At 48.1% G+C, this 70269-nt stretch overlaps 3 protein-coding genes and 11 non-coding genes across 15 annotated transcripts; 12 read left to right on the top strand and 2 right to left on the bottom strand.

The window, feature by feature from the left end:
* The first annotated feature begins 7252 nt into the window (after positions 1-7252).
* On the top strand, positions 7253-7325 carry Trnav-uac (transfer RNA valine (anticodon UAC)). Its single transcript has one exon. It is a non-coding gene; the product is annotated as a tRNA-Val (tRNA).
* A 4956-nt stretch (positions 7326-12281) lies between these two features.
* Positions 12282-12354, top strand: Trnav-cac (transfer RNA valine (anticodon CAC)). Its single transcript has one exon. It is a non-coding gene; the product is annotated as a tRNA-Val (tRNA).
* Positions 12355-12434: 80 nt separating this feature from the next.
* On the top strand, positions 12435-12507 carry Trnav-cac (transfer RNA valine (anticodon CAC)). Its single transcript has one exon. It is a non-coding gene; the product is annotated as a tRNA-Val (tRNA).
* A 79-nt stretch (positions 12508-12586) lies between these two features.
* Positions 12587-12659, top strand: Trnav-cac (transfer RNA valine (anticodon CAC)). The gene has a single exon. It is a non-coding gene; the product is annotated as a tRNA-Val (tRNA).
* Positions 12660-17602: 4943 nt separating this feature from the next.
* On the top strand, positions 17603-17675 carry Trnav-cac (transfer RNA valine (anticodon CAC)). The gene has a single exon. It is a non-coding gene; the product is annotated as a tRNA-Val (tRNA).
* Positions 17676-17755: 80 nt separating this feature from the next.
* Trnav-uac (transfer RNA valine (anticodon UAC)) lies at positions 17756-17828 on the top strand. The gene has a single exon. It is a non-coding gene; the product is annotated as a tRNA-Val (tRNA).
* Positions 17829-17908: 80 nt separating this feature from the next.
* Positions 17909-17981, top strand: Trnav-uac (transfer RNA valine (anticodon UAC)). Its single transcript has one exon. It is a non-coding gene; the product is annotated as a tRNA-Val (tRNA).
* Positions 17982-18060: 79 nt separating this feature from the next.
* Positions 18061-18133, top strand: Trnav-cac (transfer RNA valine (anticodon CAC)). Its single transcript has one exon. It is a non-coding gene; the product is annotated as a tRNA-Val (tRNA).
* Positions 18134-18212: 79 nt separating this feature from the next.
* On the top strand, positions 18213-18285 carry Trnav-uac (transfer RNA valine (anticodon UAC)). Its single transcript has one exon. It is a non-coding gene; the product is annotated as a tRNA-Val (tRNA).
* An 80-nt stretch (positions 18286-18365) lies between these two features.
* On the top strand, positions 18366-18438 carry Trnav-uac (transfer RNA valine (anticodon UAC)). Its single transcript has one exon. It is a non-coding gene; the product is annotated as a tRNA-Val (tRNA).
* Positions 18439-18517: 79 nt separating this feature from the next.
* Positions 18518-18591, top strand: Trnav-uac (transfer RNA valine (anticodon UAC)). The gene has a single exon. It is a non-coding gene; the product is annotated as a tRNA-Val (tRNA).
* Positions 18592-18941: 350 nt separating this feature from the next.
* On the top strand, positions 18942-26201 carry LOC119443639 (transcription factor Adf-1). Its single transcript, XM_049662231.1, has 4 exons — positions 18942-19116; positions 20718-20898; positions 25296-25337; positions 25748-26201. The coding sequence occupies exons 1-4, from the start codon at positions 18942-18944 to the stop codon at positions 26199-26201; spliced, it is 852 nt and encodes a 283-aa protein (XP_049518188.1).
* A 6847-nt stretch (positions 26202-33048) lies between these two features.
* LOC119443655 (uncharacterized) lies at positions 33049-36819 on the bottom strand. 2 transcript variants are annotated; one of them, XM_049660467.1, is made up of 3 exons: positions 36533-36819; positions 36031-36465; positions 33049-34761 (listed from the first exon to the last, which is right to left on the bottom strand). In XM_049660467.1, exons 1-2 carry the CDS (start codon positions 36817-36819, stop codon positions 36033-36035), a joined length of 720 nt encoding a protein of 239 aa, XP_049516424.1. In that variant the 3' UTR covers positions 33049-34761; positions 36031-36032. The 2 variants fall into 2 exon arrangements, with proteins under 2 accessions (XP_049516424.1, XP_037564324.1); XM_037708396.2 differs by lacking the exon at positions 33049-34761 and having other exon boundaries at positions 35917-36465.
* Positions 36820-36964: 145 nt separating this feature from the next.
* On the bottom strand, positions 36965-38526 carry LOC119443671 (uncharacterized). Its single transcript, XM_037708397.2, has 4 exons — positions 38475-38526; positions 38125-38288; positions 37619-37748; positions 36965-37117 (listed from the first exon to the last, which is right to left on the bottom strand). Exons 2-4 carry the CDS (start codon positions 38286-38288, stop codon positions 36965-36967), a joined length of 447 nt encoding a protein of 148 aa, XP_037564325.1. The 5' UTR covers positions 38475-38526.
* Positions 38527-70269: the final 31743 nt, after the last annotated feature.

A 70269-nucleotide genomic window follows, 5' to 3' on the forward strand; every position in this document is an offset into this window, starting at 1 on the left:
TGACGCTCGATCACGATGGGCAGAGCCACGGTATTATCGCCAAGGCCCCGTGACTTATGATGCCGGGACGCGACCAGAGCGACGTCGACCCTACTACCAGGACCCCAATTACGACCGATACAACCGATCCCAGCGAACACCGGAGGCGAGTTACCCAAGAGAGAACGAACTCGCTTACCGCCCACAGAGAGCAAGCATTGGCTTTGAAGAGTATACCGTGAACCGTGACCCTCCCGTGTGCTACAGCTGCGGTTCCACGGGACACATAGCTCGTTACTGTCGCCAACACCGCCCGCCACGAAGGACACCGCCGATGTTTTCGCCACCTGGAACCCGTACTTCGCACGACCCATGGACCAGTTCACTTCCCACGGACCGTTTCTCGCGCGAGATCAGACGCAGCGATTCGCCAGCGTCTGACCGCAGCCTGACACCACCAATTAACCGTCCTCGTCGTTCTCCGTCCCCTCGGCGCCGTGCATCTTCGCCCCCGCCGGGAAACTAGCATCCGCGGCCGATGGAGGTGAGGTCGCCGGACGGTCTTTGGATGAAATACCTTTGCCTGCTGTGATGATCAAAAACAAAGTGAATGTGCTAGTTAACGGATTGCCGACCACTGCTTTAGTTGATACTGGTGCGAATGTGTCTGTCATGAGCCTCGCTTTCAAGAACCGCCTAGGCCACAAAGTTATGTTTTCATGGGACGATGCCGTTACCTTTCGTGGAGTGGGCGGAGAGTGGCTCCACCCCCTCGGTGTTTGCGCTGTAAGTGTTACGTTGGCTGGGAAAGTGTTTGTGTCGGAGTTTTTAGTCCTTGCCCGCTGTTCGCACGATGTAATTCTCGGCATAGATTTCCTTCAGCACTGCGGCGCTTCTGTGGACTGTGGAAATGGTGAAATCCATGTGAACGAGGTGCTTTTACCCGCGCTTTCTGAACAAAGCTCGTGTGACGAAGAAAGGAATACACTCAGTGTGCTTGATGCAGTGCTTGCCCCCTCATGGTGCCTAACGCCCGTTCGTGTTTGTGCAACTACTGTTGACGCTCCTTGCGTTGACCTCGTGATTAGGCCCATCAGCATTAACTGTGCTAAAAAATATATACTCGTGCCTTGCTCTGTCGTGTGCTTGACGAGAGGAGTCGCAACGTTGTGGGCGCTGAATTGTTCCGCCACGCCAGTAGTTCTGCCTCGAGGCATGAAAATTGCCCTTTTCGATGACGCTTCATGCAGCTCAATAGCAGTACTCACAGCAGAGCCCGCTCCTGCTTACTCTCCATGCGATTATCGCCCTTCTGAAGAGCTGATTCTCGGTATGATCAGCAAGGCTCTCTGCACACCTGAGCGTCAAGCACTGGTACAAGTCCTATCTCGACATGTTGCTGCATTTGATTTTACCCACGGAGATAAGCCACTTGATTTACCATCATCACGAGCTCGCCACAGAATAGATACCGGCTCAGCACACCCCATTCGCCAGAAGCCCTACCGCGTGTCATCCTCAGAGCGCAAGGTTATCGCAGAACAAGTTAAGGAAATGATAAAAAAAGGTGTTGTTCAAGAGTCGTCCAGCCCATGGGCAGCTCCAGTAATCCTCGTCCGGAAGAAAGATGGTTCCTGGAGATTCTGCGTAGATTACAGACGTCTAAACGCTGTGACGAAGAAGGATGTCTACCCACTACCGCGAATCGAAGACGTCATCGATTGCTTACACGCTGCTTCTTATTTTTCGATGCTTGATCTACGATCGGGGTATTGGCAAATACCTATGGAATCTAAAGACAAGGAAAAGACCGCATTCGTGACCCCAGATGGCTTATTCGAATTTAATGTTATGCCTTTTGGCCTCTGTAATGCTCCCGCCACCTTTGAAAGATTCATGGATACAATATTACGTGGCCTAAAGTGGGAGATATGCATGTGTTACTTGGATGATGTTGTAATCTTCGGCCGCACGTTGGAAGAACATAACGCCCGCCTGAGTCTTGTTCTGAGTTGCATCGAGAAAGCTGGACTAGTTTTAAACTCAAAAAAGTGTCGGTTTGGCGAGCGTCAAACATTGGTTCTGGGACATCTAGTTGACAAGGATGGCGTCAGACCCGATCCCCGTAAGATTGAAGCAGTAAGCTCTTTCAAACCACCACAGACAGCACGAGAACTTCGCTCCTTCATTGGTCTATGTTCCTATTTTCGTCGTTTTGTACCCCGATTTGCCGATATTGTTCACCCGTTGACATCTATTCTGCGACAGGATGTATCCTTCACATGGACACCGGAGTGTGACGCATCATTCTCGCAACTGAAATTAAAACTAACGTCAGCACCCCTCTTGCGTCACTTCGACCCATCTTGCCCGACTGAAGTGCACACCGATGCTAGTGGAATCGGAATAGGAGCGGTACTTGTACAACGTCACAACAACGCCGAACATGTCGTTGCATATGCCAGCCGTTGTCTGAGCAAGTCCGAGCGCAATTATACGGTTACGGAGCAGGAATGCCTGGCAGCTGTTTTCGCCGTGCAGAAATTTCGATGTTATCTTTACGGAAGACCATTTAAGATAGTCACCGATCATCACTCTTTATGCTGGCTGGTTGGCTTGCGTGATCCATCAGGTCGACTCGCGCGCTGGGCGCTGCGCCTACAGGAATATGACTTCGTGGTGTCATACAAGAGCGGACGTCGTCATGCCGACGCAGACTGCCTTTCTCGCATTCCTTTTGCGACTTCCGACTGCGAAGCTGAGAATTTTGATGACTATCTCGCTGCCATTACTCGTACGTTCCCCGACGCGGCAGACTTTCAGAGAGAGCAACGCAATGATCTCAACCTGGATCCGCTGTTTGCCGCCGCTCGTACTGCTCAAGGCAGCGGTCGCTTCACCATTCGTGATGAGTTGCTGTATAAGAACAATTACTCCGGGAATGGAGCACGTTTTCTTCTAGTTGTTCCCGAGAGTCTCCGCGCCGACGTCTTACGCGCCATGCATGACGATGCGATATCTGGTCATTTTGGTTTCGTGCGAACGCTACACCGCATGCAAGAGCGATTTTACTGGCCCAACATGTACCAGACAACCAAACACTATGTCGCTAGTTGTGAAACGTGTCAACGTCACAAGCGACCAACCACCGCTGTACCAGGTCCCCTGCAGCCATTGACACCGCCCAGTACACCTTTCGAGCAAGTAGGCATTGACCTTATGGGTCCATTCCCGTTATCTAACAATAAGAACCGTTGGATAATCGTTTGCGTGGACCATCTCACACGGTACGCAGAAACTGCAGCCATACCCTCTTCCACCGCTGCATGTGTGGCGCTTTTCCTGCTGCGTTCCGTAGTTCTTCGTCATGGTCCGCCGCGTGTTATCATCAGTGACCGTGGTCGCCAGTTCACTGCGGACGCCGTTGAGGAGCTACTTCGTCTGTGCACTTCTGAGTTCCGTCACTCCACACCGTATCATCCACAGACCAACGGCCTCGTTGAAAGGACGAACCGAACACTGACCAACATGCTTGCCATGTATGTTTCCTCCAACCATAAGAACTGGGACGACGTGCTGCCCTTCATAACCTACGCATACAACACGGCGAAACATGAAACCACGAACTACAGCCCATTTTATCTCCTCTATGCAAGGCTACCGCGCAGCCCTCTCGATACTTTCTTAAACTTTATTCTGCACGACGACGATTCTGTGTCAAAGACTGTGTGCCTCGCTGAAGAAGCCCACCGAATAGCCCGCCTTCGTACTTTGGCCTCGCAACACCGTTCAAAGGACCGTTACGACGAGCGTCACGGGCCTGTTTCGTTCGCCAAAGGCGACTTGGTGCTTCTTTGGACACCACAACGCAAGCGGGCCTTGTGTCAAAAGTTCCTGTCCCACTATTACGGCCCATACGTTGTCCTGGAACGTTTGAGTGAACTTTGTTATGTGGTAGCTCGCCTCCTGGGCAATGGCCGGCGATCAAGTAGAACGCAAGTGACTCATGTTGCTCGCCTGAAACGTTTTTATCCTACTGATGCCTCCTAACTCGCCCTACGGGCTTCGTCTGCTTGTGGGGGAATGTAACGAGCATACAAGAAGCCGTTGAAAAGAAGAAGAGAACGAAGTGCTTCTAGGCCTGGTTGCGTGCTCACCATCATCCATCTCCTGTAAATAAAGTCATTTCTGCCCAACTCTCCGTAACAATATGTTATATTGTTGGGAGATTTCAACTGCGTATGCTATACCGATGATCGCGCTAAGCGAACCTTCGTGCGCGATAAAAGTGCTCTTTTGCTAAATACCCTGGTCCAGAAATATGACATGGAAGATGTTGGCCGCTTATTAATGAGCGCCACACAACCAAAATACACGCATTTTCAACGTGACAGTCATGCGAGGTTGGATAGTGTATGTATCGCTTGCTATAGTACCAATATGCAGCAACTATGGTGTGAAGCCAGTCTCCTTCAGTGATCACAGTATGGTACACTTTGAAATTGGGTCGCGACCGAAAGAACTTAAATTCAACTGGTACCTATGGAAATTTAATAGGAAGCTTCTTGAAGATGAGCGCTTCGTTAAAAAAGTACAAGAGGAAATTGAAAAAATGCTAGCTAAGGAGCCAGCGCACTATGCGGAAGCGTGGGAGGACCTAAAGATCAAGGTTAAAATGATAGCGATAGAAAGGGGTAGCGTGAAGAGCCACAATGAAAAAATGAAAGAAAAAGAGCTACAACGACAACTTGAACTGCTGCTTGAAATGGAGAGTGCCGAACCAGGAATGTTTACAGGACATATCAGTAAAGTGAAGAAAGAACTAGAAGCTATTGACGATGAAAAATATCGGGCTGCTACAGTCCGGGCAAGAGCCGAAAGATTTTGGGTCGATGAGCGGCCAAATAAACGCGCGCTGGTAGACGAAAGCGATACGCCCTTAAAAAGGAAATCAAACAAATAGTGTACGATGATCAGATAACTTCAGAGTGTGAAATGATCAAACGTGCTTTTGAAGAACATTACCGCAAAATATTTGGTTACAAGAGATCGGTTGACTTGGGCTTTCAAACAAACTTTTTGAAGGCCATGCCACGACTGGATAAAGAGGAAACAGAAAGATTAGAAGAGACGATCAGCACGCGAGAAATTGAACACGCGATAGAACATATGGCTGTAGGAAAAGCGCCGGGGCCGGATGGCCTGGGGGCCGAATTCTATAAGGCTTGTGCGCCTGCGTTATCACAGATATTGTATCATGTCTTCGCGGAGGCGTACGACAAAAAACAACTACCGCCGTCTTTTCGAAGTGCCCACATGGTTTTAATTCCGAAAACAGATGACCGTGAGGAGCTACTGTCAGTAAGTTCATATAGGCCAATAAGTCTAACCAACTGTGATTACAAAGTGTTAATGAAGATTCTTGGGAACAGGTTACAAACTGTGATAAAAGACTTGGTGGGACCACATCAAACATGTGGTATAAAAGGACGTACTATCTGTACGAACACTCATGTAGCTCGCAGTGTCTTTGAATGTGTGGACGCTTTTGCTGGCCGAGTTGCCATGTTACAGCTCGACTTAGCAAAGGCCTTCGATAGAGTGTCGCACGAAGTACTTTTTTTGATACTTAACCATGTAAACGTAGGTGATGTTATTATGCAGGGAGTTAAAATGGCATATCAGGACTGTACTACACAGGTTATAATTAAGAAAAGCCTTAGTCAAAGAATACCTGTCAAATCAAGTGTTCGGCAAGGGTGTCCACTAAGCCCTTTACTTTTTGCATTATACCTTGAGCCTTTCTGTTTGGCTGTAATCAGTAACGAAAATATTAGAGGGTTTAGACTACAGATGACTGAAGTGAAGGTGCTGGCCTACGCGGACGATATCGCTGTTTTTTGTGATGATCAAAAAAGCGTCCAGGAAGTTGTTCGAGTCACAAAGGCATACTGCAAGCAATCAGGATCGGAGATCAACTGGGATAAAAGCGTTGGTATATGGCACGGCAACTGGGACGTAACGCCAGAACACTTCGCTTCGACACGGTGGCCGACTACACCTGTGAAGTACCTGGGAGTGCCGCTACAGCACTACAGAGATACTAAAGATTATTGGCTTGAAGATACTGTGAGGGAAAAAACAAGCAGCTGGACTGGCCGAGGCCTGTCAATGTTCGGACGTGCCAGTGCATGTAATTTGTTTTTAGTTGCCAGAGTATGGTATGTTTTGCAAATTATGTACATGACTAGGATGTGTGTGCAAAAGATTCATAGGGTTTTCGCTGTGTTTATATGGGGTTCAACTTTTGAACGCGTCAGTCGCACCAATTTATTTCGGTCAGTCCGCAGTGGCGGACTAGGGCTTGCTCACCTGTATATCAGGCAGCTTGTGTCGCGTTTCTTTTTTTTACGAGAGCAAAGTGACGAGTTCTTACGCACGGTGATACAGGTTCGACTGGCAAGTGCCCTACCAGAATTCGTCATAACGTGCAGTGAATACAGTGGGCAAGGTGTGACTGGGTATATGCGTGAGATGATTATGTCGTTTCGGTTATTACGTGCACGGTTTTCTTTGGAATATTTGTCTAACATTACAAAGAGGAAACTGTACAAAGACTTAATCGATGTTATGTTGCCTACACCAATATACAGAGCTGTTAACTGTGGAGGTCCAGGAAATGACGTTTTGAAGCGTGTGAGAAGGATGCCCGTTAATTCCACAGTAAAATCTTTCTTCTTTAAGCTACATACCAATTGTTTGCCAGTTAAAACGTGGTTACACGAAAAAGGTATTTACGTGCCATGGAGTGTTGACTGCTCACTCTGTAAAAAACCGGAGACTATCGATCACACATTCATAGATTGTTGGGACGCTGTCTTCCATTGGGACATTTTACAGAGAACACTTAAAAAAGAACTTCTAATTACACCAATTGGTATACGGTTTCTGCCCACAGATAATAGTGATGGAACACCTTGCGATATGTTCATGCTCCTGAGCCTCCACAGCTTATGGAAAACAAGGATGGCAGTGCGCCATGTCGATGTGAAAGTTTGTTCGGTGCGGGAAAATTTTATTGCAAGCATTGCAAATCTAAGAGCACAGTATCGTGCGCAAGCCGACCCTCCTGAGTGGGTGGCTATTCTAGATGAACTCGTAAACTTTAAGCATTTTTAATATGACCATGTATTTTTAGTGTGAGTGATTTGTTTGTATATATATGTATATGTGTGTTCATTTGGTGTCAAAGCAGGCAATAAAGAAAAAAAAAGTTCCCGTGGTGTAGTGGTTATCACGTGCGCCTTACACGCGCAAGGTCCCCTGTTCGATCCCGGACAGGAACAAAGCTTTTTCATTTTTATTTCTATTGCGATCGTATACGCGCAGAAGAAAAGGGGGAGCGAAATACTCTACTCCGTGCTCGGTTCCCGTGGTGTAGATTCTGCTTCCTTGCCACCGAGCGTGACGGACGTACGATGACGGGCTCCGTAGGAGTGGCTTCAGCGGCCCAGAGCGGCCGCGGTAACAGGATTTCCACCTCGGACAGCGAGTATCAAGTTGTTTTGCCGAGTTTGCCGACAGGGCGTTTTGTTTTGAACACCTTTTTTTACATTATGGTATCAGGGCCCGCCCATACCGGGTGGAAGATTTCCGCGATGCGCTCGCCCCGTTATCGCTCCTGCCGGAAGTGGTGGCTCTCGGGGCCTACTGTATGAGCCATGTTTGGGCCGTAACCTTCAAGGACGACGAAGCGGTGAAGAAGATCGTCAGCGTTGGTGAGCTGGAGGTCAAAAAGGGCCGATGCCTCGTCATTGACCCCGCCAACCAGGATGTGCGCTTGAAAGTGCATTGGCTGCTGCACACCGTTCCCGACGAGGACATGCGTCTTGCCTTCGCGCCGTTCGGAAAGGTCACGGACGTCGCCCGCGAGCGGTGGCGTGTTCATGGCGTGGCGGATAAGAACTCTACTACAAGACTGGTTACGCTGAAGTTGAAGCCTGGCGTAACGCTGGTCGACCTGCCACATCAGGTGAGCGTCGCCGGCGAGCTGGCTCTCGTGGTTGTGCCGGGCAGGGCCCCTCTCTGCCTGCGCTGCCGCGGAACGGGCTATATTCGTCGCGACTGCCGCATTCCAAGTGTGGTGCGTGCCGACGCTTCGGTCACGAAGAGAGTCAGTGTGAGCGGACGTACGCTAGCGTGACCGGACCCGTGAGCAACGACGACAACTCCGCCCTGCTCATGGACGAGGCGGACGTGGAAGACACATCATCCACGGCTAAGGAAGCAGCAGGCGAGGTGGCAAAGTCGGAGGTACGACTTCAGCAACAAAGGCAACACGTCGACGAGGCCGCCGCCTCTGAACAACAAGAGAAAGCAGAGGGCACTGCAGTCATGCCGAACCCTGAGGAAGAGAGCCCACCTGATCCGGGAGCGGCCTCCACCCCCCCTGAGCCTGAAGACATAGGCACCCATAGCGGGCTCGCTACCTTGCAGGCAGGGAAACGCCCACGCGACCAGACCAATAGCCTGGCTATGATACAGGACAGCAGTGGCGGAGACGAGCCACCGCCCAAAACGCCAGGTATGAGGAGACCAACCATGAAGCTGCGGCCGAACACTACGGCCGACCCACGGCAGGCGGGTAAACCACCTCCGTAGTTCTGTACTGTGTATAGCTTGACGCGGGTTGGGGGTGCAATGGCCGTCACCCTGAGCACTATTCTTTTTAGATACGTGTCAGGAACGGGGGCTCAAGTTGCATTTGAGTGTTTCCTAGAGAGGTGGAGTTGTGTTTCCTTTTGTGGCTCTCGGCGCGGTTATCGGCGCGTCATTATGAACACGTGCCCTTGGGTAACTGATGGGCACCCTTCTGCCGTTTAGTCATGGCGGCTAACATTGAAGGAGCGCTACGTGTAGCCACGTTAAATGTACGAGGGCTCAGCGCAAGAAGGCGACAATGTCAGCTAAGCCGTCTACTATTAGATAATGACTTACATCTTGTGGGAATTCAAGAAACGAAAATACAGAGCCAAGAGCTAACCGACAGAATGGTGTCCAATTTTTGTACTCACTTTGACGTGTGTGTTTCTCACCCGGTTGGTGGATCAGGTGGTTGCGCTATATTTATTCTCAGAAACATTTGTGTGCAGTCAGCGTTTTCGTGTGAAACTGGGCGCCTTTTAGTGACTGATTTTTGTTTTTGCGAAAACGATTTCCGTGTCATTTGTGTCTACGCACCGAGTAGTGAAATAGACCGGCGATCCTTTGAGCGTCTTGAAGCGTATGTAAACTGTCACAAGGTGGTAATACTGCTGGGGGATTTCAACTGTGTATGCACTGCTGACGATCGCGCAAGATGTTCACACGTTCACGATAAGAGTGCCGAACTGCTAAATGCGGTGGTGCGCGATTATGACTTGGAAGATATCGGTAGTGTCTTCGCCAGTGGTACTCACCCGCAGTTTACCCACTTCCAGCGTGATAGCCACGCTCGGCTAGATAGATTATATGTGTCAGCCGAATTGGTGCCCTTGTGTAGTGAATATTATGTGCAACCCATTGCATATAGCGATCACTGATTGGTAACTGCCACCTTTGGGAAAAGACAGATAAAACACACCTTTAACTGGGACCTCTGGAAATTGAACGCGCAGTTGTTGGATGACGATGGTTTCGTTGACGCTGTGGCGAAGGAACTAGAAAGCCTGATTTCAGTCCAAGTAGCAAGCTTCGCCATTAAATGGGAAGAATTTAAACAGAAAATTAAGACAATGGCTATCAAAAGAAGCAGTGTCCTTCGGCATAACCTGAAAAAGGCAGAAACAAACCTTCGCCAGCAACTGCAATTTTTCATCAGCATGGAAAGAGTCCAGCCTGGTGTGTATGTTAACGCAATAAAGGAAGCGAAAACCGAACTTGAAAGGATAGATTCTGAGAAGTACAAAGCGGCCGTTGTGCGATCAAGGTCTGAGAAGCTTTGGGCGGGAGAAGCGCCAACAAAACGAGCCCTCTCAGACGAGAAAAGGTACGCGTGTGGGAAGGAAATCCGCCAGCTAGCTAAAGGCAATGAAATCACGTCCGACCAAAATGACATCAAGCAAGGGATCACCGATCACTTCAAAGCCTTCTTGAGTCATCCACGTGAACCTAAAGATGGCTACCAGATGGAATTCCTTTCATTGATGCCAAGGCTAGATGAAGAAGTTAAGGCACGGCTTGAACATCCCATTACCCTGAGTGAGATAGAGTGCGCAATAGACGAGTTGGCCCCCGGTAAGGCACCTGGGCCTGATGGATTAGGGGCCACTTTCTATAAATCTTTTAAGTCTGCGCTGGCTCATGTCCTCCAAGTAGTTATTAGCGAAGCGTACGACCGAAAAAGATTGCCCTTGTCTTTCACAACATCGCATATCGTACTAATCCCAAAGAGTGATGACGAAAGGAAACGTTTGTTGCCTGGCTCATATCGCCCTATAACTCTCGTCAACGTTGACTAAAATATTCACGAAAGTTTTAGCAAAACGACTGCAAAGTGTCATCAAAACACTGGTAGGGCCGCACCAGACTTGTGGCATCAAAGGTCGCAGTATTACAACTAATGTACACGTGGCTCGAAGTGTGCTAGAGTGTTGCGATGTGATTGGCGATTACGTCGCGATGATGCAGATCGATTTGGCAAAAGCCTTCGACCTCGTCTCGCACAAGGCTGTTGTATGCATACTTGAACACGCGAATGTTGGCAGTGTGATAAGGGAAGGTGTCATGATGGCGTACAAGAACTCCTCAACGCGAATTATTGTTAATGGGGAGCTCACCGATAGCTTTCGTGTGCTCTCGTCGGTGCGTCAAGGATGCCCGCTTTCGCCCCTTCTGTTTGCTGCTTATCTCGAGCCACTCTGTTGGGCCATTAAAAACAACGAACGCATAGCAGGCTATCGACTACAGGCAGCACATGTAAAAATATTGGCGTATGCCGACGACATCGCGATTTTGTGCACAGATAAAGCCAGCATTAAAGAGGCAACTGCTGTAGTAGAAAAATTTTGCGATTCAGCTGGAGCCCAGATAAACTGCGATAAAAGCTATGGCTTCTGGCATGGGAGTTGGGAAGACACACCGGAGACCTTTTCTCGATTGAATTGGTCAAGGTTACCTACACAGTACTTGGGGGTGCCCCTCGGAAGTTCAAAGGAAAAGGCTGACGGTTGGAGAGGCAAGCAATTGTCAATGTTTTCTAGAGCCACTGTTTTCAACCCTTTTTTAGTTTCCAAGATATGGTATGTTATGAATGTGTTGTGTGCTGCGCGGGTAAGCGCACAAAAAATTCACCGCATTTTCGCCACTTTCATTTGGGCCTCTACTTGGGAGAGGACGAGACGAACAAATTTGTTTTTCCCGGTCAAGAAAGGTGGGCTTGGTCTGGTTCACTTGTTTTTGCGACAAATTGTGTCACGCTTTGTGTTTCTGCGGGATCAAAATGATCTCTTTCTTCGAACACTAATTCAAGTACGGCTGAGTAGACTTCTCCCGCGATTTGTTGTTTCGTCGGCTTAGAACATGCCGGGAACCGTGACTGGGTACCTGCGTGAAGTGGTGCTGGCGTATAGGATGTTGAATGTGTGTTTTTCGCAGCAGTATCTGTCCACCGTTACAAAAAATTGTCTCAGTTTCACCTGAAAGGCGAAGCATCAATTGCGATAGCAAATTTGTAGAGAGCTATACGGAGTAATGATATTAGCTTTATCAGCTGTATAAACTTGGACATGCAGCAGCACCGGCAACGCCCAGAACTGTTGTCGATGCCATCGGCGTTTTGCCCGCGCTCACTCAAAATGCCTGCGGCGTTGGTGACTGTTGCCGGAGCCTCTGATATAAATAGGCACTTGGTGCCGCAGCTAAACGTCGCCTCCCTTCCCTCCCCCCCCCCTCCCCCACGGCCTCTCGCGCGTCGGAAAAAGGCGCGAGAGGCCTTCTTCGGTATCAAGGTGAAATACCGTACGATACGTTCATGCTCCTGAGCCTCCACAGCTTGTGGAAGACAAGAATGTCGGTCCGCCATGCTGATATAAATGTTCGCACGACACGTGAAAATTTCATTCTCAGCATTGCAGAAGTTAGAGAACATTATCAATCGCAAACCGAGCCTCCTGAATGGGTGGCTATTCTTGATGAGCTTGTAAATTTCAAATGATTTTAATATGACTACGTCAGTCAAGTGCGACTGATGTATTTTATACGTGTGCTCATGTTTTTGTTTTTGTGTATTTCTGTCAAAGCAGGCAATAAAGAAAAAAAAATCGGTTCCCGTGGTGTAGTGGTTATCACGTGCGCCTCACACGCGCAAGGTCCCCGGTTCGATCCCGGGCGGGAACAAAGCTTTTTCATTTTTATTTCTATTGCGATTGTATACGCGCAGAAGAAAAGGGGGAGCGAAATACTCTACTCCATGCTCGGTTCCCGTGGTGTAGTGGTTATCACGTGCGCCTCACACGCGCAAGGTCCCCGGTTCGATCCCGGGCGGGAACAAAGCTTTTCGTTTTTATTTCTATTGTGATTGTATACGCGCAGAAGAAAAGGGGGAGCGAAATACTCGACTCCGTGCTCGGTTCCCGTGGTGTAGTGGTTATCACGTGCGCCTCACACGCGCAAGGTCCCCGGTTCGATCCCGGGCGGGAACAAAGCTTTTTCATTTTTATTTCTATTGCGATTGTATACGCGCAGAAGAAAAGGGGGAGCGAAATACTCTACTCCGTGCTCGGTTCCCATGGTGTGCCCACTTCCGGCCACCATTGTGTACGGTCGTGGGTAACATGGGCTCCGAAGGAGCGGATGCAGCGGCCCATTCACGCCGCGGTAACAGGTCTTTTGCTTCAGTCGACCAGGTCTACCAAGTTATTCTGCCTCAACTTCCATCAAGTCAGGTTGTGATGAATACCATCTTTCTTCATGCGGATTTGCGGGTGCGGCCATACCGCGTAGAAGACTTTCGTGATGCCCTGGAACAGCTTGGTGCGCTACCCGACGTTATCGCTTTGGGGGCGTACCGGATGAACTACGTTTGGGCCGTGACATTCAAGAACGCTGAAGCAACGAAGAAAATGTTGTCTGCCGGAGACATTCAAGTCAAGAATCGCCGATGCATTGTAGTTAAACCAAACGACCAAGGATTGCGACTGAAGCTGCACTGGCTTCTTTACGGCGTCAGTGATGACGAAGTGCGTGCGGCCCTGGCACCGTATGGAAAAGTTACAGAAATCACGAAGGCAAAATGGCGTGTACGCGGCATTACGGACAGAGCATCTACAACCCGCCAAGTCGCCATGAAACTCAAATCCGGCGTGACTATCGATGACCTACCTCACCAGTTGCGAGTATGAAATGAGCTCGCTCTGGTTGTTGTGCCAAACCGAGCACCATTATGCCTCCGTTGCAACACCACCGGTCACATCCGACGTGACTGTCGTGTGCCTCGCTGTTCGCAGTGTAGGCGCTTCGGTCACACCGACGCGGAATGCGTGACCACGTACGCGCGCATCACAGGAAAAGCCAAGAAAGACGTGGAGACTGAGCTCATAATGGATGAGGCCGACGCCGAGGAAGCCGCTAGTGACAAGCGAAATCAGACAGACACGAAGGAAGCAAATCACGAACCCGTCTCTACCGACGCGTGGAAGGGTGTTTTTGCTGACAACACCAAACCCCAGACAAGCGAAGTCTCTTTGACCGGGGAAACGCAGGAGAAGGACAAAGACAAGATAGTGGAAGCAGTGTTGGATGTGGAGACGCAAGCCGACGCGCAAGTCATGGAAGTTGAATCTTGTGCTTTTGCCAAGAGACCGCGCGACGAAGCAGGCAACGAAGTGGAAAAGCCCATTGCAAGCAGCGGTGACGAACCGCCCACCAAAACAGTCATGAAGGCCGGCCTTCAAACCGGAAGACGACCGAGCTTCAAACCGAAGCCCACCGTCCCTCCTGACCGGAAAATGGAGGGAATTATGCCCTCGTAACGAAGGACAACGCATAGCCCACCGAATTGCCCAGTTAGGATTTCCGAGCACCCACCATGGCTTCAAGGCACCTAGCAACTGAACCACAGCGCTGTAGACCCGCGAACTGCTTGCTGGACGCGACATTTCCCATCGCAGCAACGAGTCAACCGAATACCAGCACAAAATATCGAGGTAAATTCCATGCGGTCCACCTGTTTCGGTTTAACCATGGCACTTAACCTTACGAAGCCCCTTCGTCTAGGCACTTTAAACGTTCGTGGTTTGGCAAGCCGCAGACGCCAATACCAAGTAAGCCGGCTTTTCCAAGAAAATAATTTAGATATAGTAGCAGTGCAAGAAAGAAAGGTGGAAGGCCAGGAACAGACGGACCGCATGGTGCAGCCATTTAGAGCGCAGTACAACGTGTGCGTGTGTCATGCGGTTGGCCCTCCGGGAGGCTGTACTGTCTTCATTCGTAGCAGTGTTGGTATTGTAGAAGAACAAGTGACTGTATGTGGAACTGGCCGATTTGTCATACTTGATTTTTCTTTTGCCACCGTTAAGTGGCGAGTATTGTGTGTGTATGCTGCAAATGATGAATGTGCACGTAGGGCTTTTTTTGAACAGCTAGAAGAATACCTGAAGTGTGAGCGACACGTAATTTTGATGGGAGATTTTAATTGTGTGTGCAGACCAGAAGATCGCGCCAAAAAACAGCAACGTAAAGATACAAGCGCGCAGTTTTAAATGTACTTGTAAACGATTATGATTTGGAAGATATCGGTTGTCTTTTATCGACGGGGAAAACATCCGTTTATACGCACTACCAAGGTGAAAGTCATGCGCGAGTAGACCGAGCGTACGTTGCATTACGGCTTGTGCCACTGTGTCAAAGTTACGAAATCAAACACCTATCATTTTCTGACCATAGTCTAGTAATGTTTAATTTAGGGGAAAAACGAAGAGAAACGAATTTTAATTGGGATCTTTGGAAATTTAATGCGAAACTGCTTGATGATGATTGTTTTGTGAGTGATATAAAAGATATAATTATTTCCTCAACGACAGCGCAGACCAACGACTGCCTCAAAAGCTGGGAAATTCTGAAAACAGACGTTAAAATGAAAGCGATAGAAAGCGCAACTGTATTGCGTCGCAAGGAAAAACAAGAAGAAAAAGAATTAACTAGCCAACTAGAATTTTTCATGCGTACAGAGTGTGAAAATGCTGGATCTTGCATGAAGCAAATAAAAGAAATAAAAAGCAAGCTCGAACTTATCGACCAAGAACGATATAAGGGAGCTATGGTACGAGCACGGGCGGAACGATTGTGGAATGGCGAAATGCCCACTAAACGGGTGTTAAGTGACGAAAAGAGATACGCGACGAAAAAAGAAATAGAAGCAATAATATATCAAAACGAGGAAACTTCCGAGCCTACCATGATAGAGCAAGCATTCGTAGCTCATTATCGCGAATTGCTTGGAAAAAAAAAACTAGAAGAAGGATTTGAGCGTGACTTCCTTAATCTTATGCCACGTTTAGAAGAAGACATTAAAGCAAACCTTGAATTTCCAATTACATTACGACAAATTGAAGATGCCATCGATGGACTGGGTGCAGGAAAAGCTCCCGGGCCTGATGGTTTAGGAGCGGCCTTCTACAAGGCTTTCAAACATCAGCTCAGCCAATTACTGCATACTGTTTTCAAGGAAACGTATGCAACACAGCGGATGCCACCATCTTTCCGAACATCTCATATAGTGCTAATCCCTAAGTGCGAAGACCCGGTTAAACTGTTGTCAGTAAAATCTTACAGACCAATAAGCCTTACAAACTGTGACTACAAAATATTTACGAAAGTGCTAGCGAAAAGACTTCAACGTGTCGTAACACAGCTAGTGGGACCACATCAAACATGTGGCATCAAGGGCCGAACAATTTCTACGAATACGCATGTAGCTCGGTGTGTGCTTGAGTGCTGTGATGCCCTCTCCTGTCGGGTTGCAGTGCTGCAACTGGACTTGGAGAAAGCATTTGACAATGTATCCCATGAAGTACTCTTTTCACTATTAGAATACGTTAATGTAGGCGGAGTGATATTAAATGGAGTTAAAATGGCTTACTCAGAGTGCAGCATGCGGATCATTATAAACAAAAAGTTAAGTGAACCAATCCAACTTCTCTCCAGTGTTCGGCAAGGATGTGCAATGTCATCATTACTTTTTGATCTCTACTTGGAACCTTTCTGCTTGACCCTAATTATTAGCCAAAAAGTTCGCGGTTTTATGCTTGAAGCGACAAAAGTCAAGGTACTCGCATACGCTGATGACATTGCTGTCTTTTGTCAAGACCAGGAAAGCATCAAAGAGGTGGTTAGGCTGGCTGGTAACTATTGTAAGGAAGCCGGATGTAAGATTAATTGGGAGAAGACCATAGGGTTTTGGCATGGCGAGTGGAGCGAAAAACCTGAATTATTCGCTGGCGTTCAATGGACAGGAATGCCAACAACGTACTTAGGTGCCCCTCTACAATGTTATGCGGATACCGAACAATATTGGAAAGAAGAAACAGAGCGGGTCAAGGATAAGATACTGGGATGGCAGGGTCGGAATCTGTCAATGTTTGCACGTGCGACTACTTGTAATATATTTTTAGTCGCCAAGTTATGGTATGTGATGCAGGTGTTGTTCATGTCCCGGGCTAACCTACAAAAAATTCACAGAGTTTTTGCAGTGTTTATTTGGGGAGGGAGTTGGGAAAGAACTAGTTGCACTAATCTGTTTTTGTCCGTGAAGAAAGGTGGGCTTGGTCTGTCGCACCTCTTTATCAGACAAATTGTGTCACGTTTTATGTTTTTAAGGGATCAGTGTGACCCATTTTTGCGCACGGTGATACAAGTTCGCCTGCACAATTCACTACCGGAATTCATTGTTTGTACAAGTAAGACCACGTTACGGTGGGTTTTTCGTTTGAATATTTGAGTACAGTGAAAAGGAAAAACCTGTACAGAGATTTATTGGATGTTATGTTGCCTGTTCCCTTGTACAGAAGCATATACACTGGAGGTTCTGGACAAGACGTCTTAAAAAGAGTTAAAGGAATGCCGATAAAACCCCATGTAAAATCATTCTTTTCAAGCTCCATACAAACACTTTACCGGTAAAAACGTGGCTACAAGACAAAGGAATCTTCGTACCGTGGACAGTCAACTGCATAATATGCAAAAAACCAGAAACAATGGAACATGTATTTATCGATTGCTGGGATCCAATATTTCATTGGGACATCCTTCAGCGAACTATTAAAAAGGAACTGCCGATTACGCCACATGGAATCCGATATGTACCAGTTGAGAATGATGGTGACATTCCCTACGACATGATAATGGTCCTGAGCCTCCATAGTACATGGAAAACTAGAATGGCAGTAAGACATGCCGACGTTGACCCTCACACTGTAAGGGAAAATTTTATTGAACATGTAGTGTACATGCGAGAGATTTACCGTGCACAGCCACAGCTACCTGATTGGGTGGGACTGCTTGATGAGTTGACCGCTTTCAAAAAGTTTTGAAACCCTCTGTCTTCTTCCCTTCTGTATCATGTAAACAGGCAATAAAGAAAAAAAAGGTTCCCGTGGTGTAGTGGTAATCACGTGCGCCTCACACGCGCAAGGTCCCCGGTTCGATCCCGGGCGGGAACAAAGCTTTTTCATTTTTATTTCCATTGCGATCGTATACGCGCAGAAGAAAAGTGGGAGCGAAATACTCTTCTCCGTGTTCGGTTCCCGTGGTGTAGTGGTTATCACGTGCGCCTTACACGCGCAAGGTCCCCGGTTCGATCCCGGGTGGGAACAAAGCTTTTTCATTTTTATTTCTATTGCGATCGTATACGCGCAGAAGAAAAGGGGGAGCGAAATACTCTACTCCGTGCTCGGTTCCCGTGGTGTAGTGGTTATCACGTGCGCCTTACACGCGCAAGGTCCCCGGTTCAATCCCGGGCGGGAAAAAAGCTTTTCGTTTTTATTTCAATTGCGATCGTATACGCGCAGAAGAAAAGGGGGAGCGAAATACTCTACTCCGTGCTCGGTTCCCGTGGTGTAGTGGTTATCACGTGCGCCTCACACGCGCAAGGTCCCCGGTTCGATCCCGGGCGGGAACAAAGCTTTTCGTTTTTATTTCTATTGCGATTGTATACGCGCAGAAGAAAAGGGGGAGCGAAATACTCTACTCCGTGCTCGGTTCCCGTGGTGTAGTGGTTATCACGTGCGCCTTACACGCGCAAGGTCCCCGGTTCGATCCCGGGTGGGAACAAAGCTTTTTCATTTTTATTTCTATTGCGATCGTATACGCGCAGAAGAAAAGGGGGAGCGAAATACTCTACTCCGTGCTCGGTTCCCGTGGTGTAGTGGTTATCACGTGCGCCTTACACGCGCAAGCTCCCCGGTTCGATCCCGGGCGGGAACAAAGCTTTTCGTTTTTATTTCTATTGCGATCGTATACGCGCAGAAGAAAAGGGGGAGCGAAATACTCTACTCCGTGCTCGGTTCCCGTGGTGTAGTGGTTATCACGTGCGCCTTACACGCGCAAGCTCCCCGGTTCGATCCCGGGCTGGGAACAAAGCTTTTCGTTTTTATTTCTATAGGCCCAACCACAAGGAACGTATTTCCGACGGATTTTCGGCGTCGGCGCCGGCAGGCGCCACGCGACGGCGGCCGGCGGCGTGGAGAACAATGCGCCGCCGGTCGGCGCCGCAAGACGGAGAAGGCCAGACTGCAGCGCTGACGGCGGAAGTGGCGGTAGACGCAGGAGACAAACAAAATATAGCCTCCGAGATAGTGCACCGTGCCATGTGAGTGAACTCGGAGGCCACTTACAGACCGAGCTTCCGGTATGTTCTCTGCTACAGTGTGTAGTCTGCGTGCGAAGCAGTTTGTTGTTTGCTCGTGCTCCGGCCTGACAAAAGCACCATGGCAGACAGTGTAGCTTTGTACAGCATCATTGACAATGACGTACTTATCTCCTGCGTGGAAATACGACCGGAGCTGTGGCAGCCGCGACACAAGGATCACAAAAACCGTTTTAAGAAGGCGGTGCTGTGGTCGGAGGTAGCTGCTGCTGTGCTGCCGAATGTTTCTGGCGCAGGTAAGTTTCAAACATTTCATCTGTGCAATTGAATGAGTGAAAGTCATGGATGAATGGTATTGAAGTCAAGCCGTACAAAGAGCTATGCTAATGACAGGTCATGTTTATTGCAAGCAGCGAAGAAGCGAGACACGGCCGAAGCAGCGTGGCCATGCAGCATTCCCGGCTTTGTTCGATTGTACTAGAGCACGCATGCATAGACACGGCAGCTAAAACGCGATAAAATTATTTGACAAGTGAAGAAAAAGAAAATTTGTCGGCAGTCGGTTTGATGGGAACAGTAATCCCCGAGATGTGAGGAACTTTTACTAAATGTTTGCAGTAGTACTCTCCGATTCCGTGTTCGAGGTGAGCTAGAGAGGACAAGCGCGTACTTCCGCGAAGTAAAAGCTAAAACAGCTGGATTTAGCTAGCGGAACACGTGTTTTTTCTCATCTGAAGAAAATTTTACTTCACATTTGTTGCGCATAAGACCGCACATGGCACGCAAGGCGTATGCATACAGGTATACCACAAATTATCCCGCGTGACACATGCTCTTTATATAAAACCACTGAAGGTGCACGGACGCACACGCAGCTAAGATCCGGTCTAAAATTATAATGTCAGTACCACTATAAGCTAGTTTCTTGATCCTGTCGAATGTTAGGGAACGCTGGCATTCGGAACAGTGCATGGCTAAAGTGCCTGATGTGGGCGGCCCTAATGTTTGAAACCTCGCCGGAAAACCACTAGGGTTGCCTTTTAATATCTGTACATACACTTCTAATTCTCTAAACTTAATAAACCTCACACATGCCATACCACCTAGCCCTATTGTTACACAAGGATACACTGTCAGCATGAGTTACAATACTGCCCAAGTAGAGAAGAAAAAATTTGCATGCCCTGAAAACGACAGGGCCAACTTTGTGCTGCCATGGCTACGTAGTACTTAAAGTGAGGCTTTACTTTGAGCACATGAGTAGCATTTTTTTACAGTCATGTTATATGTTCACTTTTGTGTGCATAGTGACAGTTTTCAGTCACTCCTCAATACATGTGGGGTAAGTGTATTTGTCTGCTGTTTTTGAAGCCTGCATTTGCTGTTGAAGGTACATGTCAGCTGTACAGACGTCTTGTGGCTGCGAGAGACTGTATAGTGATTATAAATGTATGTGAAGGGCGTCATGGGAATTTCTCAATACTGAGCATGCACAGCTTGGTGGAGTTTTTATACTAGGGCTTAGGTGTAGTCAGAAATAGATGACACATGAGTATTAGTAGGATGGCATCTGGTGAAATGATTCATTTTTAGGTGCACACATGGGAACTTTCCTTCTCAGCGAGTGATCAATTGCTGCGCACTGGACCTCCAGCTCTGTTGCCTTCACAGCTGGAGGTGAAGCAAAGGAAATAAAAAATAGCCTTTGCCAATGCGCATTTTCACTGCAACTGAACAACAGTGACATCACTAATGCGGAATTTGGCCCAAGCTCCAGTGTGCATGTCAAAATTAAGCTTCTGCTGCCTGTTTGAGCCATATGCTGTGTGTCTGTAGTGTAATTTAATTTACTGCATGCATGTGCAACTGCTAACATTTTCATTTTTGCTTTGTGCAGAGGTCATCGTCCAAAAACGTTGGAAAAGTCTTAGGGACAATTTTCGGAAAGTGACCAAGGTACACAAGGATTCCCAAAAGAGTGGCGCAGGGGCAGATGACGCTGAAGATTCATTGCCAGACAACGTCTGGCTGTACAGTGATCAGCTCCGCTTCCTGAAGGACACTGTGGAAGGAAGGGCGTAAGTTAGTGGCACACATTTGTGTGTGACAGGGTCCTTGAAGAGCAGATCACTTTGTCTTGTGTATGCACAAACAAATTAAAGTAATGCTGTAATTTTCAGGTATTCAGGCATGTTTTTTGTGCACATGCTACCACTCTTTTTGAAATGCCATGCCTCGACAATATAATGCAGTTCATTGCTATGAGTGCACAGAACTTAACTACCCTCAAAATACGGAGTACACTTGTAACTGCAACACTGGCTCAACAGTCCCAACAGTACTACACTTGCCAACAATTGTTTGTGCTCAATCAATATAGGATGCAACAACCTGTCTATCCTACAAAAGTGGCCACAGCTAGAAGGAACTTTATACACTAGTGCAATATGGCATTCTGGGATTTTACCAACGTTTGTGCTGTAGGATAAAAACACCCTATCCTGTTTTTGTTCCACTGCTTTTTTTTTAAGAGCAGTACATTTTTGCTAACTTACAGCCAGTAGTAAACAACATTGACCTTGTATCAACTTTCTTAATTATGTGAGAAACAGCAAATGTAAGGTGTATTCTATAACTTTCTTGTTACCTCTGTGTTTGTGGAACGATGTACAGAATTGAAAACGTGATGTACCCTTTGAGGTATTCTTAGACAGTGGCTATGGAAACATACATAAAAAACTTGCATCTATTAGGCTCGTTATTTGCCTGCTAAAGCTGATGCTCATCGTTTGCACATGGCTTGCTCAGGGAGGGACAGTTGTAAAAAAATGAATTGGGCAATTCGGGCCTCGAAGTTTTGCATGTACAAAATGCTCATCAGCTTTAGTAGGCAGGTGATGTCTTCAAAGAAGCAGGCTTGTTTCAAGTAGCCATATCTACTGCCTTAGAATGCCAAAAAAAGTGCGCCTTTCAGTCCATAAATGGTTGCAGGAAGCATGGGGCGGGACGGTCTAGTGATCCTTACAGATGGTTATACTGAGTTCAGGTTGGTAGTTGATGTGTGGCATGGTGCTTACTGCTGGTAATGAGTTCGGAAAGTAAGGTTAAGGCAGAGAAGTTATTGCATAAACAAGAGGCTAAAGTGACATAAACAATTGCTGGCCAGTGCATCCCTGCCTAGCCTTTTATTTCACTGTTTTGATTGTAAATGTACTCCTAGTCTTGAAGATAGTGAAGCTTATTAAGATTCAGAAATGAAGAAATATGTCTTCATCATCAAGGCATGTCATTTCAGTAATGTAGTAGAACGTGATAAAGTCAGCCCCAGTTGAGAGCACACATGGTATGGAAACATACATAAAAAAACTTGCATCTATTAGGCTCGTTATTTGCCTGCTAAAGCTGATGCTCATCGTTTGCACATCAGCATATTCAGATGGTTTTTCAGTTGTTCTTTTTCTGCTACTGTGTGACCTGTGGGGTCTCACATGTGCTCTTGGGACAAAGGAACGACACATAGTAGTGCAAACAATCAAAAGGGCATTTATTGCACTTTTCATACACTAATACATACTAGCCGAATTACAACCAATAGAACATTCACACGGGCGCGCGACAAATTAAGGAAGTCCGACTCACCGCGACCCGATAGCGAGCGAATACGTTCGCCCCATGCTATGACACCATCGCCTAGTCGTTCACGTGTACGGTCACGCGAACGGTGGCGCGCTCGAACGATCCGTGTTCGTCCATACCGGTGTCCCACTCTAAGCCTCGCGCGACGGTCGCGCGAAGCGGGCCGGCGCACGCGCGAAGCGTTCGTGCGTGTTGGTCGCCGATCTCCAGCAAAGAGAGAGCCCTCCGACCTTTTTCCCCCAAGTGACCCCGCTGTTCGGTGGCGCCAGCATCGCGACACTAGCGCCATCTCTCGCAACGCGCCGCAACCACCGCCGGGCTTAGCCACGCAGAGAAGCCGGACTACAGGAGACATGCGGGGAAAACAACATCATGGGACGCGTGAGAATCGCGCATCCCCACATCCCCCCAACCTTAAATCACTACACATACGCCGGCGAAACATGTCACAAGGCCTATCAACGCGCGCGTCGCGAACAAAAGTTAGTACATGCGACAGTGGCGCCGCCGAGTAAATGTCCACGCGTTATCCGCAACGTGCGAGCCGATATTGACTCGGGTTCACCGCTGGCGTCCGTTGGTCATAGCACCACGTCTGCAGATTCGATGGCACGACTCCAGCCCAGGACTCCGGAAACGGCGACGCAGAAGTCGGCACGAGCAAGCGTCGCTCGCGCCCTGCTGACGAGAGCCGCAGTAGCCGTTGGTGACTGCCGGCTCTTTTCCCAGCCGCCGAGGGTTGCGAGCCGGACATTGGCGGCCGCCGAAGTCGCTGCGCCGAATTGACCACATGCATCTCCAAAGCCTGGGGTAGCTCGATTGTAGTCCGGGGCAGCAGCGCTGACGATGTGCAGGTGACAGCAAACCAGGGGTGACTCCGCTCACGCTGCGTACACTCAACGCACTCGACAAACACTAAAGTAGTGCAAGGGAGAGGAATTCGGCATATGCATCGCCCACGTGGTACGATGTTCAATTCGGCTAGCAAAAATTTCGGGTGGCATTTCAGATGCTAAGTCCACGTGAACAAAGCTTACTTTCTTGAGTCGAACGAGTAATTTCAATCCGTGCGAGGCGAACTAATGAGGGAAGCAATGTGCGACATCTCAACACCACGGTCCACCAGGTTGTGTCCCTCAACGTGCGACAGGCGGCTTTATTAAGCCTTAGGCCTAATGCGTCGCTACTTTTACAACCGGCATCCAAAAAAGAAAACATCACCCAAAATGGGCACAAGAACAGGCAGCCGCGAGGAGACGTTAGCTCTGTGAGGTGGTCCTACTCCGCTCGGTGCACACAGCATCCGAGTTGACGGCGCCCACCGTCCCAGACGGTGTCGGAGCGCCCGGTGCCAGGCCGCAATACCAGTCAGCCCGTAGCGGCACCCGTGGCCCGCGGCCACCCGGCTCCCTGACCCTCGACTTCCGAAGTCAAAGATATAGAAGAAGCTATTTACATAAGAAATTCGGACCACCCACGAGGCTTCCGTACTCACTCGCTTCAGGCTTGCCAATGCTCCGCGGGCGCTAGGCATCGCTCTCCCAGGATGCAGACCACGTGGCTCTCGTATCGACGAGTGTACTTCAAAACACTCGCGAAAAGGCTTAGCATGTCGAAAAGTTCAAACACGCTACAGCAACCGTCGCCTCGCTCAAGAAAGCACACCGCCGACACTAGCGATCAAAATCCACGCTAGGACTACGCTTCGGTTGAAACATTTCGAACCGAGCAAAGCTGTTAAAATTATCGTCCGATGCCCCAAGAGCCCCACGTTGGGAAGCCAGATGTGGGGTCTCACATGTGCTCTTGGGACAAAGGAACGACACATAGTAGTGCAAACAATCAAAAGGGCATTTATTGCACCTTTCATACACTAATACATACTAGCCGAATTAAACCAATAGAACATTCACACGGGCGCGCGACAAATTAAGGAAGTCCGACTCACCGCGACCCGATAGCGAGCGAATACGTTCGCCCCATGCTATGACACCATCGCCTAGTCGTTCACGTGTACGGTCACGCGAACGGTGGCGCGCTCGAACGATCCGTGTTCGTCCATACCGGTGTCCCGCTCTAAGCCTCGCGCGACGGTCGCGCGAAGCGGGCCGGCGCACGCGCGAAGCGTTCGTGCGTGTTGGTCGCCGATCCCCAGCCAAAGAGAGAGCCCTCCGACCTTTTTCCCCCAAGTGACCCCGCCGTTCGGTGGCGCCAGCATCGCGACACTAGCGCAGCATCGCGACACTAGCGCCATCTCTCGCAACGCGCCGCAACCACCGCCGGGCTTAGCCACGCAGAGAAGCCGGACTACAGGAGACATGCGGGGAAAACAACATCATGGGACGCGTGAGAATCGCGCATCCCCACAGACCTTATAGCAGATAAGCACTTTTCTCCTCTTTGTTCCTCCACATTTGGTATGCCTGCTTTTTCATACATCTTGTCATCAACCTTCCCAGTTTTGCTATTCATAGGTCTTCCTATAGTGAAGACCGCATTTTATTTCATCCACAAGGTGTAAATATCAATTTAAATTGAGAATACAAGTTACTTAGTAATTGTGAGAATTTTATAATTGTCTACATGTGCATATGCAGAATGTCAAGAACCATTTACAGACTTTTTCTGCCATATTATTCAGGGTATGGCAAAATGCAACTGCACACACAGCAGCACAGCTACATGCATACCTGCTGTTTTCACCCTTTATTTTGTGGTGTCCTCCCACTGCTGTTCACTGGTATAAGTGAAGCAACATATCCATGGCATTAACTTGTGGAAGCGTGTTAATGAAGACTAGTCTGGAGAGCTCATTTCACAGCACTACTTCACATTTCAGGACATCTGGCAACCTCGATGATGGCAAGTTTATGAACTTTAAGTGGGCACAACAAAATGAGCTAATAAAATCAAACCAGTATGCTAAACAGTGATCAATGCTGACTATACTGCCGACCGTGTGCCGCTGCTGCTAAGATGCAGGAGTGTAACATTTAATTAATATGTTGGTCCCTTGTGTATTTGTGCAGCTATAGCACACCCCCCGGCCCCTGGCAAACATTGCACTCTTAAATTTGTTCCAGACGAAGTAAACAAGAAACCCCCACTGCTATGGCATTAGCAATGTTGCGGGTGTGATCAGTGTTGCCAGATAACTTGACATTTTGAATAGTGGTATTTGCATCCAGTTAGAAAGGCACATTTCTAATGTAATAAATAGTGATATTGTGGAAGCGTGTTAATGAAGACTAGTCTGGAGAGCTCATTTCACAGCACTACTTCACATTTCAGGACATCTGGCAACCTCGATGATGGCAAGTCAGCCCAAGAATTATTTCACACTATGACTCGGCCACGGAGCATCACACCACCAGGCAGCCCCGTGCAAGAGAATGCGGACATTGAAGATTTGTTCGCATTAGAAGATGACGTGGACGTGTCCCAGCCATCAACCAGCAGCAGACAAAGCACCACGTTAGAAACCGCTGGACAGGATCCTCTCAGTCGGAAACCACAGGTGCAAAGTGAAACTAACGGACAGAGGAGTAGGAAACGGAAAGGGGACCCTTTACAGCAAGAAATTGACGATGTGTCGCAACGTTTAGCGAAGCACAAGCCCCCCGATGAAGATGAATATTTTGCCCTGTCTCTTGTCCCAACCATGAGGGAATTTCCGAAGCACAAAAGACTAAGGATGCGAATTGAGGTGCTAGAGCTCCTGGAAGCACTGAAGCAAGCTTGCTAGCTTGAGTGATTCAAGTATTCAGAACGAGACAAGCACTAAGAAATGATGAAAGGTACAAATTGTCATCCACCCAAATGTAGCACAAAGCTACAAAGGAAACCTGTACGGGTTTTTCAGAAAAGAACGCTTCTCAGTTGAGGACATTTTTGTTCAACTGGGAAGCGTTATTTTCTGAGAAACCCGTATGTGTTTCCTTTGTAGCTTTGTGCTACATTTAGGTGGATGACAATTTGTACCTTTCATGATACTTCCTTCCCCTTGCGGGATTCCTAGAACTGATTTTCCACTAAAGGCTCATTCACACTAGGCCGACATGACATCGATTTTGGTCTGCCAACTTTTGCCGACAGTGTTTTCCTTCCTTGAAACCGTTGGCCACAGTGTTTGCCGTCCTGTAAAGTGCTGTCACCATCAGTTGGCAGACCAAAATCAGTGTTGTGTTGGCCTAGTGTGAATGAGGCTTTAGTAGAAAATGAGTTCGGAGGAATCCCACAAGTTGAAGGAAGTAATTTTTCAATTGTGGGGTTTTTGGTGCCAAAAGCACAAAGTGATTATGAGGCATGCCATAGTGAGGGACTCCGGAATAATTTGGACCACCCGGGGTTCTTTAACGTGCAGCTAAATCTAAGTGCACGGGTGTTCTCGCATTTCGCCTTCATCGAAATGCGGCTGCCGTGGCCAGGATTCAATCCCAGGACCTCGTGCTCAGCAGCCCTACACCATAGCCACTAAGCAACCACGGCGAATATTGTGCAATTTTGAACTAAACATTTGTTGAATTGTGTGACCGGGGTTCCAGGGTATGTCACAGTGGAGCAGCCGAGTCTGCGTGATTGGCACTCTAGTCGGTAAGGGCAAAAGTGGAGATTGTGCAAGTAATAAGAAGACAAATTATTGTAAACTATTTATGATAGTGTATAGTTTATAAGAGAAGAAAGTTTGGATGTATGCAATGAGCACTTGAAAGTGGTTCAAATATGTGGTGCATGTTTCTTAATATGCCTTGTTTACCTGCTAGTCATGCATTGTTGGGCCGAGGTTGAACACAAGGCAGAAGACAATGAAGCACCCTTTTGTACCTTTTATGGTATAATGTACAGACAATGTGATGTTTTTTTATTCTGAAGCCATGTTTAAGTAAACCTTCAGAGCTCCTTGTTAAGTAAGATAAAACAAATTTCTATCTTTCTAGCCAGCCATTGGGTACGTCTGCAAGTAATCCTGTAATGGATTGTTTCTAAGTCATCTTTGAGTATTCAGTTTGGATGTATGCAATGAGCACTTGAAGTGGTTCAAATATGTGTGGTGCATGTTTCTTAATATGCCTTGTTGACCTGCTAGTCATGCATTGTTGGGCCGAGGATGAATGGAAGGCAGAAGACAATGAAGCACCCTTGTGTACCTTTTATGGTGTAATGTACAGACAGTGTGATTTTTTTTATTCTGAAGCCATGTTTAAGTAAACCTTCAGAGCTCCTTGTTAAGTAAGATAAAGCAAATTTCTATCTTTCTAGCCAGCCGTTGGATACGTCTGCGAGTAATCTTGTAATGGATGTAGTGGTCCGGGTAGAATAACTAACCACCAGACATAACTTCAGTAAGACGGGTGTTGTCCGCCATTTAATATTATTCTCCGCCGACCCCTCTTCTTCCTCTTCTCCCTTCTCTTCTTCGTCTTCTTTTCACATTCCAGAAGTAGTCTGCTTCACCCTCCCCGGCTTCTTTTGTTTACACCTCCTGGTGTAATATTTGAACACATTCCCGATTGAGGCGCACTCTGTTTGGCCGGTGGCTCCCAGGTACCAAATTGTCTTCAATACACCGTGCTGCGATGCTGTTTTAACCACAGGGAAGGGTCCGTAAAACGTTGTGTTGGTACTTCCAATTCCCTTCCTGACTAGGACGTGGTCTTCCAGTTCTATATCTGGTATGTCGCTGTTCCGCCTCTTGTCGAAGTTCCTCTTCATGCGCTGTCTGTAGGCGTCTTCTTGTTTCTTGCTATTCTTGACTTCACTAAGCGTAATCTTCTCCAGGATGCCGAGTTCGCAATCCGCAGGAAGAGTAGGCACAATTCCAAAAGTGGCAAAGATAGGACTGCATCCTAAACGGCACGTATAAGACCGGTTGTGGTGTCTTGTAGCAGCCTCCAGGCAGCACTTCCAGCCACCTCGGAATTTTGGGTACATCTTCATGAATTGCTTGATGTCCCTTATAGCACGTTCAGCAAGGCCGTTTCCTGCAGGATGGTAGGGTGAGCAAAATTTTACTGTTATCCCATGATCTCGTGTCCAGTTAGCTAACTTTTTGCTCCGAAAGGCCGGGTCATTGTCACACACTATCGTCTTTGTACTTTGGAAGCATCGAGCTTGAAGAAGAGCAATAACACTGTTGGCGTCTTCTTTTCCTGCCTTGGCAGTGATCATTCTTGTGCACTCGTCGATACTGAGTAAAAACGCTTGAGTTTTCTTTGTGCCTTCTCCCTTCTTTTTAAGTTCCGCGAAGTCTAAGTGAATGACTTCAAATGAGATGCTTGAATGCTTTGGGGTTATCATCACATCTGTCGCCTGCTTGAATTTCACTTTGTTCACTTGACATAGGTGGCACGTGCGAATGTAATTTCTGATGTCGTCCTTCATACTTGGCGAAGTAAACCTTTTCAGCTGTTTGTTCTAAGTGCGCCAGAAGCCGTCATGTCCCCCCGACACTGGGCTGTCGTGGTATAGTTGAAGTATCTTGGGAACCATTGTCGATGGCACGTGATATCTTCCGTCTACAAACTTCATTTCCTCAGTGCCTTCCCATAAGTTTACGTGATTTATTTCTTGTGGATGTTCGCTTGTCACGTGGACAAGTAATCTAGACATAGCGTCTGCATCTGTCAGTATAGTGGGCCAGGCCGATGTGATATGTCAAAGTCGAACTGTTGTAGGTAATTAACCCATCTAGCGATTCGACCCTTTGGTTGTGCCATGCCTAGGAGGTGAGTCAAAGCTTATTATCGGTAAAAATAGTGAATTTCGTGCCTTCTAGATAGGTGCCTTCTAGATGGTAGTATAATTGACTTCAGCAGGCTTCAATGTATAGCTGTAATATCCAATGACGTAGTGCTTTTGATGATCAGATTGTTGTGGTGGCTTCTGATATAGAACTGCGCCCATTGCGTAGTGCGACGCATCAGTATTGAGCACGAAAGGCAACGAGAAGTCTGGTATGCGTAGGACCTATGTAGACATTACAAAGAATACCTATGTGCAGTTTCAATACGTCATTCATATTCTTTTGAAACCAAGCCGGAGAGTTCTTCCAACTGAACGGCAGGCGATTGTACTCAAATAAGTCAAAAGGCGTAACAAATGCAGTGTACTTCTTTGTGTCCTCAGTAAGTGGAATTTGCCAAAACCCCTTACAAAGATCAATACCAGAAAACCAGCGGCATCCACCTGTTTCGTCAATAATGGTATCTATCGTTGGCATTGGGAAAGGTATAAGTTCCGTTTGCTGGTTAAGGGCTCTATAATCAGTGCAAAGACGGAAGGTGCCATCTTCTTTGGGTGCAATTGTTATGGGTGATGCAAACGGTGAGACGGAAGGTGTACTGGAGTCCAAGCCCAGACTCTGGCCAGGCTGGTAGACGACGCATCAATGGTGTTGATTGTAACGTCGGGCATCACGGTCTTGCTGGCTAGTTATGCGGACGCACGTGAGCTGTCTTGCCTCTTCGGCGCGCTCTGCAATATCTGCGGCATAAATCTGAATCGTTTGAATCATGAGGCAGCATTGTATCCAGCATTGTTGTCACTTCTCGACCGTCCAGGAGACTGAATGGCGTCGTTCTCGTTGCTTCTTGCCGAGCCATATGGTAATACGGGTAACATTTTGTCCCAGTTCTTCACAGCACTGTCGCACAAATAAACAAAGAAATTCAGACACCTACTGAACCCGCAGTTTTCATAATATGTTCACCTATACATATGTATACCACAGTGAATTCTCCTTTTCTCTAGGCATTCTTATTTCGTTCCCTTTTTCTCTCAATTTCTTTTAATTTTGTTGTTTGTTTTATGTGCTCACGCTATGTGCGTCATTTTGTTATGTTTATGGTGCATTTTATGTTTTAGTTATATGCCGATTTTTATGTTACCTTGAATTGTACTTTTCATTCCTTTCCTGATAATTCCTTGTATTGTTTTGCAACATTGAAATAAATAAAATATAGCTGACTTCAAAGTTAACACTGTCCATGCCTTGCCAGATATAGTGGCATCTTCTAATATTTAATATTGGCCGTGTTTATGGTGCTTTATGTGATAATTACTTTTCAATTGTTCTGGTTATTCTAAAGAGTACTTGCACTCTGTGTTGCAAATAAGCATTGACGTGTATGCTGACCAACCAGGACAGCATACATGTACTTGCAGGATTTTGTAAAATGCCAATTTCACCTTCCACAATATCGGTTTACAGGTCATACCCTGAAACTTTGCCAGTAAGGACATGACTTCGGAGAAATAATATTACTGTCGTGTTTGCATATGTCGAACTACCGAACACTGTAAAGATGGCATTTTATTCTAGGATGTCTGCAGAAGTTTGCTAAGCGAATGTGATTTAAAGTCACAATCTGACACTATCCAATTTCTGATTGCACTGCATGATGATATACTATTTGATATTTTTACTCAAAGGGCTACATAGCTTGTGGAGGGACAGCTTCAGGAAAAGTGCATTTTATGCAGAGAGAGAAACCTTATACAAAAGAGCACACGAGCTCAGGTAGCTCTTCCGCTGTGAATTGGGTGGTCCCCTTTATGCAGATGATTATGCACTTAAAACATTTCTAATTACAATAATTTTCAGCCACATTCGCATCCACTTTTCATTAGCTGTTTAGCTTTAACACGTTTCTAATACCCGTCACACGGCATGTGTAATGTCATTTGCAGCGAATGAGATTAGTTGTTAATGCCATTTTTGTTGCTTATACACGAGCATAGTGAATGACATTCACAGGTAGTGGCATTTGCCCATTGAATGAGTTTGAACGAGTTTCCCGAACTCATTCACGCACGACTTGTGTAATCTCGACAGGGGCTTGGCAAAAAGCTACAAAATTGATAAGTGAAAACGAAATGTAATATATTTTCAAATAACCATCCCATGTTTACCATTGTATTGCTAACAATATAAGTGAAAACATGTCAAGAAGCACGATTTGTAAGGTTTCATTATAGCAGCCTGCCGATAAACGTTGTCATCAATTGCGAATGCCGTTTTGTTTACCCGTGTAGACGGGGAATGCAAGACCGCAATGACATTCGATATGAATGTCATTTACTGCAAATGACATTACATGTGACAGAGGTATTACTCGAGAACTGTTCGTTCTCTAGACGAATATGACCATGTGGTGCTCCATTGTATAGCCCCCTAAGGCCCCTTGTAAATACATTGCCATTGCCTTCACCTTTTTATTTTCAAAATTCACTCGGGAGTTATTACACGAAATATTCATTCTGGTTATAAACTACGGTGCATGTGCAACTCTAAAGAAGTGGTTTACTCATTCTTGACATCCGCTTTTGAGAAATTTGACACTAAATTGATCAAGACCTCCATTTCAGCCCAGATGGGCGACAGCAACATGGCAATGCCCTACACTTAGTTTTATCTTCATCTCTGCGTTTAAGCAATGAAATGCAGTTTTTATCACAGCAAAGATGAGATATTGGAGACGCACATTTTGGCATCTAAATGTATATCAATTAAATTTTTTAAAAATTTCATAACATAACAGTAGACAATAAAAACCATCTTGAAGACAGATTATGTCCCGTAGTTGAGTCGCCTTCTGCGGCAACTGCACATACATGGCGCTGGTTCGAAGCGGAGCGCGAGGCCTATAGGCCCCTGGGCTGCAATGCAGTTTTTTTTGTGGTTTCTATGATTATAAGAGTTGTCCAGCACCCGCAAAGACTTGTCGAATGTAGCAAGCCGCTGCACCCTTCCTGACCTCTCCAGTGCATGTGATCACCAACAGAAACAGACAGTTGTGTGGTAAATTTTTTCAAAAATGTTATGCGCTACATGCCACGCAAAATCGGAAAAGAAAGTTGACAATTAAGGAACACTCAGTCAGTTCAAATCAGGAAGGGCAATGTTACTCAAATCAGGAAGGGCAATGTTAAACTGTCAGTGATGCAACTGATCACATCCCATTTTCCATATAATAAAGGATCCACCGATGCGAATCCCTCCAAAAGGCTCCCGCTGCCACTTCAGGACTACTGAACCTGTACTATATTCATGCAAAACATTGCACAGGACACATTCAAAAGTATTCTTGGCACAGCGCTGCCCAGTACGGGCACATGTATTTCGGGTGGGCTGATGGCACATTTGTGTTATCTGTGGCTGGTAGATTGAGAAAAGCAACACAATTGTGCTACAGCATATATCTCAAAAAGTGCCCCCAAAGCGTTCTCTATTCGTTCTTTAATGTCTGTGCAGGACATACCTTTTGTCTAAGGTATGTACCACGCAGACACAAAAGGTTAATCTAACGTAAAAAATTGCCGGCAACAGATTGTAGAACAAATAGGCTGAGATGCAGGCAGGCTATGCAGCAGCCAGGAAGAGATGCTCTAAAATACAAACTGCATCTGTGATTTGCACTTTTATTGGCTGCAGTGTGCCATGTAATGTTGCATGCAACGGCTTGTACTCATGGTCGTCATCGTTTGCTCTCAACTACTGGTATCAAATAAAAACATACAATGGAGCACTGGGCAGCGTGCTAGCTGTCGTTATTGTGCTAGCTGTAGGTTTGTTGCGTTTTGCTAGGTTTGCAGCAGCCACATGGTAGCGGCAGCATTTCAGTCAACAGAACAAAATACAGGTTTAGTGCATCAGGTTTATTCAGCTCCACAACATACACTGGCTCTGCAACCCAAAGTTCAGCTGGAGTACCTAAAAAAATTGGGGGGGGGGAAAGGCCTGTTGGTCCGCGAGGTGCACGCACCACTGCTTTTGCTGTAATGTGCAAAAGCAGGCCCCCCATCCGCCACCTGGGGACCGCGCTCTCTAGCAGGCAGGTGCTGCCGAGAGTGCCACTGCAATGGTCTGGTTTTACAGCCTTTTGTTCAAGGACGCGAGAGTAAGATAGCACCAACACAATACAGTGTAGACCGCTTATAATATAAGTCGCCGGAGTCGCGAATATCTGCACTATAAGCGAAAACAACGATTTTAAAGACCTGCACGTATGCAGAACATGTTGACCAAGCATTTAGACACACTTTGTACTATCGCTCGCACATCGTGATTACATTTTCGCCACTGAGCTGGCGAAAACATAATCGCGATGTAGCCGGTGCTCTTCAAGCTCGACAGCTTTGCACCGAGTCAAAACGAAACTGTTTGCCGGAACCGCTGCGGAAAAAACCGTGACCGCTATCGAGGCGATTATGAATGTCGACAAATTCGCGGTGCTAAAGGCACGCGCCCGACAACGCACCGAGTCTGAACGAATTAACTTCCATTCGCTGCAACAACTGCAGTTGAAACCGCGGTTGCTATCTATGCGATCATCGATGGCGACTACGCAGTTTTTTATGCACGCGGCCGACGCGCGTACCGTGTAAAAACGAAACTACTGTTCGCCGCAACCGCTGCGGAGAAAACCGCGGCCACTATCGACGCGATCGTAGATGACTATGCAGTTACGAAAGCCCGCGGCGGTTAACGCAAGAATACAGGCTTTAAAGACACAAATAGACTCGAAGCGTCCCAGCGTTGCTGTCATTCACGTACGATTTCAACTGATGGCTGTGGCGATGCAGACTCCGCCGCTTCGTTTCGGTTGGACACTAGCGCCGTTCCTCTTTTGCGTCGCACATTTGCGGCGCTCCTCGCTCACCGAGCTCCGAAAGTAGTCTGAATTAACCCATGTGTGGCCAAATAAGCCCGAATTAACCGATTTTCCGAATTAACAAGGTTTTACTGTAGCTCCAAACTAAATTTGCGGGACACTGCTTAAATTGACAGCGTCGCTCGCGCTTCACGACACGCATTGCGACGAGTGCACAGAAACTGAAGCTGCGTTCAGTGCAAAATGCACCGCTGATAAGCAGCAGAGCAAAAGGTTTCTCCGTCGCCTAGACAACCTACGCACGCATTTCTTTCCGGTCGTTTGCTTCGCTTCTCATGCTCCTCCTCCACATCGCCCTCGTTGATCTCCTCTCCCATTGGTGGGCGCACCTTGTTGAGAAGCCTGCTCGCTGCCGCCCTTGTCGGCGAGATTTTCCCGCAGAAGCCGCATTATAACCGGTATTTCGTCTCACGCGGCTGCACTGTAAGCGGTATGCGTATACATGGAGTTCTATGGGCAAATTAACGGGAGTCCGAAAAGCCCGTACTATATCCGGTCCTGCACTATAAGCGGTTACGTTACAAGTGGTCTATACTGTAGTTTCAAAACCAATAAAAACCAAAGGATACACAAAGGAATCTGTCAGCTGAGTATCATCATCACCAGCAACTCCAAGAGCCCATCTACTTGACGCTGCAACATAAAGCAAAACAAAGAAAGCACAACTAAAATAATTATCAACATGCATAGAACATTCATGCTCAGCGGCAAGGCCTGGATGGACATTATCTTGAGCTATGCCAAGCGGAGACGAGGGATAGCAAAAAAAAAGCACTCATGCGAGAATTCTGCACCCACAACCAGGGCATGAAACGTTTGCAACTTACCTGTACCAACACCCAGGCAACTGCACGCTGCGAGCCTGCGGCTACTCGGATGCTGGCACAAGCAGTGACCCGGTGAGAAGCCGCAAAACACTGAGACCATTAGGAATTCGAGGAACAGGGAGCCCAAGTAATCCGCCTTTTTCACGGCCCAACAGCACATGCGCCCTGCCCTGGCGGATTAGTCGCGATACGTTTTGGAAGGGTCGCGCGCGCGGCCGTGGGGCGCCCCATCTCGGGGAAACGTCCACCGAAAAACAAAAAACGTTCGGACACCCACTAATGCCAACTCGTGCCATGAACCGCGTTCCACTGGTAGCTCGACGTCAGTGCGGTACTGAAAGCGTGCGTAGCGTAAGACTGGCTTTGGTACTGCGACAGGCTTTCTTGTCGGCGGCGCCAATCAAATCACCGTAATATCCCGATATGAAGCTCACAACTGCCTAGTGCAGCCACAGTACCATTTTAGTATTACCACTCTGAAGTTATTGAAGCAGTACGCAGAGGTTGATGTTACTACGGAGTACAATCAGCCTCTCTATATGGTGTTCATAGATTATAAAAAGCATTTGATTCAGTAGAGATACCAGCAGACATAAAGGCATTGCGTAATCAAGGAGTACAGGAGGCATACGTGAATATCTTGGCAAATATCTACAAGGACTGCACAGCAACCTTGGTTCTCCACAAGTAGAAAGTTACCTATCAAAAAAGGGGTCCCCCAGGGAAGGAGACACAATCTCTCCAACACTTCTAAGCACTGCGTGCTTAGAAGTATTCAAGCTCTTAGACTGGGTAGGCTTACTAGTGAGGATCAATGGCGAATATCTCGGCAACCTTCGGTTTGCAGATGACATTCGTCTTATTAAGCAAAAATGGGGACGAATTACAACTAATGACTGACCTTAACCCTGAAAGTGTAAGAGTGCGGTTAAAAATTAATATGCAGTGGACATAAACATAGGCTGATGATGATGATGTTACTGGACAATGTTGTATCATTGAAAAGTGAATAAACTGTTCATCAGTGCTTCTACACACTCTGAATTCCTTGAGTACTAATAATTAAAAGGCTTACTATCAGCAAGGTGCCAGACGCTGGTCCTCGTGCACATGTCTCATGGCCTCTTCCTTTGTAATGCCTGGTTGCAGCCACTGCCAGGAAACCTCCCCAGCACTGCTGCAGAAATACGCATTGAACAGCTTCCGGGCATCTGCAGCGCTGCCATTGTAGTTTCGTGCATGTGTTGCTTCTAGGGCGAAGTAGCGAGGTTCAGCGTTGCTGCCTTTTTCCGTGTCAATGCGCTGTCGCCACTGGCCTGCAATGATATTTCCGAACTTGTCCTCCTTGTCTGCATGCACTCGCGTTTGGCTGTTGAGCACAGTGAGGAAATTGTGCAATATGCACGCTGCTTTAACAATGTAGTCGACATTCTTAGGGTGCAGGTTGATGGTTCTTAGCAGAATGCGCCACCTCGCTGCCGTTATGCCAAAGGCATTTTCTGCACACCTTCTGTAATAAAAAATTACGAGACTAAGTACTGCTGCATAACAAGAGTTCTCAAAAGTGTACCACTTACCGTGCCCGGCTGAGCCTGTAATTGAACACTCTTCGATCATCCCTCAGCTGTTTCGCTGGGAAAGGACGCATAAAATCTTCTCTAAGTTGAAACGCTTCATCAGCTACGAAGGCATACGGTGCCACGATTCCACTTCCCGGGAGTTTGCCAGCTGACGGTAGGCCTAGACTTCTGTTCTCGAGGGCTTTTCCAAACTCTGAATTCTTCAAGACCCCTCCATCGCTTCTGCGGCCCTCTGCACCGACGTCGATGAGGGTGTATTTGTATTCACTGTCCACGGCTGCCATCAGGACAATGGAAAATGTGTGCTAGACAGAAGAAATATATCAGTGATAGTACACATATTGTAGCAGCATTGTTACTAGTAAGCCAGAATAGCATGTTCCATGCTCTTTCGGCCTTAATAGTGAATTTCTTAGAGTGCACGGGAGCTTAAGTCACCTTGTAGTTGTAATAGAGGCTTCCAGATTTGGGAGGCTGTGTTATAGCAATGTGCTTCCCGTCTACAGCCCCCAGGCAGTTTGGGAACTGCCATGTTTTTGCAAAGCCATCTGCAATATGCATCCACTCGGCTTCAGTGGGCACCTGCATGATCACGGAAAATGTCATATTTTGGTACGCTGAAAATGCCATTATTCGTAATGTTATATATTGTTAAGTCTTTGCTAGTATGTGGCAACTACACATTTGGGTACAAATATTCTGCGTTAATGAAAGTGAAAAGGGAGAAATGATCACAGGAACATGAACACTTGAAGAGATCAACAGTAGTTGAACAGGGAATGCCGCTCGAGCTAACAGTTCAATAACAGGGTCCTCACAAAGACAAGTCCACTTGTAGAAACGTTGGCTCCGGGGACATTATTGTTCAACAATTCTTAATAAAGATGGTTATAACAGCTGCCAAACGATAAGTCGGAAGAAGGCACACATAGGAATTCTCTCTATCTGCATTCTGCTCGTCTTTGGTCATTTAGTCTGTTCCAACCATAATAAAAAAAACAATATGAACTGTCTTAATTGCACTACTACAGCATGAAAGCATGTGAGTTCAACTCGTAAACGTTGTGCTTATAGGTACCATACCTTCATGAAGTGATCTTTCAGTCGAACCCAAATGGCACGACATGACACATGGATGCTCAGGCGAGCTGTTTCGATGCCTACCCTGTAGGCCATGGCGACGTCTTTAATATCTTGACCTGAGGCCAGATAGCTGCAATACAGAGAACATTGAAATGTATATAACTGCTTTTTCCATTCTGATCTGCACTGCTCTTGGACCGTGCAAATGATGGATAATAGAGTGCTAATGCTGAGTACTATGAAGGCTGGGGAATGCCAGGAGGAAGTGCGGTACAGGCGGCGTTGTTGCTCGCGGTCACCGGTATTTTTGCATGGCAGACCATCTATTCACTACGTCTGGCTCTACAGCAGGGGCCGTGGGGTTAGCACACATGACTATTTTGCGTATTCACATTAACTGGAAAAACAAAAATGACATTTACAGCCCCGCTCCTATTAGCGAGGACTGCGATTATGCAAAGTAGCAGGAAGTTGGCGAATGCATTGCGAAATAAATGGGGGCTCACCTCAAGGCTATTGCCAAGCGTTCTGCAGGGGCTATTGGCTCTCTGATGACAAACATGCGGGTTAAGTCTTCTGTGATGTACGACAGCAGTAGGTCAAACATTCCAGGCTTCATTCGGTAATATTTGAAAAAGAACTCGTGGTCGCCTTCGCGCATGCGCTGCATCTGTACGGAAGAAAAATATTCACTTAAAGTATTTGCGACAGTCCACGCGTACTAGTATAATGGAAGGACACTAGCTTTAAATTTCGCATCAAGAGATGCATTTGCTTTGCACCGATGGTGCTTTGACAGCTTTTCGCAGAACGCCTTCCAGTTCCAAGCAGTGTGAAATAAAGAACTCGTACTTACCGCTGTATGGTAGCGGCCTTCCGTTTTTCGGTGTAGGAAGACAGGCCTCACCCACCAATACCAGGAATCTGGGACATCACCGAACAGCGCCTCTAGCGGCCGCCTCTGCAAACATGCGCATTTTCTATGGGAGAGCGTCGTTTTTCCCAAATAACTAATAATAGAAGCCATCTTTCAAAATATTACCGTGGAAATAGGCTCTAGGAGCTTAGCCCGACATCTCATGCAAGCGGTACCATTACTTAAGACGGAAAACCCGTTCCAAATTGCGGGCGAAGTTCGAAGTAGGGGAGTCTATGGAAAAGGCCAAATTTTGGAGGCTGTTTTGGCCAGTAAAAAGCAATTTGCGATGAGCCTATTGCATCGATCGACGTATTACCGGGGATTTATCAACTTCAATGACTCAGCTTTCAGCTAGTTGCAGCAGCAGCTCTTGAAATGGCAAAAAAGTCGTTCCAAAATCGCAGTTTTCATGACAAGGTCGCAGAATTTATTGTGGTACGTATGTAAACCTAGTTTTTGCCCCCAGCAGCACGTCGAACCGATAGCCGAGCGTTCTGCGCGACCACAGATTACGATCACTGATACCACGATTGTGAGTTCGCAGGTTCGAAGCTAGAGGCGCCGCTATTTTTTTATCCCTTTGTCGCTGCTTAGTTTGGCGGTTTCCCGCCAGATGGCATATTCCCAAATGCAGGTCATTTAGTTACGGTTCTTGTTTCGTTTCTTTCTACTGTACCAACGTCTTTCTGAAAAAATTGCTGGCTGATTTCGTGAACATGCGAACGTGCTTCCAAACTTCTTTTGCTCTTTAGGTGTAATGTATTTGAGACAATAAACCCAGGTTACGTGTTTCGAAAGTTCATTTCTTTCTTAAGGCAAACATTCATGAAGACATTACTAAGAAATATTTTTGCGTCTTCAGTTATGTCATAGAAAAGACGTGTTTGTGCGATTCTTGTGCAGCTTGAAACGTACCACAAAAATAAATAGTGTCCAGTGTGTGCAATTAAAAGACACAGAAGTAGAAAACTTGGCTGCAGCCCCAGACGTAGCATTCTTGCAAGGGAATACAGAAGCTATTTGACTGAGTATGTTTGCATTATATCAAAGCAGAATTTTTGCGTACCGGATCTTCGGTGCGAATGAAGGTTGTCCGAATTATTTCACAAGCTTTTTTGCTTAGTACAAACCAATAACTCGAAACATAAACATTCTATCCTCAATATGCAGCGCACGTGTCTTATCATTTGAGCCATTCCCATACACATTTACGAAATTCCAGAAATACTAAAGGTCTTCATATCCTTTTACGACGACGTACGCAGAGGAGTATTGGAAATTATGCGAAAAGACACCGGGACGTGTTAATGTAGTTTGTCGTGTAAAAATAGAGAACGATTCCAATCACAGACCACACCCTTTTTGAGTTATGCCCACAAAGTGTTGCAAGAAGACATTGTTTTCGACTAGAATCACCAAAGTTGCTATGGCATTCTGCTGTTCAGTTCTTAACTAACTCTATTGCTGAATCAGATCGCAGCACCATGATATAATTACTGGTACAATTCTTCAGTAATTCTCCTACACCAAATTTAACGTGTTTGAACAATTGAAGAAACATGAGAAAGGACCGTGACGGCTTTGCAGAAATGTTCCCTTATTAGAATCGTTTATGACCCATATCGGTACGGTGATATTGTCATGATCACGCCAGCGTCCACTGACACCATTTATGACTTTACTGCCTGTAAATAAAATACCAAAGTGTCGTTCCTTGTGCGTGAGTAGCACAATGGCAGCTGATCCTTTCGTATGGGCCCACTAAGCCACACCTTCCCTTTTCTGCCATGGTGCCACAAGAGATGTCAATTTCACCCTTGAATTTCTCCCTTTCAGTTTCCTAAAAAGTATAGGGACATACACAAGACGAACAGGCGAAGTTTTGAAGTAGTCCTGAGATTTTAGTAAAATTTCATAGGCAATGTCATTATCCTTTATTTGTTTACATATTTATTACACCTGATTGGTGATAATAATGACGTACTACATAATAGTTGAGTTCTTCTACTTAATAAGTCATGTCTGAGATGGCTGTCCTGAAAATTAACCAGGTGTAAGCACTGCATGACGTTGGCTGGAAGGCCATTCATTAAAAAAAATTGTGTGCAGAATCAAGAAAATGCAGGTGTTCAATTGCACAGTCGCCGCCCAAAGTTTACGCGGCCGAGGTTCTGCGAATAAGTTCATTTTCAACGCAGCTACGCCCGCAGCCAGTAAAACTATGCAAAACATTTGTTTTGCTTACTCTAGACCAGTATACGCTGTAAATCCGAATACTATGATGCGTGACTAAGGCGTAGAAATATAAATATTTTTTCACCTCCCGGGGTACGAAAGTTTTTGACACTGACTATACGTTCTGAAGGCAAGGTTGCTTTTTAGCTTATTCGTGATGACAAGCGCCAACTCTTGATGATGGAATATTGGAGCGTAGAATTGTAGAACTTGTGCAAGCTCAGGCGACTTCACGACGCCAACATAGCGATGAGGGGACGTCGAGACTTGCCTCGCCGCCGCCTCACTGGCGTGCTGGGTCACCCAGGTTTGGTTGTCGAGGGCGGAGCTCCGCTGAGCTTCACGCAACCTCGACGAGAGGGTCGTGGTGTGAATGTGAGTGCACTGTGCTGGGCACTCCCACAGCATATGCGGAAGCGTAGCCGGGTGAGTGCCACAGCACCGGCAGTTGGCGGTACTGTAAACTTCAGGGAATATAAGGTGGAGGCGGGCGGGTGAAGGGTACGTATTTGTTTGTAGCAGACAGCAGGGTGGTAGCCTGATCCCAACTGAATTTGGGGTGAGGTGGGGGGAAAGATCGGTACAGCATGCGTTTTGTTTATTAACACTGATAATAAATGAATAGTCAAAGTAAATGAATGCTACTGTCCGATTATGGACAGAGTCGAGTGCAACGCATACGTTCTATATCACGGTAGGTTCCATGCTAATTCCATACTACGCATTCCTATTCGAATGTTGTCCTGTCTTAAGCTTACCGAGTTTCAAGTAATCAAAATAGGTAGGCAATTGCTTCTTGGGATGTAGCCGAGGCCATGGTAGATGTGATTAGTAATGCGGTATATATATGTGAGTAGGCTGACTGGGATGATCACATGAAGTGCGCCAACGTACCTACCTAAAGTCACGGTGGAAATTACAGAGCCCTTTATTGTTTATATATTGAAGTCATCGGAGAGTGTCTCTGCTGAAAAGTAATAAGTTTAATAATATCAGGACTGATTAGCCTTCTGTTAAGCTGTTAGGGAAAATACCATGTACGAAGTTGTACTGTGGTTTAAATTGCAACGTTATCAGCGCTTCCAAAAGAAAGTGACTGTACAAGTCCATCTTTCTCAGGCATTCATGTCACCTAGGTACCACCGCCTGACACATGAATTTTATATTTTAAAATCTGCCCCGATGACGTAAGTTACGTTGCGGCAAAAAATAAATACCCTTTCTAAAGAATGAACCATAACAGCTTCCCGACGAAGCGCAGTACGTTGGCGCAAGTCGTCATTTGTGATAACGATAAGAGCGACAGCCCGTCGTTAAAAATGACTTGTCACTCCCCGGTTTTTCTTTTTTGCTCAAGGACGCGACTAACCCGTAGAATGGTAATGCCGACCTTAGCATGATGCTTGCGACCTTTCTGGTTCCGGACAAGCGCGTTGTTTGTGTATATTTCAGGCGCGCTTGGCATCGAAAGGCTTAAAGCTTTAAACAGCGAAAGGATGTCACAGTCACTTCGGTAGCTATACGGAAAGAGCGGACAATCAGACCACTTTGAGCAAACGCGCTCTCAACCAAGACATATTTGCGAGAAAGGGGCTCCTATGTTACCCACAGCGAGAAATGTATCCAGAAATTACACCTCATTATCCCGATGTGTTTATGAGCCGCACTCTGCGGCCTGTATTCCGTATTATGACAAAAAATATAGTTTGCATAGTGTCAGTATAGCCTAAACATAAAACAGGAAATTGAAGTCATCACATCAACTATCATATATGATAAATTGAAAGAAATAAAACTGAAACTGTACTTCATAATACTCGCACTGCAAACTTTGATGCATGTGATTCATTTCAATTTCCTATCTGTTCCAAGGTAGAAAATGCTGTTCAGTTGGTAAACACATATTATTTTGCAAAATTTGATAAGAATTTTTGCCTCCGACATATGTTCATATTGGTCATGCACATATCTCTCTATCGAATATATGATCGAAACATCACAAAGTCGAATTGTGAATAATTTTAAAGTTAAACTGGCTTCTCCATATAGGGGAAAGGCCGTAGGAATTTGAGAATGTAATAATACACAATCATTTGGTTGCATAAAGTTCCTGGCTATAGGCATGTAATGAAAAGCTCAAATGTATTACACCGCTTTGTCTTTTCGAGGCAATTTCATCCACTGCATTTATAAAGCAATGTACGTTTTTTTATTTTAGCGCGAGTCCAAAAACACATGGCAACTTATTTACCAAAGCGATATGAGTTTCAAGAGCTCGTTAATTAGGTTGTCATTTGAGCAAATAAGACGAGAGACTTTCATGCACAGACAAAATAAGCGGCTAAGCGGAACAGCTGACTAGTCATTTCAGAAGAATAACTGGGTTTAGCTATGTAGTGTCAAACTATGGAGCTTTAAATAATGCACATATTTTATACATCGCCGGATAGGGGTCATTGGAGATCGCTGGGCGAGGCCTTCGTCCTGCCATGGACATAAATATAGTCTAATGATGATGATTAAACATTGCCGGAGGTGACCACCCCTGATCCAAGAAATATTGTTTAGAGTTTAATAATACTGTACTGGAGATTATCGGTACTGGCACGGTAAAGTGTGAAAGAGGAAGTCGACGAACTAGGAGTGCGCGCTCGATCGGTGTCCAGCTGAGACTGCTCCGTCTTCTTGTACATCAGTCAGACGCCCTGTGGACTTGCAAGAACATCCCGTGACATTTGGTGGAAGTGCTGGGTTAACGTTTTCCCCGACCTGGAGCTCCGCAGCCGTACGTTGCCATCTGCGGCCACAATGACCGACGACGCCGGCCCTTCGCAATCCGCTCCCGCCCCCCCCCCCCCCGGCTGTTGTGTGTTCTGGTGCGGTACGTCAGCGTGACCCTGCCATCTTCAGCGGCACCGACGATCACGACGTGGAGGACTGGCTTGCAGAGTATGACCGCGTTAGCGCGCATAACAAGTGGTCTGATCGCGACAAGCTGACCAACGCCATCTTTTATCTGACTGATGTGGCACATCTGTGGTTTAGAAACCACGAAGCCGAATTTCGAACCTGGTCAGCTTTCACCGAGACCCTCACTTCGGTCTTCGGCCGTCCCGCTGTGCGCAGACTCCGTGCTGAACACCGTTTGCGTGGTCGCGCTCAACAAAGCGGTGAAACCTTCACGAGCTACATTGAGGACGTCATCGACCTCTGTAAGCGCGTGAATGCGTCCATGACCGAAGCCGATAAGATAAGGCACATTATGAAAGGCATAGACGACGATGCCTTCCATATGCTCGTGGCCAAGAACCCTACGACAGTTGCACAAGTAATTGAGCTCTGTCAAAGCTTCGACGAGCTGCGCAAGCAGCGCCTTTCCACCCGTCGCACCAGTGTGCAGTCCGCGGACCTCTCGGCCTTGGAGCCTGGATGCCTTGGCGCTGATCACTCTGGCTTGCTGCCGCAGATTCAACAATACATTCGGGAAGAAGTGGCTCGCCAGCTCTCTCTTGTAGCGTGTGTTGCTGAGCCTGCTTCCACGCTAGAACCATCGCTCCGTCGTGTCATCCAAGCACAAGTTTCTGAGGCGCTCCCACCTCCCTCTCCACCGCCGCCTGTGACTGCGCCTCTGACTTACGCTGCCGCTCTCAGCCGACCTCCTCCACGACCGATGCCTACTACCTCCCGACCCGCCGCTAGTTTCTACTCGTCGCCACTTCCGGTACGCCCGGTCCACGTGCCCTTATCGCCTTCCGGACCTTCTCTTAACCCTTGGCGTACTCCGGACAACCGCCCTATCTGTTTTGCGTGCGGTATTCCGGGACATGTTGCGCGTTTCTGTCGCCGCCGTGGACATTATTTTCGTCGTGACGTGCCGAACCTCGGCTACCTTCCCCAAGAGCCTTCACATCGTTCTATCCCTGATCCCTCAGACTTGTATTCTCGTCGCGCCGCCTTCAACTCTCGTCGGTCTCCTTCCCCTCGCCGCCGTTCCCTTTCACCCATGCTTCGCCGTTCCAGCCCTGGTCAGGAGGAAAACTGACAGCCGCAGTTCCCGAGGCAAGAACTGCGCCATCGTCGAAATCTTCAAGGCCTCGTCTTTCTCCTCCTAACGAAATCGCCGTATTTGTGGAAAGCGTCGCGACAACAGCTCTTGTCGATACGGGGGCTGCCGTTTCTGTCATAAGTGAAGACCTCTGCCGCAAACTCAAGAAAGTAACGATTCCTGTACCAGATATTTCCCTACGCACGGCAAGCTCGCAGCAAGTCAAACCTTCGGCCGCATGTACGGCTCGTGTTATGATTCAGGATGAACTATATTTTGTAGAATTCGTCGTTCTATGCCGTGCTTCGCATGACGTTATTCTGGGTTGGGACTTCCTTTCCGCACATCATGCTGTTGTCGACTGCGCTCGCGCGCAACTGGCTTTGTCTCCGTTCCGTGACACTACCGTCGACCTCCCGAAACGTTCTCCTAAAGTGATCGTCACCGCTGACGTCATTATCGCTTCTTTTTCTGCCGCCTTGGTGCCCGTCTCTTGTGACTCTGCCCCCGCCACGACAGCTCTTTTTACACCATCTGAAGATTGTGCGCGTCGACGGAACCTTCTACTCCCGTTTGCTGTCGTCACACTCACCGATGGTTCCGCTGCCATTTATGCGTGCAATCCATTTCCATGTCCTTCAACTCTCTTACACGGTGAATGTGTGGGGCGTCTAGACACTGTTGACGTCATTAGTCCATTTGACCTTTCTTCCGATAGCTCGCCACTGCCTATCGGTGCCATCACTTCTGCTACCGCACCAGCCTCGCGTTTCCCCGATGTTTTCTTGCATACCATCGACGACGCGCTTACGCCCACTCAACGCAGTGAAGTTGTTGAACTTCTTGAACGTTTTCGTGCTTCTTTCGACCTCGGCCAACCTTCCTTGGGGCGCACGACAGCGGTTGTTCACCGTATTGACACCGGTCACCATGCTCCGCTGCGCCAACGTCCATACCGTGTTTCCGCAGCCGAACGCCGTGTCATTGACGAACACGTTGACGACATGCTGAAACGAGGTGTGATCCAGCCCTCCCACAGTCCTTGGGCGTCTCCGGTCGTGCTGGTGCGGAAAAAGGATGGCTCAATCAGGTTTTGCGTCGATTACCGCCGACTCAACAAGATTACCCGCAAGGATGTTTATCCCCTACCACGCATCGACGACGCCCTGGATTGCCTACAGGGAGCTGAGTTCTTCTCTTCACTGGATCTGCGCTCCGGGTACTGGCAAGTGCCGATGGCTGAAGCCGACCGCCCAAAAACGGCTTTTGTAACTCCTGATGGATTATACGAGTTCAATGTAATGCCTTTCGGCCTTTGCAACGCACCTGCAACTTTCGAGAGAATGATGGACGCTATTCTCAGGGGTCTTAAATGGCACACATGCCTTTGCTACTTAGACGACATTGTGGTCTTTTCTACCGATTTCGATACGCATCTCGCCCGCCTTGAGCAAGTTCTTGCCTGTCTCACGTCAGCTGGGTTGCAACTCAATTTGAAAAAATGTCATTTTGGTGCCCGTAAGCTTACGATCCTAGGCCACGTCGTCTCCAAAGAGGGAATTCTGCCTGATCCTGCCAAACTTCGCGCCGTTGCTGAGTACCCCAAGCCCACTACTCTAAAGGAACTACGGAGCTTCATCGGTTTGTCTTCCTATTTCCGGCGTTTCATTCGTAATTTTGCCTCGATCATCGCTCCCTTGACGCAGCTTCTTAATGGCTCGTCGGACCTGTCGGCTTGGAACTCGGAGTGTGACGAATCATTTATGAGGCTCCGCCGGCTCCTCACGTCCCCTCCAGTACTGCGCCACTTCGACCCCAATGCGCCTACTGAGATACATACGGATGCTAGCGGTGTCGGACTTGGCGCCATTCTCGCCCAACGCAAAGATGGCTTTGACGAGTACGTTGTCGCATATGCCAGCCGCACCCTAACGAAGGCAGAATCCAACTATTCTGTGACGGAAAAAGAATGTTTGGCGATTGTTTGGGCAATCAGCAAATTTCGTACTTATCTTTACGGCCGTCAGTTTGACGTTGTCACTGATCACCATGCCTTATGCTGGTTATCGTCCTTGAAAGATCCCAGTGGCCGCCTCGCTCGTTGGGCCTTACGGCTTCAAGAGTATGACATACGTGTCATTTATCGCTCTGGACGCAAACATTCAGATGCCGACGCCCTATCCTGTTCTCCGCTACCTCCTGCCTCAGTTTGCTCCTTGCCTCCCACCTGCGATTTGTCAGCTCTTAGCTTCAACGACATGCCGGCCGAGCAGCGTAAAGATCCCTGGATCTCTCTACTGCTGGACTTCCTGTCTCACCGCTCACCTGCGTCTCTCTCACGCGCCGTGCGTCGTCAAGCACACCACTTTGCCATCCGCGACGACCTTTTGTATCGACGGAATTACCTCACCGACGGCCGTCGATGGCTGCTCGTTATCCCCAGTCACCTGCGCTCACACATCTGCGCCGCTTTCCACGATGACCCCCAATGTGGCCACGCCGGCGTCTTCAAAACGTATTCCCGTCTTCGTCTTCGATTCTACTGGCGAGGCATGTACAGATTCGTTCGCCAGTACGTCCGTTCATGTGCAACGTGTCAACGCCGCAAGACCCCTCCTCAGAGTTCTGCAGGTCCCCTACAACCTTTACCCTGCCCTGCTCGACCATTCGACCGTGTTGGAATTGATCTTTACGGCCCTCTTCCAAGCACTCCGGACGGTAACCGGTGGATCATTGTTGCCGTAGACCACCTCACACGGTACGCCGAAACATCTGCGCTGCCAGCGTCCACCGCGAAAGACGTCGCTTCCTTCCTTCTTCGCAACCTCATTCTGCGACACGGTGCTCCACGTGAATTATTAAGTGACCGTGGGCGCGTCTTTCTCTCCAATGTCATCGCGGCCCTGCTAAAAGAGTGCAACATCGTTCATCGCACCGCTTCCGCCTACCATCCACAAACTAACGGCATGACGGAACGTTTCAATCGTACGCTTGGCGACATGCTTGCCATGTATGTGTCTGGCGATCACTCCAATTGGGACCGGGTTCTTCCTTTTGTCACTTACGCCTATAACTCTGCCCCGCAAACTACCACCGGCTTCTCTCCTTTCTTTCTTCTCTATGGCCGAGAACCTTCCTGCCTCTTGGACACCATTCTCACCTACCGTCCTGACGCTTCTGAAGTGACACCTGTTTCAGAAGCAGCTGCTTATGCTGAAGAATGTCGCCAACTAGCCCGCTCGTTCACCACCCAAGATCAGTGGCGCCAAAAATATCGCCATGACGCATCCGCTCCTAGTGCCCGCTATTCTCCCGGAATGCTTGTTTGGCTTCGGGTCCCGGCTACTTCCCCCGGCCAATCCACTAAGTTTTTGTCCAACTACCACGGTCCCTACTGCGTACTGCAGCAAGCATCACCTGTGAACTATGTCATCGAGCCGCTCGCGCCGTCTTCTGATCGCCGTTGCCGAGGGCGCGAAATAGTTCATGTAGCACGGCTTAAACCGTGTTACGACCCGCCGATGCTGTCTTTTCCCTAGGTCGCCAGGATGGCTTCTTTCTGTGCGGGGGGTGATTGTACTGGAGATTATCGGTACTGGCACGGTAAAGTGTGAAAGAGGAAGTCGACGAACTAGGAGTGCGCGCTCGATCGGTGTCCAGCTGAGACTGCTCCGTCTTCTTGTACATCAGTCAGACGCCCTGTGGACTTGCAAGAACATCCCGTGACAATATATTTATTTGCGCCGTCAGCACTCGAAGGCATTACGGAAGGAAGTGGGTTGAGCAGAGAAAACAAATAATGCAATTATAAGCAAGTAACTTTCTAATCATATAATTTTAGCTGGTTGTACGTGGAAAAAACTTCAGTGCGCATGACGAAGGCAGCTTTATAATTATACCATATTACCTGACCTTACAAAGAATTTAAAAGGAACATAGTAAGTAATTAACAGATTACACAACGTACGCTAGTTGATGTTGCATGAAACTTGCGTTTATTAGTACTCTTTAGGATTTCTTTGGGGAGGCGATACCATTCAAGGGCTGTGCGAGGCCAGAAAGAGCTGAAGGAAGTTAATGTGACTAAGTCTGATACGTATTTTGTACAGCTGATCAATACGATGCCATATATGTGGTGACGGAGATACAGTCGTACGCGGATATATCAAGCCAACTTATAAAGAATTATTCTGTACATCGAACAGCTGTAAAATCCCCTTGAAAATTCTATGCAAATGTATCGGGATGATGCACGCCTATAAAGAACGCTCGTTCACCAGCAGATTCGATATATCGATCACGGCGCCACGCAGAAGACCTCATAGTGCATTTCTTTGTACACTTTGAGGTATTCTGGAACCTGGAGGTGGACAAGAAATAGTACAGTCAGTTGAGCCCCGTCAGGCTGTTCGGCTAGCCCTAATGCTACCTCGGACGTCAACATTCCTTCTATCCGATTGTCGAGGCGTTGTCGTGTGGGTTGAGTGCCTATTCATGAGTTTATTTTCCGCAAACGATGGCCGCTACAAGTGTAAAGAAAAGAATCAGCTTGAACTTTTCAATGAAGTGGAAAGTGAACCAGCATTTTTTTTTCGGGTAAATAAAGTGTGCTTGCTTTTTTTCCCCGAGTTGCGTGCAGTAAGTTAGCGGCTCTCCGATGCACTAATCGGTAAGCCACCGTTTACCTGAGGGCCTATTATTTTATATATCGAATTACCCATATAACGCAATTTTTGCGATCCCCTTCAGATTCGATATATCCGGGTTCGACTGCATCAGTTTACGGGTTACAAATTCTAGTTTAGTTTTATTTGGGGTTAGAGTAGCTTTTCGATCATAATTTGAACATATAAGACGAGTATACTAATTTCAAGTTCTAATGAGGTAATAAATATAATGGAATTTCACACATTGGATGTATACTCAAATTTTGTTCCTATTAGTGTTTTCTATAGTAGTAACATGAGAGAGGATGGTGGCATTATAAGTGTACAGGAGCCAATAACCCAACGTTCGATCCACATTGTTACTAATCTCGATATGCCAGGTAAGATTAGCCGTACTATGAACACGTGAATACTTTTATGAATATACAGGCTGTAACTCCGTGTTGTTAAGTAAGTACGTCGAAGAGCTGTTTTGAATGGGAGTTGCTCAGATGATGTTGCTGCTACGTCTGGTGTGCCGCAAGCGTGTTGGGGCCGATTCCTTTTCATTTTTTTAATGCGAAAGCATTATATGCCCCGTTACGCGAAATCCCGTAGTTGTAGTCGGCGGCGCTACCAAAAATGGCTGGCGGCAAAGCGTAAAAACGCGTAAAAAATGCTAGAATTGATGACAAATTTAGCAGGCAGGTTCATGTAAACAAAGTAAACTAATCCCTTTGAAATAAAAAATAGGTAAATTTTGATCTGGGCGGGAATCGAAACCGGGCCTTTGGGGCGCGGAGGAGACCCGACTTTGTCCCCTACGACCGGATAAATTCATCCTAGCTCGACTCGCAACTACCGCCCCACCACTACTCCGAATTTCGCCGCTGCCGAGAAATGTATGCAGCCATCTACGCCTCAAGCTCTGGCGAGGCACCGGCCCCGCCGCCCCAACTCTTTGCCCTACGCCACCCCAAGCTACCCATCGACGATCATAAAACCATCCTCCGTCCCCGTGGCGGCCTCAACCTTCGGACCGTGAATAGCGTTGCGCTTCGCGATGCCATTCTGCAAGCAACCCACCTCGGACACCAAGAGGCCAAGCCAGGCACCGTAATCATCAACACCCTCCAACACGTCGTCCTCATCAACACTCCCGACCCGCAACGCCGACACCACTACCTCGCCATCAAGTCCGTACTCGTCAAAGACACTGCCTACGACTACTCCTACCAAGCGGCCCCGGAAGACTGCGCCCGCGGTGTGGTTCACGGGGCACCTCTCGCCCACTCTTACGAAGACATTCAGGATCGTCTAAATCGCGAGCAGTACCCTCCCATCCTCGACTTTGTACGCATGGGCTCCACGGAGCCCATCATCATTCTTTTCGAACAAGACTGGGTGCCTAAGCACATCTACCTCTCCTCCGTACTCTATAGCTGCTCCCTGCTCAAAAAGAATATCGAGCACTGCCCTAACCGCGGCGCACTCAGCCACCACGCGGCCGAGTGCGCCGGCTCCCAAGCAATGCCGCTGCTCCGGCTGTGACCAAGTACACCCCCCCCTCCCCAAGGACCACGCCTGCACGCCGCTCTGCAAGATCTGCAGCAAAGCACACCTGATGGCGGACGGAACCTGCAAGGCCCGCTACCGCACCCCATACCTCGTCAAGAAGAGGTACTGGGATGCCAGGCGGGCCCCCGAGGCAACCACCAACCAGGCTCTCACCAATCAAGCTCCACCCCAACGTCGCAGCTGCTCCATGACCCGCAAGCCTCAGGCCCTGCAGCTCACCCTGGAGTCCCTGCCGGTGCCTGCAGCCTGCCGCACTGAAACAGCCCTCCAACTATACCAAGCCCATGGCCAGATCCCATTCCTGGACCGGACTCCGGCAACCCCCACTTCCAGTCCCCCCAAAACCACCTGCAGAGGAACCCGGCCGCCACACCAGTGAGGTGAGCTGCGCAGGCGTAGTATCCCAGGACTCCGCCAACCCCCTCTATAAGAAAATGGTGCATGTCCACGCACAGCTCGCCTCCCTCCACACCACCAACCAACGCCTTCAGTTGCAGCTGCATGCCTTCCTGCAGATCCACACCCCTACCCCGGTGACAATGATCTCGGCCGCTCATAAACTCCCTCCCCTACCACCTTCTCCTCCTGCTCGCGAACCGCCGGCCAAGAAGAGGGCCGCAACTCCCACTACCTACCTCCTCGGCCACACCAACATCGGCCGCGGCAACCCCGGCCCTACCCTCCCAATTCGAACAACTCGTGGAGGCCAAAATTGAGGCCGCGGTGCAGACAGCCATCCAAGCCTTCACCCAACAATTCTCCAACCTCACTAGCCGTCTAGACGAATTTTCTCACCAAATTGACGAGCGATTTATGAAGCAAGAGGCCCTCCACGCGACAGCCTGTGCTGCCGCGCGGCCTAAAAAGAAGGCCAAGCTCCACACCCTCTCCACCCCTTCGCTGCAGACTACACCCTCAGTAATGGCTAGACGTCGCGCTAGCCTCACCATCTGGCACTCTAACTGTCGATGCTTTGGCTCCAAGCGGGGGCTGGTTTACCAGTTCCTAGCTCGGGCAGACGGCCCCGACGTGCTCGCGCTGCAAGAGCCCTCCAATCCTCTCACCCAACCAAGCTACGTGCCCATCATCCCCCTTTCTTCTACGTCCCCTCGGGTCGCATTCCTCGTACGCCGTGCGCTCATTACCACCTCCCACCCGCTAGACGTCCCCGACATAGATCATATCTTCATCGAACTCGTGCCGCAGTGCACTCACGATACCCTCTTCATCCTCAACATATTGGAACCTTTTCGCAGAGCCGTTCCTTTTAGAGAAACGAGATGGCGCTCACGGCGGCGTGCCATACGTCTCCTCAACGACCGCGCACGAATACGAAACCATTACCGCTTCTACCTTGCTTCTGTGCGATGAGCTGTCGGAAATGCAACTCAGTTTTCGCTAACACATTGTGCTCCAATCATGCTACATTGAATCATGTGGATTGAAGACGTGTCCAGTAGCTGGCTGCAAAAATAGGGACTGGCATGTTAAGGAATGGAATGAATCTGTGTGGCCAAGTTCGCGAACCACTGCTGCAACTGTCCGAACGTGTTACCGGCACTTCGGGATGTACGGCTTTCCTCGAGGATACAGAAATCTGCTCATCCGCCTGCCTTATATTGCTAACCTTCAAAGAGAGGGCTTCATCCCCAGAACGTCGGCAAGAGTGAGTACCACTCGTTAAACAATGACAATGGAAGTAACGCCGCTTCCTGTCATAGTAAGTTTCGCGCACGTTATCTGTACACATCTGACCCAAATGGCAGGAAAAATTACACCCACTTTGTCGCCGACGTATCAAGAATAAGTGAATGGGCGCACACTTTAATATATGCGCACTGTATACGCACAATAAATGACGGACTACACCGATGGCGCACGAATGGTCGAAGCTCAATGTTTCATCACGGTCCATAAAATTAAGCAAGTTACTAGCTGCCATATGTATTTGCTTCAAGGTATTACAATGTACAAAACACCTACGTTTCAAGCCTTGTGCGCAGCAAGAACAAATCTATCGGAACTGAGCACACCTGCGAGCGATTAGGCAGAAAATAATCAGATAGTGGGCGCACCAAGGAACTTCACTGAGTCAGAAACTGACAAGCCACCGCTCCAAAATATTTGCCGAATAAAGAACAAAGAGCAAAACACACTAATCCTGACTGAATTTATGAGCGGAATGTTTGGATAGCTTGGAATACATATTTAGCCCCGCTTTTAGAACAAGCACCATATACGCTGTTTGCGCCGTTTGGACATAGCTTAATCAGTTCCGAAAGCGCTTTTGCATATTCTCTGAAGCTGTGATTAAAGCTTCGTGTCGTCCACTTGGTCACCGTCTACGATATCTTCGAAAACAGGTTTTCTAGGTCGCACCGGCGTCATACATTTTCGTTGTAAACAAGGAGGCAACGGAGGCAGTTGAGGCAAGCAATGGACGCGTCATCAGGTGATCAAACATGGCAGCGCCCACGGGATCGCCGCGAAAAGGGTCAATACAGCCACCCGAAGTGCCTGCGGCAACTACTTCGACCGACTCTTCACGCTCGCCAAGCGCGTCGCTCACAAGAGCCCCCTCCTAATTCTAGGGGATTTCAACGCCCCGCACGTGGCCTGGGGCTACCAAACGGACCCCCCCAACGTGTGCCGGGTATGGCCCGCAGCTCAGCAGGCCGGCTTCTCCCTTCTCACAAATCCCACCACCCCTACTCGCACCGCAAACAGTGTCTGCGCAGACACTATTCCCTACCTCACATTTACCCACTGCCTACCTCAAGCTGGTGGTGTAACACCCGGGAGAATCTGGGTAGTGATCACTACATTATTGAGATTCTCCTACAAGCAGGCCCAGCACGCAGACCCGCTCGTGGTGCTGCCATCACGAAGTGGGACTCGTTCCGCACTTTCTGAGCAGCCCACACTCTACACACCATCTCAGACATAGCTACTTGGTCCGACCAGCTCTACTGCGACGTCCGCGCCGTGACTCGCCCCCTCCCAGAGGACTGACCTGCGGACGCGATGGATTCACATCTCCTGCAGCTCTGGAAAGCCAAGGCGGGACTCGAGCGGAGGTGGCAGCGCCAGGGCTGGAATGCAACATTCAGACGCCGGCTGACCCAGCTCAACAAGGAGACTGAGACGCATGCTGCGACTCTCTCTCGCCAAAATTGGGGATCCCTCTGTAACAGGCTGGAGCACAACATGAGCCTGCCCCAGACATGGAACTTATTCCGCCATCTCATTGATTCGACTCAGTCCAAGACACGCCAGAAACATATCATGACGAAGCTCATACACGCATCCGAAGCCTCCCCGCAGGAACTCCTCCAGACGCTTCGTGGTCTACACTTCCCCACAATCCCCCCGGAGACCACCCACTATACAGGCTCCCCCAACGACCTCCTCGACAAAACCATCAGAGAGGCAAAGGTCAGGGCATAACTTCAGCGCCTGAATACGTCCTCAGCTCCCGGTCCCGACGGAGTGCACAACAAGGCACTACACAACCTCGATTCCCCCTCCATCACAGCCCTAACCGACTACTTCAATGAATGCTGGGTGTGCGGCGCCCTCCCAACCTCAAGTAAAGGACGCTAAGGTAGTTTTCATTCCCAAATCAGGCAAACCACTTCGACCCGCTAATCTCCGTCCCATATCCCTTACGTCCTGTGTGGGCAAGCTTATGGAGCACGTTCTCCAGACCCGGCTGAGCCGGTATCTGATAGATGCCAAAAGCTCCGTCTCCGTGTACGTGAAAAAAATGACTATCTGCATCATCTCCTCTTGTTAGCTGCGGTAAGAACTGCATTTCATTGTTTAAACGCTGAGATGAAGATGGAACTACGTGTAGTACATTTCCACATTGCTGCTGTGTCCGGTATTTTCACGAAATCTCGGTGACTTCGAAATACTCCTCGACGTCTATCGGCCGTGTGGGACGACACAGAGGTCTAGACCAATTTATTGTCAAATTTCACGAAATCAGAAGACAAGAAGATGAGTAAACCATTTCTTTACAGTAGTTACACATGCACCGTACGTCAAACCCAGAGTGAATATTTTGCGTAATCACTTCCGAGTGAATTTCGAAAAAAAGTGGAAGGCAATGTGCAATGTATTGTACAAGGGGTCTCAGGAGGATATAATGAAATGTTTGCACAAGAAACCGCATCGAAAGGAACAATATACTTAGGCGTTTAATTAATGCTGATTCAATATTGCAGTAGGAGTAGAAAAAGAAATGTCCAGAATAGATATTCTCAATTTAGTAAAGATCCTTGTTGGAACTCGGCAAGAGTTACATTTCAATGTTAGTGTCCGACAGGCCGCCATGGCGGAAAGAAATTACAGAATGGAGCGTCACGTGACAATCTTGAAGCCTAGTCATAAAAAAATGTAATGCAGAACTCGTGAAAGAAAATGCACAATAGTCACATGACAGACAAGCGGTAGTTCTTTGCGCCCTGCAAGATGCGCTGCATACGTGCGTGCATCGGTGCGCCTGTTTAGTGCCGTGTAACGTTTACAGAAGGAACGCCGTTCGCTCTGCCATTCCTTCGTAAAAATAACGAGTTAGCGTTACAGTTCCACCAACCCTTAAAGGAATGGTGACATTCCTCCGTTCCTCCCAAAAGGAACGCCGTTCCGTACAACAGTGCACCAAAGGGAATATATCGCTTTCGCATACCCACACGTAAGCAGTTTGAAATGTGTCTGCCGAATTTCTTCTTTTTGTAACAGCGAAGCTGTTTAAGCCAGCCGTAATTTGGGGTGCGTATGAAGAAACTACCAAGAAAATAAACTTTCTTGCCGAGTTGGGTTTCGAGCCCGCGTACCTCCGGTCCCAAAGCGAGCGTCGTAACCACTAGGCTATACAGCCACGCTGCCCGAAAACACATTTATGTGAATCATATTGTTACGGAAGGATAGGAGAAAAGAAAAGAAGAAGATCGAGAGACACTAGGTGCTGCATGTTGTTGCTGGTCAGCTATCTTGACCACACTAACCCTACTTGTGCATATATTGTAATTACATCCAGTCTATACTCCCAACATCCCCGTAACACATTGGTGAGAGGTGCGGGGTACCAAGGCTGGAAACGGAGCTCCGCAGTGGACGTCGCATCACCGTCACCACCATGACTGAAGGTGAACACGCGGGATCAACGTCGTTGCCGCCTCCAACGTCAACGGCACCGTCGCCAGCTACGTCGTCGTCCCCATCGGTTGTGGTTGCACAAGCGAAAGATCCCGGAACTTTCTGTGGGACCGATGGCGCCGACGTTGAAGAGTGCTTGGCCATGTACGAATGCGTGAGTGGAGTCAACAGGTGGGACCCTACGCTTATGCTAGCTAACGTGTTGTTGTACCTAAGAGGCACGGCAAAGGTCTGGTACGAAAACCACGAAGAGGAGCTGACCAGCTGGCAACAATGCAAAGAGAAGCTAAAAGAGTTGTTTGGCCAACCAGCCGGCTGTAAGATTGCCGCAAAGCAGGAACTCGCCTCCCGTGCCCAATCCCCAACAGAGTCCTATGTTTCGTATATCCAGGACGTGCTGGCGGTTTGTCGTAAAGCTGATCCCGACATGACTGAAGCTGAGAAGGTTGGGCACGTGCTGAAGGGAATCGCTGACGACGCCTTTAATCTGCTCATGTGCAAAGGCTGTTCTTCAGTTGATGCTATCATTAAAGAGTGCCGACAATTCGAGCAGGCCAAAAGCCGCCGCGTCCTGCAACCATTCGCCAGACTTCCCAATACTGCCGCAACGTCGACTTGTGAAGATCAGCCCACACAGCAGCATGCGTCGCCATCAGAGGACGTGGTGCGAATCGTTCGACGTGAACTGGAAGCAATGGCGCCCGCAGCTTTCTGTTCGCGTCGCCCTGACGCTACCCCTCTTTCAGTTGCTCTCGTTCAAGCCATCGTTCGCCAGGAAGTTGAAAGCATTGGTTTACATTCTGTCTGTGCTGTCGCCAACCCCAGAGCCAACGAACGCCCTTCTACTCTGTTTGATCCACCGCGACGCTTCTCTCCGCGTTATCGCAACCCGACTGAGTGGAGAACTGCGGACGACCAGCGGATATGTTTCACCTGTCGCCGTATTGGGTCATATCGCCCGATACTGTCGCAACTCGTGGCCCTCAACACCTCGCACGCCGACCAACCTGAACCCGTTTGATGGAAATTCCCGCCGTGTTTGTTTCGCCCTCCGCCGAGTCTAACAGTGCCGACAACTCTGCCATGAACACGTGGTACAGTCGCTCACCATCGCCTCGCGGACACCAGTCTCGTTCACCACAAACACGTCGCCCATCTTCCCGTTCGCCGCAGCCACGCCGCCTTTCGACCCATGTGGCGTTCGACCGCGTTCCTTCGGAAAACTAAGAACTGCATCCCTCGGAGGTGGTGCTGCATTGACAACTACTGCAGCAAATCCTCTGTCTGTGCCCACAAAGAGAAGTGTAATTGACGTCAAAGTAGACGGCGCACCTGTCCAAGCACTCGTCGACACTGGAGCCCACATATATGTGATGAGTGCTAGCCTACGTAGACGTTTAAAGAAGGTCCTCACCCCAGCAGCTAGCTGCACAAGTGCTTCGTGTGGCCGACGGTGGCGTGCTGGTTGTTCTCGGAATGTGTACTGTATGTTTAAATATAGCCGGCCGCCTTACTTCTGTTCTCTTAGCTGTGATCGACAACTGCCCTCACGACGCTATCCTTGGGTTGGACTTTTTTATCCAACCATTATACTCTCATCGACTGCGCAACCGGCGTCTTTCAGTTGGAACTGCGTCAACTCGCCGATGATCCAAGCACCGTGCCTGTGCTCGCTTCAAGACGTGCATCTGTCACCCGAGGCAGTCACTTACGTCGCTTTGACCGCACAGTCACAGATTCCTGACGGTGAATATGTGCGTCGCCGAAACGTTGCTGTTCCGCATACGCTGATCACGGTTACGAATAATGACGTCGTTCTCCCGCTTCTGAACTTCAGCCTGTGCCCTCAAGTGCTTCCGTTCGGCATGTTCTTGGCCAGCGTTTCTAGTACTTCCGAATTTGACATTGAGAGTATGGATGCCGAGAGTGGATTATTAGCACCAATTGCAGCTCACAGCTCTGAGTCTTTCATGGATGACTTCGCCAAAATGATTGCAACTGACCTCACCTCTGCTCAGGGCAAGGACCTCCGTCTCCTGCTCGAATCGTACAGTGGCATCTTTGATTTTGGCAACCGCCCTTTCGGCACCACCGTATAAACACTGGAGACATGAATCCTATTCGTCGCCGTCCCTATCGTGTATCACATGCTGAACGTAAAATAATCCAATCAGAAGTGGACAAAATGCTCCGCAAAGGGGTCATCGAACCATCAGCCAGTCCTTGGGCTTTGCCAGTCGTCCTCGTGAAGAAAAAGGATGGTACCTGGCGTTTTTCCGTAGACTATCGCAATTTAAACAAGATCACGCGAAAGGACATCTACCCATTACCACGCATCGATGACGCCTTGGACTGCTTGCACGGAGCTACATACTTCTCGTCCATTGATCTTCTATCCGGCTACTGGCAGATTTCTGTTGATGAAATGGACCGCGAGAAGACTGCCTTCATAACACCTGATGGTTTATATCAGTTCAAAGTAATGTCCTTTGGCCTATACAATGCTCTTGCGACATTTGAACGAATGATGGACTCTCTTCTGCGAGGCTACAAATGGACCACCTGTCTTTGTTATCTTGACGACGTTATTGTTTTTTCTCCCACGTTCAGCAGCCACCTTACGTGACTCGCTGCAATTCTTGCGGTCTTTCGAAAAGCCGGGCTCCAGCTGAACTCTACGAAATGTCAATTCGGGCGCCGTCAGATTACCGTGTTGGGACATCTCGCTAACGCAACCGGTGTACAACCAGATCCGGATAAAGTTCGCGCCGTTCGCAGTTTCCCTGTGCCTCGTTCTGATTCTCATGTGCGTTGCTTCGTCGGCCTGTGTTCTTACTTTCGCCGTTTCGTCAAAAACTTCGCCGACGTTGCTCGCCCTTTGACAGATCTTCTAAAGAAGAACACGCCTTTCTCATGGAGCCCGGAGCAGGCTCACGCGTTCGCCGCTCTCATCGGCTTTCTGACCACCCCTCCCATACTTGCCCACTTTGATCCATCTGCACCGACCGAAGTCCACACTGACGCCAGTGGCCACGGCATCGGTGCTGTTCTCGCCCAGCAGCAGAAGGGTACCGAGTGCGTGATAGCTTACGCCAGCCGCCTGCTGTCACCTTCTGAGAGGAATTACTCCATTACCGAGCGTGAGTGCTTGGCTTTAGTGTGGGCTGTCGCCAAGTTCCGGCCATATTTGTACGGCCACACGTTTTCGGTCATTACAGACCACCATGCCCTCTGCTGGCTGTCTTCCCTCCGGGACCCGACAGGACGGCTTGGTCGCTGGGCTTTGCGGCTCCAGGAATTTTCTTTTATTGTCATCTACAAGTCTCGATGTCTGCACAAGGACGCTGACTACCTCTCTCGTCATCCCGTGGATCCTCCTGATCCTGTTGCACATGATCCGGAGACCTGCGTGTTGGCTTTCACTGACATGTGCGACATGCGCGCTGAACAACATCGCGACGAGTCCTTGCAGACCATCATGGCCGGAGTGCAATCTGGCAGCACCGACGGCCCGTGCCGCATGTTCGTGCTTCACGACGGCTGCATTGCGTTCGAGCGTCGTCGTATTCGTCCACAGCTGGCGCGTTTGTACGCTCGTGATCTGCGAGGTGAAGAGGTTTTGCGTGCTATGAGAGCGAGAGAGAGAGAGAGAGCGACGCATTCACGGAGTGGGTCTCCTGGAACGCGATGTCGGCATTGGAACGCGGTGTCGGTGTTGCAAGCTGCGCTGCGCAACGCGCAGTGTCGGCCGTAAGTGCGAGACGCACGAAATGAAATTATCATCTACGTGAGTGATAAGATGAAAAGTTCGCGTGCACTTCCGGGAAAAGCTGGGCTACGATCACACAGCTTCGCTGTTTCAAGCGCTGCGCGGCCGAGTGCAAGGTTTTTTATTAGCAATATGTGTGATATTATCGAACCGGGATACAATTTTTGTGGATGATTGTGTACTGTGTGCAAGGACATCTAATGAGTCGTTGTTTTTATTGGCGGCCGAGTTGAAGCGAGTATAAAAATGGTGTGTCACTAATAGCATGTTCCTAAACATAAATAATTATGTAGACATTAGCTTCACTAGAAAAATGTAACAAAATCAGATATAAGTATTTGTTAAGTGGCCAGTTGAAATAAAAAAATAATTCACCAGTGAAATATTTAGGTCTTATGCTGTCAGATCGAGGATGGCTCTTGGCCATAACATGTTAATACCGTAGTTAGAAATGCAGGGAATGCCCTTCACTTCTTGCAACAAAGTTTAAAACACATAAGTATTAACGTAAAAGAGTAGCGTAAAAAACTAGTTTTACCAATGTTGGTGTAGGCATGCCCTGTGTTGAATGCGGTTTCTGATGTGCATATCAATGCAGCATTAGGTGAACATTAAAGAACCCCAGGTGGGCTAAATTAATCCGTAGTTCCCCACCCCGGCGTGCCTCATAATCAGATCGTGGTTTTGGCACGTAAAGCCCAACAATAAAACAATAAATTTTTTGCACAATAATGCTCTAGAAAAAGTCCAATGCGTCGCGACACTGTTCGACCTGGGGATATGCAACCGCTTTCTAAGTGCAAGAGGAAAAAATAACTTGACTGGATCCTTTTGCTTGAACAGGGAAGCAGGTTACGTCTTAAGCTGCTTTACTCAATCTTTCATAATCATATAGACACGTATACATTTTTATCTCTCACCGGTGACCGCTTTTCACCGGCTAACAAACGTTAAACGTAATCGCGAGGCACAGGACGCGCCTGCATGTATCGGAAGTCTCTCGAACGTTATAGATGCTTCTATCCGTTGTCTCTTGTCACCGACGCTCATGTAATCTGATTGTATGAGCGATGCGAATTATTTAGAACTTTTTGGAAGACACGCGGGTACCGAGGATTATTCTGGGACCTTCGATGACTCATGTATAAAACCCGACGCGTTTCGCCGCTGATCAGATTTCGACGTTCGCCGTCTGTGGTTCGCCGCTTTCGTTGTGCTTCGAGTGTAGCTTGCTTTTGTGGGCCTGCAAGGGTTCGCCGTCAACGCGCCACGTCCACAGCTTGGCGAGCGGCCACGTGACATCGCCGACTACCTCGCCAGAGCTCAGTGGCAACCACGACGACCCTCACGCTCGCCGTCACCAGGCCGCTACATCTCGCCGCATCGCCGGCTGCATGCCGGCCCAACCCGGGGCCGAACTCCCAGCCCTTACCCGGGAAACTAAAGGCAGCAACCGATGGAGGTGCGGTTGCTATACGACGCAATGCTTTAGATACTCCGCCGCCGCCAAACTAAATTCGCGAATCATCATGACGAGGTATCAGCATAGCGCCTGGCAAGAGCCTTGACGACAACACTTCGCCGCCGAAAGTAGACCTACCAACGCGACGTAGCAACAGCGGAGCAAGCCGACGAAGCCGTGATCCGACGCCACGACTTAACCGTAACTCCAGACGATGGTCTACCGATCTAGACGTGCGATTCGATGGTCATAATGTCACCGCTCTCGTCGACACTGGAGCTGACTATTCCGTCTGCAGTAGCGAGTTCGCCGCCAAGTTGAAGAAGGTGAAAACGGCCAGCAGTAGTACAAGCCAGCACTGCTTACGCCTTCACTGATTCTAGTACACCTGCAACGATGACTGTAGTACCTGAACCAACTTTCGACGTCAATCAGAACCTTCCCAATCATAAGAAAGAACAGATAAAAGCTCTGCTCCTGCAATACAAGGACTGCTTCTCGTCATCGTCAAAAGTTCGACAAACCCCTGTCGCCAACCACCGCATCAAAACCGACGAATATATCCGCCCACTCCGTCAGAGCCCATACCGAGTTTCGGCGCGCGAACGTGAGGACATAAGGCAACAAGTAGATGAAATGCTACGGGACGACATCATCCAGCCGTCCAAGAGTCCGTGGGCGTCCTCCATGGTGTTAGTAAAGAAGAAGGATTTAACTCCAAGTTTCTGCGTCGATTATCGTCACCTCAATAAAGTCACGAAGAAGGACGCATACCCTCTCCCACGTATTGACGACGCCTTGGATCGACTCTACAACGCAAAGTTTTTCGTCAATGGACCTCAAAACCGGCTACTGGCAAGTCGAAGTTGACGAGAGGGACCGGGAGAAGACTGCCTTTTTAACACCAGACGGACTGTTCGAGTTCAAGGTCATGCCGCTTTGTCTTTGCTCGGCACCTGCGACTTTCCAACGCGTCGTGGATAATGTACTGGCAGGCTTGAAGTGGCAGACTTGCCTCGGTCTATTTGGACGACGTCGTTGTGTTTGCCTCAAGCTTCGAGGAACACCTCCGGCGCCTTCAAACAGTTCTTCAAGTAATCACGACCTCCAGACTCACGTTAAAGCCAGAAAAGTGCCGCTTTGCATACGAGGAGCTCTTGTTTTTGGGCCACGTCATCAACAAGTCTGGAGTGTGCCCTGACCCACAGAAAACTGTGGCCATCGCTGACTTTCCTCCGCCCACCGACAAGAAGGCAGTCCGTAGATTCCTTGGACTGCGCGCCTATTACAGGCACTTCGTCAAGGATTTTTCACGGATCGCTGAGCCACTGACGTACCTCACGAAGGCCGACGTCGAGTTCAAGTGGAAGACGCCGCAAGTCGAAGCATGTGAAGAACTGAAGCGACGCCTGCAATCGCCGCCAATACTTGCACATTTCGACGAAAACGCCGATACCGAAGTGCACACCGATGCAACCAGCGTAGGACTCAGCGCCGTGCTTGTGGAGAAGAGTGACGGACTAGAAAGGGTTGTAAGTTACGCTAGCTGGTCATTCTCGAAGGCGAAAACAAATTATTCCACAACTGAAAAGGAGTGCCTCGCCATCATCTGGGCTACTTCAAAGTTTCGCCCCTACCTCTATGGCAGGCCCTTCAAAGTTCTGAGCGACCACCACGCCTTGTGTTGGCTAGCTAACTTGAAGGATCCTTCAGGTCGCCTCGCACGATGTAGTCTGAGACTTCAAGCATTCGACATCACCGTCGTTTACAAGTCAGGGCGAAAGCACTCTAACGCCGACTGCTTGTCTCGTGCCCCCGTCGAACCGCCACCACAGGACGACCAGGATGACGACACTTTGTCGGGACCCATCAGTCCTTGTTTACTTGTCTCGCGCCCCCGTCGAACCACCGCCACAGGACGAGCAGGATGACGACACTTTCTTGGGACCCAACAGCAGTGAGCTGACCCGGAACTAAGGAGCCTTGTAGACTACCTGGAAGGCAAGACCGCCCAAGGTGATCAGGCGAGGATTGGCGTCGTTTTTCTTGAGAAACGACATTCTCTTAAAGACGAGCTTCTCGCCTCTTCGAACCAACTACCTCTTCGTGGTACCCTCGGCATTGCGTCCAGAGGTTCTGCAAGCTTTCTATGACGACCCAACGGCTGGACACCTCGGTTTTTCCCGCACGCTCGCGAGGATAGAAGAAAAATACTACTGGCCTCACCTCTCTGCCGACGTCGCCCATTACGTGAGGACATGCCGAGACTGTCAACGACGCAAAACACCACCGTCAAGGCCAGCCGGACTTCTACAGCCGATCGAGCTACCTCGCCGACTGTTCCAGCTGATCGGGATGGACTTACTGGGGCCTTTTCCGACGTCGACGTCCGGGAATAAATGGATCGTCGTAGCTACGGACCACCTCACCCGCTACGCCAAAACAAAAGCCTTGCCCAACGACAGCGCCGCCGAGGTAGCCCGAATCTTCGTTGAGAACACCCTCCTGCGTCACGGTGCCGCAGAAGTCCTCATCACCGACAGAGGTACAGCCTTTACGCCAGAACTAACTCAAGCCATCCTGCGATACAGCCACACCGCCTACCACCCGCAGACGAATGGCCTCATCGAGCGCCTAAATAAAACCATCGCCGACATGCTGGCAATGTACGTCGACGTCGAACACAAGACGTGGGATGCCATCCTTCCTTACGTGACCTTCGCATACAACACGGCCGTGCAAGAAACGACGCACATGGCGCCGTTCCACCTGGTCTACGGTAGGAACCCGGCAACGACGCTTGACGCCACTGCTACCGGACGTCACCGACGAAGAAAATATCGACGTTGCTACCTATTTGCAGCGTGCCGAAGAAGGTCGGCAGCGTGCCGAAGAAGGTCGACAGCTCGCCCCCCTGCGCATCAAGACCGACAGCCGACACTTACAATCTTCGACGACGCTACGTCGCGTACCAGCCCGGCGACCTTGTTTGGGTCTGGACTCCGATACGCCGACGAGGACTTAGTCAGAAACTGTTACGTCGCTATTTGGGACCATACAAGATAGTCCGACGTATTGGCGCACTGGACTTGAGGTCGTGCCAGACGGCATTTCGCAATCACAGCGGCGCCGGGCACGACCTGAAGTCATCCACGTGGTGTGTCTTAAGCCTTTCTACACCTGCTAAAGAACTTCGGTACTTTCTTACTTTGTTATTGTTTGTTGTTTTTTTCTCTCTCTCTGTACGCGTGGTTTTGTTTTCGCTTTCTTGTTTGTAGCATCGGGACGATGCTTCTTATGGGGAGGGTATTGACACGTATACATGTTTATCTTTCACCGGTGACCGCTTTACACCGGCTAACAAATGTTAAACATTATCGCTAGGCACAGGACGTGCCTGCATGTATCGGAAGTTTCTCGAACGTTATCGATGCTTCTATCCGTTGTCTCTTGTCACCGACGCTCATGTAATCTGATTGTATGAGCTACGCGAACTATCTAGAACTTTCTGGAAGACATGCGGGTACCAGGGATTATTCTGGGGCCTTCAATGACTCATGTATAAAAGCTGACGCGTTTCGCCGCTGATCAGATTTCGACGATCGCCGACTGTATTCGCCGCTTTCGTTGCGCTTCAAGTGTAGCTTGCTTTTGTGGGCACATGTTCGCCCAATAAAGAATCAGTTTCGTCATACACAGTTTTACGACTGTTTACTTCAGCGTCACTACTACGTGACGGTATGGGAATCTGCTGATCAGACTATCTGAAGTAGAGCACTGCACGGGCCGGTTTTTCAAGTCCGGGCCTGACCCGAGCCCGATGTACCATACTTTGGCCGGCCCGGTTCTGTTCGACCCATTAGGCTTTTTGCCTATACGAAGCTAGCTCGAGTTCTCGATTATTGTGAAGATACTGTCATGTGATCAACGGCCGCCGGGTGGTCTTCAAGCTGCATCAAAGCAGATTTTTGCCCTGCATCCCTTCTTGCTGGTTACTTGATAGTTTAACTGTGAGAGAAATAAACATTTCATTACTAGCCGAACACGCACAGCTTATTATGTGAATATTTAGTATGAAAACAAACCATACAATCGACAGTTAAAAAAATAGGGAGGGATCAGGCTAACAACCACCGGGAGTGGCAGAACCCCGGCTTACATTTAGGGATGAAGTTGTAGAAAAGCACATCGGTTGATGACCATGCTCGTGCTTTAAAGAGTGCGGCAACATAATATAGCGAAGGCATAGGTGAACACTACCGTACACGCCGCGGCCCGCCATTTAATCTCACTTTTGAATCTCATATAGTCATTCGGATACAGTGATGGAACTCGAGCCAATAATTTTGGCGCGAATGTAAATTTAGATACGCTGGTTACTGGCTTTCAGAAATACGATAATACACGGCCACTAGAAGCTTCTTTTTCCATTAAACAGAAATTGTTGACCCACAAGGCTAACGCTCATCATATTTTCACACGGAACATGCCATTTTTACTGCTTTATTCGGCTTCGTTATAATTATGTCAATTGTTTATTCGACAATTTAGCCATCCTTGTTTAGAAATATACGCAAATTTAGACTCTGTCTAATTGTGTTTCAGTACAGTGCATCTACAACGTAGGCTTTCCTTGTTTTTTTTTCTCCACCCAGATTAAAGTATGATTTGCTTGCTTATTCACGTAAATTCGCAGACAACGCACCTAGTGCTACAAAAACATATACAAGGCTGCGAACACGAGGGCCGAGCCACTTAGCGAGTGGAAATAGCATTAAAAATAAAAATTTACTGAGGCAATAAAATGCTCTGCATTTCTATTTTGTTTTTCATATTCCCCTCCCCAATGTTGAGAAATTTTGCAGCATCCGCGTAGACCTAAAGCATTTGTCTAAGAACAATATACACTTGAAAGTCTCAGTTTAATTAGTTGGGCTAATTGTGAATTAACCTACGGCAGAATATTCAACTCGCTTGAAAATATAACGAAGAAAATTAATGGAAACCAGTAGGAAGTTGCCCTGTGCCTTAAGATACAAAAAAGTTGCAAATGAACTTTTCAGAATTTATTTACTACAATTTTATCGAGGTACTCTAAGTAATTCTTGAAAACTTATTTAATTTTTGTTTTTCCTTGAAAATAATCGCGCCGGAAATCTAGATATTTTTCTGCAGCAACAAAATATTGCAGTTGACTCTGCCTCTAGGCACGTCTTCCGCTCTTGAAAAATGTGACGAGCTCTATCGAAACTCATCTCATTGATTCCTGTTAAGGGTAGCTCGGATACCTGAAACAGTCTAATAAATGCTTTTGCAGCGACTCTCACACCAATCCAATAGTTTTCCATTTCTTTAGCGCGACTGCAATGCATATATATTTCTAACTCTTTGTCAGGTTGATTCGAATCTGTGATGCCTAGCAACTCTTAAAGTTTGCCTTTCGCCGCTATTCCCACCCATCCATATGTGTTTCCCCTTGTCGATAGGCGGCGCCGCTGTCTAAATCATACCGCTACCTCCATCAAACTTCGGGTCGTCCGTCACAAGCCTGAGCACGATCACCTCTAGCAATTCGAGGTGTTAATAGGCTGGGAACAATGTGGACAAGAGTTAGTTAGTGTCGCGAAGGCGAAAGAATTCCTGCAGAACCCATGTTAAATGATTATCGAAGTTAATGCGATTAACATTCACACAATCTAGCGAGCAAGAAGCGACACGCCGTGTTAGCTAAGACACGTTTATTTCGAATCCGTAGTGTTTCTCCTGATGTTTCAAGTGATTCGGCTATATGCGGCCATACACTGTCTCCCTGATTGACCCGCTTTGTTATGACCATCGCTCGCCAATGTTACCTCACGATGGTAGAACAAGGACCGCAGGCCGACGGAGTATGCAGTGACGACGATGGAATTACGAGGTAGGAATGATGTCGATAGAACGACGAAGGCACATGAGGACGACGGCATGGCGACGATGAGATGATTCTGAAGTGATGGCGATAAATAATTGCGACGAAATACAATGCCATGACGCCGGTGTTCTAATCTCGATTGATTGACAATAATTGCACAATACTAGCGAAATGAAATAGAAATTATGCTGATGGAACCTGAGGTGGTATTATGACCAAAGAATTTAGTAATTTTTAGCCAACCAGACACGCTTCTGAATAACATACCAGCCTTCTCCCTTTCTTTTCTCCTATTCCTTCCCAAGACGTCTTACAAACATATCCTCGGCCGTTGAGGTCAGTACGCCGGTGCTCTAGCTCATTAGGCCACGATCACACGTTTACAAACGTATCTTGCCAACAAGTATATTATTCAAGCTCGAACTTAGGGGGAACATTGACCTTGGGGGCTCCTATCGAACTACATGGGAAATCGGCAATAGTTTCTCAGAGCAACCGATGCACCAAATCTGATGAGTTATGTTGAATTTAGAAAAAAAAGTTAAAATGTAGTGATTGCAGAGAGGGATATTTTATTATAGGGTGGTCTACGTTTTTACGTAAAATTTTAAAGACTTGCCAAATTTCGAAAAAGAAAACTTGACTTATAGAGATATGTACCTCAGCAGCTAAGAATAATATCGGAATTCTGTAAACTGCACCTCATAATACATCCAAAGCGCATAGAAGTCATATATCATACACCATCCTGAAATATACCACTATGTTGTGAATGTTGCATTTGCAAAACCCTTCCAAACATTAAAACAAATTCACGTAAGTTTTAAGGTATAGCAAAAAAATTGCTCGCTTTTGATGCTCCAACGGGTGCTCTTTATAGAAATGCCATATTTGTTTTTAATGACTGAGTTGCGGATTTGGAAACTTCATGGTTCTATTTTTTTTTTCAAATTTACGAACATCCTGCGATTCTTTGAAAACATTACACTATATAAACGAAAATTCGATTTGCTGCAGTCTCTGCAATTTAACTTTCCCTCTTAATGCAACACATTTCATTCAAATCGGTTCAGTGGTTTTCTCATAAAAGCATTCCTGCATTTTACGTGTATTTGAGAATCCGGCATCGAAGCCCGAGCTAAAGCTTCCTCAATGGATCACAATGGATCACGCCAGTTCTATAGGAAACCCATGAAACAGAACCCTGACGTATATGCAAGACCGTGGCCACAGTGGTGCACAAATAAAAAGTCTGCTCAAGGAAAAAAATATATATTCAACGGAAGCTTCGCGGGAGCCTTTATCTCGGCCAGACATCTCTCCAGAATGCGGACGAGCTTTCTGGCCAGGTGTCTAGCAAAACCGTCGATTCATTGTCAGTAGAGCAAGTAGCTGGCCGTCTTCGAGATAACGCTGATACACAAGTGCGCTCGTTTCCAAGCACCGAGGTGAAGCGACAGCTTCAGGGTGTGTTTCTTTTTATTGCGATTTCTTTAGTTGTGCGTCATAGCATACGTCATAGCGGGAATTTCGAATTCTTTAAGGTCGATACGCCACGTGGTGGCGAAAAAAGGAAACTGTACGAAATGTCCCTAATTCCTGGTATTGTGCATCAAGCAGTATTATAACCCACCCATTTAACTCGCTCGGCGAGCTTCGTCTGCCCCCGGGGAAAATGTCGCGATAACGCACGGAGGTATTGGCCCTTTTCGCGGCGATCCCGTGGGCGCTGCCATGTTTGATCACGTGGTGACGCGTCCATCGCTTGCGTCAACTGCCTCTGTTGCCTCCTTGTTTACAATGGAAGTGTATGACGCCGGTGCGACTTAGAAAACCTCTGCTTTCGGAGATATCGTAGACGGTGACTCGGTGGACGACACGAAGCTTTGATCACAGCTTCAGAGAACATGCAAAAGCGCTTTCGGAACTCATTAATCTATGTCCAAACGGCGCAAGCAGCGTATATGGTGCTTGTTCTAAAAGCAGGGCTAAATATGTATTCCAAGCTATCCAAACATTCCGCTCATGAATTCAGTCAGGATTATTGTGTTTTGCTATTTGTTCTTTATTCGGCAAATATCTTGAAGTAGTGGCTTGTCAATTCTGACTCAGTAAAGGTCCTCGGCGCGGCCACCATCTGATTATTTTCTGCCTAATCGCTCGCGGGTGTGCTCAGTTCCGATAGATTTGTTCTTGCTGCGCACAAGGCTTGAAACGTAGCTGTTGTGTACATTGTAATACCTTGTATCAAATATATATTACAGCTAGAAACTCGCTTACTCTTGTGGACCGTCACGAAACATTCAGCTTCGACCATTAATTCGTGCGCCACCGGTGCAGTCCGTCATTTATTGTGCGTATACAGTGCGCATATATTCAAGTGTGCGCCCATTCACTTATTCTTGATTCGTCGGCGATAGAGTGGGTGCAAGTTTTCCTTTCATTTTCGACAAACGTGCGCGAAGCTTACTGTGAAGCGGCGCTACTCCCTTTATCATTGTTTAACGAGTGGCACTCACTCTTGCCGACGTTCTGGGTATGAAGCCCTTTCTTTGAAGGTTAGCGATACAAGGCTGGCAGATGAGCGCATTTCTGTATCCTCGAGGAAAGCCGTACATCACGTTCGGACAGTTGCAGCAGCGGTTCGCGAACTTGGCCGCACAGATTCATCCCATTCCTTAAGATGTCAGTCCCTATTTTTGCAGCCAACTACTGCAACACGTCTTCAATCCACATGATTCAATCTAGCATGATTGGAGCACAGTGTGTTAGCGAAAACTCAGCTGCATTTCCGACAGCTGATCGCACATATATCGCACGGAAGCAAGGTAGAAGCGGTAATGGTTTCGTAATCGTGCGCGGTCGCTGAGGAGACGGACGGACAGACGGACGGACGTCCGTACGTCCGTCCGTCCATCTCCTT

Source organism: Dermacentor silvarum, chromosome 1 (assembly GCF_013339745.2).
Source record: "Dermacentor silvarum isolate Dsil-2018 chromosome 1, BIME_Dsil_1.4, whole genome shotgun sequence".
NCBI lineage: Eukaryota > Metazoa > Arthropoda > Arachnida > Ixodida > Ixodidae > Dermacentor > Dermacentor silvarum.

What these genes read in the sequence shown, in the direction of transcription:
- LOC119443671 (XM_037708397.2), bottom strand. Translation starts at nt 38,288, where the DNA reads ATGCAGCGCATGCGCGAAGGCGACCACGAGTTCTTTTTCAAATATTAC. An exon ending in CGCTTGGCAATAGCCTTGAG is followed by an intron (nt 37,749 to 38,124) that starts GTGAGCCCCCAT and finishes TCTGTATTGCAG; the next exon opens with CTATCTGGCCTCAGGTCAAG. An exon ending in TGAAAGATCACTTCATGAAG is followed by an intron (nt 37,118 to 37,618) that starts GTATGGTACCTA and finishes GTGATCATGCAG; the next exon opens with GTGCCCACTGAAGCCGAGTG.
- LOC119443655 (XM_049660467.1), bottom strand. Translation starts at nt 36,819, where the DNA reads ATGGCAGCCGTGGACAGTGAATACAAATACACCCTCATCGACGTCGGT. An exon ending in TACAGGCTCAGCCGGGCACG is followed by an intron (nt 36,466 to 36,532) that starts GTAAGTGGTACA and finishes TTTTTATTACAG; the next exon opens with AAGGTGTGCAGAAAATGCCT.
- LOC119443639 (XM_049662231.1), top strand. Translation starts at nt 18,942, where the DNA reads ATGGCAGACAGTGTAGCTTTGTACAGCATCATTGACAATGACGTACTT. An exon ending in GCCGAATGTTTCTGGCGCAG is followed by an intron (nt 19,117 to 20,717) that starts GTAAGTTTCAAA and finishes TGCTTTGTGCAG; the next exon opens with AGGTCATCGTCCAAAAACGT. An exon ending in GACACTGTGGAAGGAAGGGC is followed by an intron (nt 20,899 to 25,295) that starts GTAAGTTAGTGG and finishes TTCACATTTCAG; the next exon opens with GACATCTGGCAACCTCGATG.